The sequence below is a fragment of the Pituophis catenifer genome, unplaced genomic scaffold (assembly GCF_029215685.1).
Source record: "Pituophis catenifer annectens isolate HBS135680 unplaced genomic scaffold, rPitCat1.0.hap2 SCAF_2, whole genome shotgun sequence".
In the NCBI taxonomy this organism is placed as follows: Eukaryota; Metazoa; Chordata; class Lepidosauria; order Squamata; family Colubridae; genus Pituophis; species Pituophis catenifer.
Window position 1 is genome coordinate 33,637,742 of NW_027256882.1, and position 58,545 is coordinate 33,696,286.

General features: G+C 44.1%; 2 protein-coding genes across 2 annotated transcripts; both read right to left on the bottom strand.

Moving 5' to 3' along the window:
* Positions 1 to 1,591: 1,591 nt before the first annotated feature.
* LOC139312085 (E3 ubiquitin-protein ligase TRIM39-like) lies at positions 1,592 to 15,119 on the bottom strand. Its single transcript, XM_070936608.1, has 7 exons — positions 14,673 to 15,119; positions 13,085 to 13,180; positions 9,962 to 10,192; positions 8,284 to 8,306; positions 5,952 to 6,070; positions 4,606 to 4,638; positions 1,592 to 2,715 (listed from the first exon to the last, which is right to left on the bottom strand). The coding sequence occupies exons 1-7, from the start codon at positions 15,084 to 15,086 to the stop codon at positions 2,204 to 2,206; spliced, it is 1,428 nt and encodes a 475-aa protein (XP_070792709.1). The 5' UTR covers positions 15,087 to 15,119; the 3' UTR covers positions 1,592 to 2,203.
* Positions 15,120 to 22,998: 7,879 nt separating this feature from the next.
* LOC139312083 (E3 ubiquitin-protein ligase TRIM39-like) lies at positions 22,999 to 54,967 on the bottom strand. Its single transcript, XM_070936605.1, has 8 exons — positions 54,554 to 54,967; positions 53,134 to 53,229; positions 52,331 to 52,561; positions 36,556 to 36,786; positions 30,321 to 30,343; positions 26,809 to 26,927; positions 25,802 to 25,834; positions 22,999 to 23,903 (listed from the first exon to the last, which is right to left on the bottom strand). The coding sequence occupies exons 1-8, from the start codon at positions 54,965 to 54,967 to the stop codon at positions 23,392 to 23,394; spliced, it is 1,659 nt and encodes a 552-aa protein (XP_070792706.1). The 3' UTR covers positions 22,999 to 23,391.
* Between the last annotated feature and the right edge of the window lie 3,578 nt (positions 54,968 to 58,545).

Genomic DNA, 58,545 nt, shown 5'->3' on the forward strand with positions numbered 1-58,545 from the left:
GTGGATAGAAAGAGGCATTAGGAGTCTCAGGCCAACTTAGGACAGGGGGACCCATGGGGAGAGGTGGGGGGATCTGGTGGGTGGAGAACATCTTATACACCTTTGTCCTTTGTTCAAGGGCTTTTTGGGGAGGCTTCTTTAATCCCAACAGGGTCTCATGAGGGGACATACAGAGTCCCAAGCCCCCTCCTTTATCTTGCCTTTTTGTTGGTGGCATCTCGTTTATGGAATGACCTCCCCAGAGTCCCTTAATTGGCACCCACAGTGGCCTCAGTTTGGCACCAGGTGAAGACCTTTCGAAGGAAGGAAGGAAAGGAAGGAAGGAAGGAAGGAAAGGAACCACGAATATGACTGCAACTACAGTACTACTACTAAACAGGTTTAGGGCTGGGACCTAATTTACAGAACATTCACATCTAAATCTCTTTTAAATATTCCCCAGAAGTGGGGAGATGCAACGCAGAAACAACCCTAGAGGGAGTCAACAAAGACCTAAGGGAGGGAAGCCCCGCCCCTTATTTACATATAGGGAAAAGGCGGAGCTGGCTGCCATCTTGAGTTTGTTGACATGCCTTGGGACACCCTGGCCGTAATCCCCATCCCTTTCGATAGTCTGTTGGGCTAGATCAGTGGCTGCCAATTTGACATATGTGAAGTCAAATAATAAGCATTTTAACATTTCTCATTTTTTAATGTATATAGGCATTAAAAAGTGCTTTATGAGAGTGTTTCACACTTATGACCATTGCAGCATCCTCATGATTACTTGATCAAAATTCAGTGGCTTGGCTATTGACTCATATTTATGACGGTTGCAGGGTCCCCGAGTCGTGTGATAGATTCCTCTTGCCTTCTTTTCCAACCATCCAGGCGCCTTCCCCTGGTCCAGTCCATTCCTTGTGGCTGCCACTCCACTCAGCTCCCTCACATGGTTGGGTGGGGGTCAGATGGCTATTCAGCCAGTTCTTGCTCTCTCTCCTCTCCCCCCCACCCCCTCCTGCTTGCTGGTCTCTCCTGCCACTGCCTCTGCTCCTCCCGTGATTCCCCTGCCTGCCTCCCTTTCTCTCTTTCTCCTTCCTCCTCCTCCTTTCTCAACCTTTCCTCACACACTTTTCCCTTCTTTTCCCCCCTCCACTCCTTTCTCTCCCTTTCCTCAACCCGTCCTCATGTGTCGCTTCCCCCCCTCACTTGGTGGGGTGGAGGCCAGGTGAGCCAGGAGGCCCCACTTCCCTTCTCTCCCTTCTCCCTCAGGTTTGCCCCCAAAGAGACCCACCTATCCCTCTCGCCCTCTCTCTCTATCCACTGCTCCCCTCCTTTTTCCTGCCAAAACCTCCTCCTTTTCATTCCCTTCTTCCCCCGTGATAGTTAAAATGGGGCAAAGCTCACTTAACAGCTGTCTCACTTGGGAGCAGAAATTTGGGGCTCAGTTGTAAGTCAAGGACTACCTGTATTAGGTATGTTCATTAGGATTCCTCATTTGCTCCTTTGCCAACAGCAGCTTCTCAATCTTCAGTTCTTTAGATGCTTTGAGGAGTTCCAGAGATCTGCTGTCAGCATTCAAAGTCACCATATCAGTTAAGTTTCACTCCCCTTATTTATTTTTATCTCGCCTTTATTATTTTTACAAATAACTCAAGGTGGCAAACATATCCAACACATCTTCCTCCTCCTATACCTGTGAGGCTATAAAGCTTATATCGAGTGTAATACTTGCTGAAGCCCTGCTAGGGTTCCTTGGATTATGACAATTATGTCTTAAAAGGAAACTGGAGGAAAAAAGGGGGAAGGAAAGAAAAAAAGAAGGGGATGATTATAGAATATACTGAGTTATGGACACCTACACAATCATTGATTGCAACTAACATGAAACAAACAAGCATGATCCATAAATGGGATGAAGAGCTGTGACAGACATATTAAATCATGATTGACAGGCTTAGCTGTAAGGTATCTTTAATACTGATACACCCGAACACATGATGCTAAAGCCGATAAAGCTCCTAGGACACTTCATTTTTTTTTTGTCCAGACAAATAGAAACGATGATCAGGTTATTCCTTTATAAGGACTGATTGACTGACCAGGGTGGCATCGAACAATAAAGGAAGCTGAAGTAGCAAAAAGCTAAGGAATCTCTGCTCTAAAGGCTTTCGGAGATCCCTGCTTGGCAAATAGGGAGTTTTGTTTATGGATGTCCCTTCTTTTAGGGGAGTGTCATGCAGACTCCCTCCCACAAAGAGAAACAGGGCAGAAGGGTCTCTCCAACCAAGGAAGCGTCTGAGAATGTATGGAGCAGAGCTGCTGTGCTGGCATCAAAAAAGCTCACTTGTCCCCCTTCACAGTTGAGAGAGACGCGGATCCTCGTGGGCTCCTCAGCCAGGACCAGTTCAGAGCGTTTTAATGGAGATATGGCTATGTATCCCCCTCGCCATTTCCCAAACTCCCACCATATGGTCTCATCAAGATTTGTTAAGTTCACTGGCTTTTTGGCAACCCCTACACTCCATATTCCTTTACCTCCTACAATAACTTCCCAGAAATGTCTCCCTGTTGAGAACTTCTGACAGCCAAGGACACAAGGCGTATATACAAATCTCATGGGGTCTGGGACAGGATTTTTTCCTTTAACTGGCTTAACTACTTTGACACTTTTCCGATCTTCAGAGACTTCAAGGAAGTCAGGATGGGCTGTGTCTGCATCCAGAGTTACATTCTCTGTAAGGGGGAAGAGAAGAAGGAAGGAAAAAAAACCAAGAGCTTCAGCTGCAGGCCTGGTTTGTGTCCTCAGCCCCAAGAGTTTAACCCTCTTGTGTGAATGGAGTTCAGCTTCCAAACACCCCCTCCAGGACTGGAAGACTCATTGTTCTTTTAAACAACACCTAAGCATTGCCTGGTCAAGAGTCCTCCAACTTTGGCAACTGTAAGACTTGTAGACTTCAACTAACAGAATTCCAATGGCTGATGGGGCTGCTATTGTCCAGGTCCCTCTGCTCCCTTTTCTCCAAGCACTCAGGCTCTCCCACACTCTTAGTCCCATCCTCTGTTAACTGCCGGCCTGTTCAGCGCTCCTCTGGCCTTCTCCTTCCATTCACTTAGGTTGCCTTCACCATCTTCCAGTCCATCTGCCTCCCTTTCAGCTGCCACTAAGCTGCACACCTTCAGGATACGTTGACTACCTGTACAGCTTTTGGCTCCTCCCCTCAGCTCTTCGTCTCTTGGCTCCACTGGTCAATTCCCCTAGTCTCTAGTCTCCCATGTGGCCGCCACTCTGCTGACTACCGTCCAGCTTCGCCATCCTGGATGGGGAATTCTGGGAACTGAAGTCCACAAGTCTCACAATGGCCAAGTCCTTCAAACACTTCATAGCGCTCCACCTCTTCCAGAAGATCAGGCAGAGCAAGAGGCTGCCATGTTTCAATTCTGAACTGGTAAAAGTCAGAAGAGGTAACTTAGGAAACATGATGGGATGGGAGGAGGCTCCGTCTTTTTCTCTATGAGCATCAGGGTATCACAGGGATGTACAAAAGGGGAGGATCTTATACAGGAAACCTCTGCTTTCACCAGTCTGATGGCCCACAGAGTGGAGGCAACCCTGATGCTCCAACTTTGCTATTTGCTTTGACCCAAAGGACCTAATTTCTGCTCCCAAAGACCTGGTCTCTCACCAACTTATAGTCAGGCAGTAAAATCAAGAGGATGTTATTAGCTTGGTAGGAATTCAAGATTCCTTTCACTCCCATTCCATATTTTCCCATTTGTCCAGGTATTTCATTCTACACCAAGATTGGCTTCAGTTTTTTAGATTACCGTATTTTTCAGAGTATAAGATGCACCAGAGTGTAAGACACAGCTTAGTTTTTGGGGAGGAAAATAGGGGAAAAAAATCTGCCTACCAGGTATTCATCTGGCTATCGTCCTTAGTCTGGTCAGCTTCAGCACATTAGTTTGCTGGTTTTTTATCCCCTGCTTGGGGATAAAAAACAGCTTCTAAGGCACAGCTGAGAGGAAGCAGCAATGAGAAAAGCAGGCAAAGCTTCACTCGGCTGGTACCTGGTTAGGGCTGAAAAAAGCTTCTAAAGAACAGCTGAGAGTCGGAGCAAAGCAGGGAGACTGCTTCACTCAGGGAGTTGAGGGAGCAGGCAAAGCTGGGAAGATTGCTTGCTAGTGCTTCGTTAGTGCCTCGGTGGGGCTGAAAAATGCTTCCAAAAAGCTACATACGGAGTATAAGTTGCACCCAAATTTTCAGCCTCTTTTAGGGGGGAAAAGGTTCGTCTTACACTCCAAAAAATATGGTATGTATAGAACGGAACAGAGCGGAGCAGGAGTAGAGGAGTAGAACAGAACAGAACAGAACAACCGCTTGATTTGGCCAAATGTGATCAGACACACAAGGAATTTTTCTCCATTGCATTAGCTAATATTGTACATATAAATGGCAAGTAATAGTTCATAAATCATATAATCATTAAAGTTTACTGGATCATCATAGTCTTATATAGTAATTAATCCTATATTTTTCTTTTTGATCTATTATGTTTCTCTTCACGTTACTGGCATCAGAGCTTAAAATAGCAAGCAATTCCAATTCCTGTAACTCATATTTACCTTCCTGTACCTGAAGTCCACTTTCCAGAGTATCTGGGGAAGAAAAGGGAGGAATTCAGCATCTCATCCCTGGAATTGGGGCAACAGAAGGGCCTCCCTCAGATTCCCTGGTTTGCTTTCCTTGGCCTCAGATCAGGAAATAAGGAATAGGGAAAGCTACAAGCCAGAATGTCATTGGTGGCTATATATATTCCATCAGGTATAAATATATTCTACTATATATGCACCTTGGTGGTGCAATGGACTAAAGTGCTATTAAGTGCTAGCACTTAGCTGCCAGCTGCCTGCAATTAGCGCAAGTTCGAATCTCACCAGGCTCAAGGTTGACTCAGCCTTCCATCCTTTCGAGGTAGGTAAATTGAGGACCCGGATTGTGGGGCCAATAAGCCAACTTTGTATAGAACAACACCGCGGGGGGGAGGGGGGCGAAAGCCCTAATAAGCAGGTATAGACAAAAAAGAATGCAGGCTGTTGCTATAATGCATTGTAAGCCACCCTGAGTCTACGGAGAAGGGCGGCATATAAATTGGACTAATAAATAATAAAAATAAATAAATAAATTCCATATACAGGTAGTCCTCAAGTTACAACTATTTTTTTAGTGACGTTATAGCAGCACTGACAAAGGAGCTTTATGATCGGTTCTTACACTTATGATGGTTGCAGCCTCCCCAGTCCCGTGATCAAAATTTGGGCACTTGGGAACCAGTTTGTATTTACGATGGTTGCAGCATCCCATGATTCTGGGATTGTCCTCTTCAACCTTCCTGGGGAGCTTCTGACACGCAAAGTCAATACATGAATCCAGATTCATTTATCAACCACGATTCACTTAACTGCCGTCATTTTCTGAATAACTGTGGCAAAAAAGTTCGTAAAATGGGGCACTTCTCACTTAACAACTGCCTTCCTTAGCAACAGAAATTTTCAGCTCAACAGAGGTCGTAAGTCAAGAACTACCTGTATGTATTCCATTATACTTAGTGGAAACTTATTCTGCTTCCCCAGTGATCAGGGCATATGGATTTGGGCCAGGGGTGGGTTCCACTTACCTTCGCTACCGGTTCACAATGTGCGTGCGTGCGCAGAGTGTCTGTGATGATGTCCAGGTGGATGGGCGGAGCCTCCCGCCACCGCTACTACCAGTTTGCAAGATCCAGAGCGAACCGGTAGGAACCCGCCACTGATTTGGGCTACGAAGACTACAGGTAGTCTCCATTTACAATCCTAACTGAGACACTGATCCTGAAATCGATCCCTCTTTGATCCATGTGACATTGACCCAGAATCTCTCTTGGATGCTCAAAATGTCATCCAGTGTAAAACCTTGGTTGCTGTTTTTTTACCTCTCAGTTTTTTCATTGCCCTTTTCAGAAGCTCAGTCATATTACTGTAATCCCGAATTGTCCCCTTTGGCTCTAGAAGTAAATCCACCGGATTCTCATATGTTTCCTTAGCCTGGTACCTGGCAAGGCAAAATAACAGAACAACAGAGTTGGAAGGGACCTTGTAGGTCATCTAGTCCAGCATCCCCCCCAACCACCCAAACAGGAGACCCCACATTGTTTCTGACAGGTGGCAGTCCGGCCTCTTCTTGAAAACTTCCAGTGATGAAGCTCCCACTACTTCTGGAGAGAAGCTGTTTCATTGGTTCATTCTCCTCAGTCAGAAAATTTCTCCTCATTTCTAATTTGAATCTCTCCTTGATCAGTTTCCATCCATTATTCCTTGCCTGGCCTTCAGGTGCTTTGCAATACAGATTGACCCCCTTCTCTCTGTGACAGACCCTCAAATATTGGAACACTCTCTCCAGAATGTGTGCATTGGGCTGTTCCATGCCTTGTATTTATGTGGTGCCTGGTTGTGTATGGCTTTTAGTTGTTAAGTGGGGTGTTGATGGACAGCTATTAAGTCATTCCCTTCTGCGCATGTCCAAGATGGCACCCCAGTGCTAGAGCTCCGATCTTCGGGGTGATGTCCTGGTTCAAAGAGGCTTCAGGGGGCCAGTTTGATCATCTACGGCCCCCCGCCTGGGTAAAGGAGTGTCTGTGGAGCATTTTGAGAGTTTCGTCAGCTCTCCGGGTTATCCCAGCTCTGAGGGGGATGGCGTTCAGCAAAGACAGCAGGAGACAGAAAAACAGCAGCAAAACGGTGAGATCAGAATTTTTACGTATTTCTGGGGGGAGTTCATTCCAAATGGCAGGGGCTCCCACAGAGGAGGCCCTCCCTCTGGGTGTCGCCAGCCGAAATAATTTGGCCGATGGCACCCTGAGGAGACCCTCTCTGTGGGAGCGGACTGGCCGGTGGGAGGCTACTGGTGGCAGAAGACGGTCTCAAAGGTACTGGTATGGGTCCAGATAGATAGCTTCATCAGCCTCTCATTTGTGGAGTGCCTCAGGGGTCGGTCCTCTCGCCCCTTCTCTTCAACATTTATGTGAAGCCGCTGGGTGAGATCATCCGTGGCTTTGGGGTGAAGTACCATCAGTACGCTGATGATACCCAGCTGTACATCTCCACCCCAGGCCACCCCAACAATGCCCTTGAAGTGATGTCCCATGCGGATCTGGATGGGGAGGAACAGGCTCAAGCTCAACCCTTCCAAGACTGAGTGGCTGTGGCTCCCGGCATCCCGATATACTCAGTTGACTCCATCACTGACTATCGGGGACGAGTCTTTGGCCCCCACAGAGAGGGCGCGCAATCTGGGAGTCCTCCTCGATTCGCAGCTGTCCTTGGAGGAACATGTGATGGCTGTAGCCAGGGGGACCTTTTGTCAGGTTCGCCTGATTTGCCAGTTGCGGCCCTTTATTGATCGGGATTCCCTGTGCACACTCACTCATGCCCTCGTCACCTCGCGCCTGGACTACTGCAACGCTCTCTACATGGGGCTCCCTTTGAGGAGCACCCGGAGGCTCCAACTGGTCCAGAATGCGCTAAGAGGCAAAGGGGGTGGCAGAGAGTGCTGGAGTTGGGCTCCCCCCTGCAACTGTAACTCTTTTTAAATCAGACGTGATATGTAAGTCCGTGATGGCAAACCTATGGCACGCGTGCCACAGGTGGCATGTGGAGCCATGTCACCTGGCACACACGGCATCGGCCATTCCTCTTCCGGGTTCACAACCCAAAGCTCAGATCATCAGACTAGCTGGCCAGTGCACATGTGTGCATCAGAAACTGAAAGTTTGTTTCCCGGGGCACGCATGCCACTGGGCAGCTCCTCTTACCAAGTGTGTGAGGCTGAACTCTTGGATGCTCTCTTATTGCTCTCTTTGCTTGCTATCGGTCGCTGCTTGCCCAAACCACTCGACCCAGGCCCAGCTGCTCCGCTCCTCGCCCACTTGATTGCTGTTGCCTTCCTAGCTTTTGGTAAGTTGCAGGTGGGCTGCCGCGGATGGGGGGGAGGGGCTGGGGGGCGGCATGCCTGGCTGGCTACTGCCACCTGTGATGTGCTGCCCAGGAAGGAGGAGGGCTGTGGGGGGGAGGGGCTGGGGAGAATTAAATATTGCTAATTATATTGTGTTGAGGTTGTCTGAGGAAAGGTCTAAAAAGCCCTGAAATACAGTACGTTGTCTTTACAATAAAATACTGTGAAATAAAGAAAAAACCTTTCCAAAATAGGAAAACTGCTGGCAGAGCTTCTGATCTCTGAGTCTGTAAAGAAAAGGTGGATTTACTTACTTCTTCAAGATGCTTCCAATGTCCTAAAAAATAAAGAGAGGAAGCACTGAAAGGAGCCATTTCCTAGGCAGAAAATTAAATTCTTACAGTCACAAAATACATGAGTGAAACGTCTGGACAACCAGACACTAACAGACATACAAAATACTTCAATTTTTTTAAAAAAATCCATTGCTCTTCCCCCCCCCCCCCCGTTTTAGAGAGGTATTGTTTTTACTTTCTTGTCTAAGAAAAATTAGACCCAGATTGAATCCAACACAATTACAGAAGATATATATTTATATATAAAACATGATAGCAAAAAGAAAAGACTATTTGAAAATCAAAATAGTGCATCAATAGGATAAAAAAATCCCCTGCATTTATGCTTCCAGAATGAAGGCACTTTGGAAAATCCAGGTGGTGATAATACTTTGGAGAAGGTGATCAGTGTTGGGTTTCTCCTTGGCCTGGAGATTTAAGGGGAGGGGGAGACCCTACAAAGAACACCCACCACCACATCCCCTAATAGGGGATAGGAACCCCAAGCAGGCATTCTTAAAATCGTGAAGAATCTATAGACAATTGACCAGAACTTTGAATTCCTGCTTTTTCTGAATTACCTTATGTATCCCTAATATTAGCCATTACAGGTAGTCCTTGACCAAACAGTTCATTTAGTGACCATTCGAAGTTACCACGGCACTGAAAGAAATTATTTATGATCATTTTTCACACTTAAGGCTCTTGCAGAAAAAGAGGATACAGAATATTATAAAATTTGGTATAGAGGGTATGAGTGGTTGGAGGGAAGGAAAAATGAAGAAGAAAAATAAGGGGGAGATAAAGAAATGTCCAAAAATAATGGGAAAAATTGGTAAAATACAATTTAGTGATTGAAATGAAAAAGAGAAATATATTGTAAATGAAATGATGGGGACAGATCGTAATTTGGAATAAAATGAAGTAAAATTTGTGGAAATAGTAAATAATAAGGAAGGACCACTATGAAAAAGCTGTAAAAAGAGTCTTGTATATAAGTGTTGTATGTCTTGTGTTGTTTTACTGTGTTATAAATAAACTTTTTTTTTTTAATCCCCATGGTCACATGATCAAATTCAGCCACTTGGAAACAGATTCATATTTATGACGGTTGCAGCTTCCTGGGGTCATGTGATCACCATTAGTGACCTTCTGACAAGCAAAGTCAGTGTGAAGCCTGATTCATTTAACAACCGTGTTACTAACTTAACCACTGCAGAGGTTCACTTAACAACAGCGGCAAGAAAGGTCGTAAAATGGGGCAAAATTCACTTAACAATTGTTTCCCTCAGCAACAGAAATTTCAAGTCCAAGTGTGCTCATATGTCAAGGACTACCTGTAGTCTTCATACCTTCCAGTTTCCTTTCCATAGAAAGAGTCAAAAAGTTTACTAAATGAGGAGTTGAAAAAAAGATTTTGAACTTGGTCAAGCTAAAATAAGGAAGAATTTCCTGACAGTGAGAAATATTTATCAGTGGAACAGCATGCCTCCCTGAGTTTTGGTGCTCCATCACTGAAGGATTCCAATAATAGTTTGGACAACTATTTTTGAGGGGATGGTTATAAGGTCTCCTGCCTTGGGTAGAAGATTGGACTAGAAGACCTCCAAGGTCCCTTCCAGCCCTGGGATTCTATGATCTCAACTTCCTGACTGACCTGTAAGAGTTTGCTGGCTGGCTGCTGAAGCTTCTCTTCTATCTCCTGGATGAGATGGTCAAGAGAGCCCAGTTCTTCCATGTGCTTGGCCAAACCCTTCTCCTTTCTTGCCATAATATCCTTCTCCGTTTCTTCCATTTGAGTCAACAGAAGCTTCTCCTGTCCTTCTAACCAGAGTTGTAGCTCTCTGAATTCAGCCACTACATTTTTCTTCACTTCTTTGATGAGCTCCTAGAATAAGAAAGAGAAAAAACAAAAGTCATAATTTTATTTTTAATTGTTTTACTTAATTATTTTTACTTTTATTTTAATTGTTACAATAATTAAACAGATTCCTTGAAGAATCCAGAAGTGAGGTGGGAGAATATCCGAAGCAAACAAAAAACCCATTTGATAATAAAAAGCGTAGGGGGAAAGGGTTTTTGTTTTTTTTTAAAGGCTCTAGTTTAATGACCTCTCATGAAAATTTTCTTAGCAATCCGGGATTCCAAAAAAGGAGACAGAAAAATGTTTGTGTTCACAATTTTTTCAATAGGATGAAATATGGTTTGCATTAATTTATTAAACAAAACAAACCCATTGTATTAAACAAAGCTCATGGGATAGGGGCACTTAACCCAACTGTGACTCATTCAGCCAATGGTGACATCTTAGTCCCCAGGTTAAGAACACGTTCTGTGCCCTAACACCGTCTTTAACTTTAACCAGTGAGATGGTTCCGCCCCAGGCGCCTGATGGAACCCGAAAGGTTCCTGATGGAGCTTGGATCATTTCCCGCCTCCTTAACCCACGATTCCTCCGAGGCCCTAGTGGCGGCCTGGGATCAAATCGCGCCTATGCGGCCTCTGATTCGATGCAGATCCCGGGCGGCTCCATGGTTCACCGCGGAGCTCAGGGAAATGAAGCGTTGGAAAAGACACCTTGAGGTTGGTTGGAGGTCCTCCTGATCTGAATCCGACCGAACACAGTTAAGAACCTATACTAGGTCTTATTTTGTGGCGATGGAAGCGGCAAAACAACAATATTTCACCGCTCTCATTGCATCTGCAGAAAACCTCCCAGCCGCCCTGTTTAGGGTGACCCACTCCCTCCTTAACCTTGGAGCGAGGGAGGACCCCTTGCAGGGCCGAGCTGAGGATTTTGCACAGTTTCTGGAAGATAAAATCGCTCAGATCCGGACCGGGTTGGACTCTGACTGAGCAGAGTCCACTGAGGAGACTGGGCCTAGTCCTGGGTTGAGTTTGAGCCTGTTTCGTTGGATGAAGTGGACAGGATTATGGGTCGGCTGGGGGCCTCCACGTGTGCATTGGACCCGTGTCCCTCCTGGCTTGTTTCTGCAGCCAGAGAGGTGACCGGAGACTGGATCAAGGCTCTTGTTAACGCCTCGCTGAGGGAGGGATTCGTCCCCGCTGCACTCAAAGAGGCGGTGGTTCAACCCCTCCTTAAGAAGCCCAACCTGGACCCGGACTCCCTTAACAACTATTGTCCAGTTTGCAACCTCCACTTTTTAGTGAAGGTTGTTGAGACCATGGTGGCACAGCAATTCCCTCATTTCCTGGAGGAAACAGACTACCTGGACCCTTACCAATCTGGTTTCAGGCACAGTCACAGCACGGAAACGGCATTGGTCACCCTAGTGAATGATCTCTGGCGGGCCCGTGATGGGGGTTGTTCCTCTATCCTGGTCCTTCTTGACCTCTCAGCGGCTTTTGATACCATCGACCATGGTATCCTACTGCAGCGACTCGGGGGGTTGGGGATAGGAGGCACTGTGTTGCAGTGGTTCTCCTCCTACCTCTCGGGCCGCTCGCAGTTTGTATCGGCGGGGGGGTCAGAGATCCTCCCAGAGGCCCCTCACTTGTGGGGTGCCTCAGGGATCAGTTCTCTCCCCCCTGCTTTTTAACATCTATATGAAGCCGCTGGGTGAGATCATTCGTGGTTTTGGGGTGAGGTATCACCAATATGCGGATGATACCCAGCTTTATATCTCCACCCCAGGACACCCTGGGGATGCCCTTTCCGTGATGTCTTGTTGCCTGGAGGCAGTGCAGGCTTGGATGGGAAGGAACAGGCTCAGACTCAACCCTTCCAAGACTGAGTGGCTGAGGATGTCGGCATCTCAGGATCTATAAGTACCATCTTTAGTGATTGGAGGGGAGACGCTTACCCCCTCCAACAGGGTTCACAATCTGGGTGTCCTCCTGGATTCTCGGCTGTCCCTGGATGATCATCTGACGGCCGTAACCAGGGGGGCTTTCACACAAGTGCATCTTGTGAGCCAGTTGCGCCCTTTCCTAGACCGAGATGCCCTCGCCACGGTCACTCATGCCCTTGTTACTTCTCGGTTGGACTACTGTAATGCCCTCTACATGGGGCTTCCCTTGGGATGCATCCAGAGGCTCCAGCTAGTCCAGAATGCGGCCGCGCGGGCAGTTACGGGGGTTCCTCGTTACTCCCGTGTTACACCTCTCCTGCGCGAGCTGCACTGGCTGCTGGTTGTTCTCCGGGTCCGTTTCAAGGTGCTGGTGCTTACCTATAAAGCCCTACATGGCTTAGGCCCGGGGTACTTACGAGACCATCTTCTGCCTTCCTCCCACCATCCTGTGCGCTCCCACAGAGCAGGCCTCCTCAGGGTGCTGTCGGCCAAACAATGTCGGCTAGGGGCCCCCAGGGGGAGAGCTTTCTCTGTTGGAGCGCCGACCCTCTGGAATGGTCTGCCCACCGAGCTCAGGATAGCCCCCGACCTCCTCTCCTTTCACCGCGAACTGAAGGCGTGGCTGTTCCAACAATAATCTGATCGTGGGGTTGTACAATGCTATAATTTTAAATTGTTTTTAATGGGGGTTTTAATTTTAATTTGAATTAACACTGTGATTTGTATTGTTGATTGCTGTATGTAAGCCGCCCTGAGTCCTTCGGGAGAATGGCGGCATATAAATCACAATAATAAATAAATAAATAAATAAATAAATAAATAAATAAATAAATAAATAAATAAACAAACTTGAATTTCATTTAAGTCAGAATTTGTACTAAAACACAGGCTGCCTATTATCAAAGATGGCAGATGGTGTTTTCCATCCTATTAGCTCAGAAGCTCCTCACTGTTGGATCAATACTTACAAGCATCTCCTGCACTGTTTGCTCTGTGTCTCCTTTGTATGTAGCTATTTTTTCTTTCTCCTCCTTCTGAGCCTTCAGGCAATCCTCCACCTTGATCTGAAAAATACAAGTTTTGAGTTTCTTTTCCGTAAAGGATTACATCAGAGGGAAGACCCAGTTAGAAGATATATGCAATCGTCATAAATACATGGCAGTTGGCAAGCGTCCAAATTTTGATCATGTGACCACAGAATGCTGCAATGATCATAAGGGTGAAAAACATTATGTCACTTTTTTCATTGTCGTCATAACTTTGAACAGTCACTAAACGAATTGTTTTAAGTCAAGGACTACCTGTAATGGCATTAAAGTGAGCTGCCTGAGTCTCCTGGTTGCAGTCATCCAGAAGCATCACTGAGAAATGAACATTTGGCCTGATCCAGCAGGAGTGTTTTTCGGGGTCTGCACTCAAGACTTTGGAGGAATGACAATTTCGTTCTAGAGCCAACGTGGAAAGGGAGCCTATTTTACCCTACAGGCAATTTCCCTTGCTAAGCAAGACAGTTAAGTGATGTTCTTGCTGCAGTTGTTTTTTAAAAAAAATAATATTTATTAAATTTTCAAAGATTAAAATATACAGTACAAAAAATAGAAAAGAATAAAAAATAAAAAACTATAACACACAGCAAAAACAAACAAACAAAAACAAACACATCAAAACCTAAGCACTAGTAACAGCTTTTTTGTGATCATTTTTTCTCTTGGTCCTAAAAATATCTTATCCAATTCCAATTGTTCTCTGTGTATACCATATTGTTCCCTGTCTTTTTTATATTTTGTCCTAATTTGCAAATATGGCCACCAGTCAATTTTTATTCCTTGTTTTTTTTAATCTTGTTCTGTTTTTAAATTTCCAAGGTCTTGCTGCAGTTGTTAAGTGAATCACTGCAGTTGTTCACTTTTAGTAACACAGTTGTGAAGTGATTCTGGCTTCCCAATTGACTTTGCTTGTGAGAAAGTCACTAAATGAATGGTTGTAATTCAAAGACTATGGTAAATCTGTCTTCAAAAAAATTGCAGCCACAAAGGATAAAGCAGGAGGTGAAGGTCTCAGGTTGGAATTAGGGAAGTTTGTTAAAGGAATGGACGAGGCAGAAAGTTGCAGAAGAGTGTAATAACACCAGGAACCAATGGGGGGACACATAGACATCAACTTTGGAAACTTCTTATTATAATAATAAAACACACAGCTCTTTTGATAAGAAAGCTAATTAGCACAAATACGCAATGTATGAAGAATGTGAGTAAAGTAGGCCAGGACAAGAAATCAAAAGAAACTCCTGTCAAGGAACCTTAATCTTAACCCTATATTTTGAATGTTTACATCGTTCAGGGGTCTTGGCTCCTTTAGCTGCTGATACCCTTTTGCTGAAGTACCTCATTAAAAGTCCCTTGAGCCGCCTCTCCAGTCTGGTTCTCAATGGCATCTGAGCCAGATTAAACCCAGTTTGCCGACAACAGAGGAAGCAAGTAAATTGGTCCAAGGATTGCCAGGAAGACCAAGGATCTGGATGCCCCTCCGCAGCGATTCCTCCTGGCTGATTCCTACCTGGTATTCCTGGAAAGCCTCCTCCGCAGGGATCACCGAGTGGCCCCTGTGCTCTTTGGATAGGTAGCAGACCAAGCAGATGAGGGTCTCGTGGTCCTTACAGAAGAGCTTGAGGGGCTCCCGGTGCTTCTGGCAGAGGCTCCCTCCTTCCTCACCCGGACGGCTGCTGCATAGGCTGGCCCCTTCCAGCACCCGCGCCAGCTGCCAGTTGGAGAGGAGGCTGCGGGGCGCGAAGGTCTGTCTGCATTGGGGGCAGGAAGCCTCCGATTCCGACGTTCCCCAACTGCGGGTCAGGCAGCCCCGGCAGAAGTTGTGGCCGCACTCCGGGATGAGCACGGGGTCCTGGAAATAGTCCAGGCAAATGGAGCAGGTGGCTTCTTCCAGCAAAACAGGGAAGGACGCTTCGGCCGCCATCACCTCCTCCTCCACCAGGACAAAGAAAGAGAAAGTTAAGTTTCGTTTCTTTTCCTCCAAATCAGGTGACCGCCTTTGGGCTCTGCCCAGACGGGAAACCGAAATGAATTGTTGTTATTCTTGTGGTCAGTCTCGCTGGCTGAGGGAAAAAAAAGTGTTTTATAAACAACAAACTGGGGAAAAGCAAACATTCGCAGGATGGACCCCCGATCAATTATTATTGGCCCAATCAGCTCGTCAAAGGGGGGGGGAGTTTTCAAAATAATAATCCTTCTTTTTCTTCCTTCTTCCATCTTCCTTCCTTCCTCCTCCCCCTCCTCCTCCTCTTCCTTCTCCTTCATATCCCTCATCGGACGTTGGCGATCATGTTGGCGATCCTATTTTTATCAACAGCCGCACGAAAAAGTGCTGCTTTTTAAAATCTGGGGAGAAGCAAATATTTTTGGGACAGACCCCCCCAGTCAATTACTGATCCAAGTATCCTACTAAAGGGAAAGATATTGAAAAATCCTGGGGAGAAAGAAACCTCCATGGGGCTGATTCACCATCAATTATTATTCAGCCACCCACTTGTTAAAGGGGAAAACGCTTTTTTAAAAAATGGGAAGAATGAAATATTTATGGGACAGAAACAGAATGGAGTAAAGTTGGCATGGAGGAAACTGGGAGAAACCCTTGATAAAACCCCAAAGCCAATGCTGCAATCGATAGGATGTCTCACAGATAAAGGAGAATGTAGAAATTATAATCCATTCCCTAACTTCTAATATGAATATCTGGCAAAGGAAGACCTGCCTGGACTGTCCCTTTCCCAGCCAGGAAGTGGATCAGAAAAGTTCCAAAATTGGGCAAAGACTACCTTGTGGAATATGCAATATATAGAATGTAGAATGGGATCATTTGCTGGATGGAAATCTTCAAGTCTGACCAATGAGCTCTCCCTTAAGGCAAAAGATGGATAGAAAGAGCCATTAGGAGTCTCAGGCCAACCTAAGAGGGGGGAGATGTGGTGGGTGGAGAACATCTTATAACCCCTTTGTTCAAGGGCTTTTGGGGGAGGCTTCCTTAGTCACAATGGGCTCCCCAAGGGGACATGGACACTCCCAAGCCCCTTCCTTTATCTTCCCATTTCAGAGGTGGCACCTCATTTATGGAATGTCCTCCCCAGAGACCCTCAGTTGGCACCCACAGTGGCCACATTTTGGCACCAGATGAAGACCTTTCTGTGTTGGGAGGGAGGGTAGAAGGAAGGAAGGAAGGAAGGAAGGAAGGAATCACTAATATGACTGAGGCTACTATGATGGTATTAAACAGATTTAGGGCCTGGAAACTATAGAGACCTAATTTCCATAACATTCACATCTAAATCTCTTTTTGATATCCCATATTTATGTTGCAGGAAAACCTTCAACCTAGGAAGTTTAAAATTTTATCATCTAGTGTGTTAAAGGGAAGTACTGTATAGCAAAATCCTATCTAATTTTTTAAAGTCTGTATTCTAACTAGTAAAATCACTGAAAACATTTCTGTATATCTTGCTGTAACATCCTTTTTCTTACACTAATGGACACTCTTAGGTAACAATTCTGTTCCTAACTAATTGTTGTCCCCAATTGGGGTCTGAGCCTGGTGCTGAGGCCAATGAAGGATGCCAGACACGAGATGCAGGTTTTGATTGCTTTTTATTGGGGTAACCCAAGGAAAAGGGCTCCTGGGCAAAATGCCAAGAGAGCCCAGAACAAAGGATGAAGAAAGCTTTATACATTTTCACTAAAGAAGAAGGCGGGACAAGGCAGGATAGTAAGAAATATCACCTAATAAACATTTTACTAATAATTTTACAATTTGTTTTATTGATCTCTAGCTGTCCCTATTCCTAAGCCTTGGCTAATGAATGCCCCAGGAGTTATCTAATACCCCTTTGATTTGCTGCAGGCCATCTCTATTCCTAACTTTTAGCTGAAGTCTGCAAGTTGCCTAACTGTTACTTGTATAAACTTTCTAACTACCCAGAATTGTTACAAGCTTTACACATGCATATTTCCTGTGAATCAGCAGCCTTTGTTTTTGCCAGACAGACTCCACAATTACAGGCTTCCTGACTTACTTCCAAGTGTGTGCCATGACCTGGCTTCATTTTAGCAGACAGCCCATCATTCACACACACACACACCCGCCCCTGCCTTTGAATCTGAAAACGATTTAATTTTCCAAGATTCACCCAACATCAATATCCGGTTCTTAACCATTTGGAATCAGGCAACCATCCTGTCAGTCAATGCCACCAGCCTTTCCATTCGTCCATGGGGGTTGGGGGGAGGAGTTGCAGCTATCTTTGTGATGTGTGTAGTTCAGCTGTGGAATTCCTCTGATTTGTCCAGAATCTGCACACAGCATTGTTGTCCAAGTAGGGCACAGACACTTCCTTTGGATGCCATATATCTAGATATATCTCCGAATGGCTTCTTGATCTTCTGCTGCAGCAATAAAGAAACTCCCCAGTCTCATTAGCTAGGATTTCCTCCACTGCCTATACATTCATTCATTCATTCATTCATTCATTCATTCATTCATTTATTAGGTCGATTTATATGCCGCCCTTCTCCGGAGACTCAGGGCGGCTTACAATGCCTTAAGCAGTAGCTTTCATACTTTTGTATATACCTGCTTAGTAGGGCTTTTGGCCCCTTCTAAGCAGTGTTCTTTTTTATACAAAGTCACCTTATTGCCCCCACTATCTGGGTCTTTATTTTACTTACCTCGGAAGGATGGAAGGCTGAGTCAACCTTGAGCCTGGTGAGATTTAAACTCGCAGTAATTGCAGGCAGCTGGCAGCTAAGTGCTATTTAACAGCACTTTACTCCACTGCGCCACCAAGGCTCCTGTAACTGGCATTATTGAGGGTCCAGAGCCCACCGAACAAAGAAAGGGGTTGATAGTTTTTCAGGTACTTTCTGGATTGTTCAAGGTCCCTCTGGTTTCTAATCTTCCTTTCAGGTAAAGTGGGCATAATATAGGTGGGTGATAGGAACACAGTTACATAACAAATCATATGGTCTCATCCTGACAGTAGTTAAGCTTTTCTTTCCAGAACAATAACTGAACTCCCAGTTCTTCTACTGAGGAAGTCACAGGCTGCGCAGTCCAAGAATCAGATGGTGGGTATTTCATCACTCTGGAAGTGATCTATCCAAGATGCCAGGCCTTCCACTTTTAGTGCCACATGGGTGGTCAGAAGCACTTGAAACGGTCCCTTCCACTTCTGATCCAAGGAGGTTGTTAATCCCCATGTCTTTACAAGCACCCAGTCTGTAGGCTGAAACGGATGTACTGGATGATCTAGTCCAGGGTATTGATTTTCCTGCAGATAACAGGAAAGAAAACTCATAACCCCAGCGAGTTGTCTTACATATTGGTACAAGGTCAGTTCGCCCACCAGTGGGATGGACCTCTCCTCTGCCTTTAGGGAGGGATGTGGTCGCCCAAAAAGGGCCTCAAAAGAGGCTCAAGCCCATTCGCTGTTGAGGTGCAATGTGCAGCCCTAACAACCTGAGTGGCAAAGTTTGCGATGAGGACAGGTGAGCCTCCTGGCATAAGTGAGCTAGCTGTTTTTTTTTTAAAATCATTACCTTTTTCTGCCATAGGACTACTTGCCAGGTGGTAGACTGAGTAAAGCTTCCGAGCGATCTTTAACTGTTCACACAAACCTTAGCTATGAAATATGGGTCACAATCAAAGGATATATTATTTGGCAGCCCAAACCCAGGAATGATTTCTTCCAGTAGGACGTTTACTACTTCATGCTCTCTATTAGTCCTGCAAGCAAAAGCCTCAGGCCATCCTGTGAAGGTCCATGCTAGTCCCACAACATACTCAAAAGCTTGCTTTCTAGGTAATTCAGTGAAGTCTATTTCCCAAATTGTCCCTGGGTAGTTGCCTTTAAGTTGGACTCCTAAGGGGTGGGCGCCTGGCTACTTTTAGATTATTTCTGGCATAGATCAGACAAACTGCTACAGCTTGGGAGGCTGCGGAATAGAGACCCTTGTCTACTACACAGCATGTCACTTAGTCTACCAGTCCCTTTGACCCCCCCATTGTGTGCTGGCATGTATTTGTTATAAATGAATCCTCTGAGGTGTATTTGGTAGAATAGGTCTGCCCTCTACCTTCCACCATCCATCCTTCCTCTCCCTGCCTCCAACTGATGTGGCCCATGTCCTACCCTTGGGAGTCCAAGAGAGTGGAGAAGTGGGTAGGGAGAAATAGGAATGAGGTAGGCTGTTCATTCTAAGTGTGGTACGGAGGCTTCCTTAGCAGCTCCATCTGCAGCCCAATTTCCTTTTGTGTAAAGGGGAATCTTAGAATGTCCCTTGACATGTAAGACTCCTACTTGTTTTGCTTGCCAAGCAGCCTCCAATACTTTTAAAATTTGTGGGCTATATTTAACGGTTGATTCTCTTGCATTTAATAATCCTCTTTCCTTCCATAAGGCTCCATGGGCACGCAAGGCTCCAAAGGTATATTTGCTATTAATGTTTGTCCCACAGCCAGCTGTAAGGCTCTAGTTAGAGTGACCAGTTCAGCCAGTTGGGCAGAAATGTTTACTGGTAATGGGTTGACTTCTCCAACTTCCCATGCTGTCACCACTGCATATCCTGCCTTTCTCTGGCCTTCTACCATAAAGCTACCAGCATTCACAGTCATCATTTGGGATCAACTGATCACAAGTCTACCCGTCTGCCAAGCCCCCGCCGGTAGGTCTTTGGACCTACCCTGTCCTGTAGGGACAGGGGGATAGAGAGGGACCCCTCGGACGGCCGAGAGGAACGGGCAGGTTCCTGGGGCTGGAGGCTTGCCCTCTGCGCCGGCGGCGGTGGAATGGCGGCCATGGCGGCTGGCCTGAGACCGCGGCAACCGGGATACAAGAATGTGCAGGAGGAGAAGAGGAGAAGCGTTTGAGCAGGGGGCTAGACTAGAAGACCTCCAAGGCCCCTTCCAGCTCTATTCTGATTGATTGATTGATTGACTTCCAGAATTTGTGAGCCAGCTGGCTCAGGAGTTTTTGGAGCTGAAGTCTGCAAATTATAAAAAGGCCATCGGTTCCGCCCCACCCCCCAATTGCTAAAGGGAAAGATTTTGAAAAATCCCGGGGAGAAAGAAACATCCATTGTACAGATTGCCAACAATTATTTTATTTTATTTTATTTTATTTTATTTTATTTTATTTTATTTTATTTTATTTTATTTTATTTTATTATTTTATTTTATTTTATTTTATTATTTTATTTATTTTATTTTATTTTATTTTATTTTATTATTTTATTTTATTTTATTTTATTATTTTATTTATTTTATTTTATTTTATTTTATTTTATTATTTTATTATTTTATTTTATTTTATTTTATTTTATTTTATTATTTTATTTTATTTTATTTTATTATTTTATTTATTTTATTTTATTTTATTTTATTTTATTTTATTTTATTTTATTTTATTTTATTTTATTTTATTTTATTTGGCTTATATGTCGCCCTATCTCACAATGGACTCAGGGCGGCTCACAACAAGAAAACACAAGCCACAATATAAAATAAAAATTTAAATCTAAAAAATTTAAAATTAACCCTTAAAACCATTAAAACCCCATCGTCAGTCCAGGTCAAGAGAATTAAAAAGCCAAGTTTTTAATTCACGGCGGAAGGTGCGAAGGTCAGGCGCTAATCGGAGCTCCAAGGGAAGTTGATTCCAGAGGGTGGGCGCACCGACCGAGAAGGCTCTACCCCTGGGGGCCGCCAGCCGCCACTGTCTAGCCGCCAGCACCCTGAGTAGGCCCTCTCTATGGGCGCGAACCGGGCGATGGGATATCGTTGCTGGCCGTAAGTGGTCCGCCAAATATCCTGGTCCTAAGCCATGTTGGGCTTTATGGGTCATCACCAGCACCTTGAATCTCACCCGGAGGGCAACCGGTAGCCAATGCAAACCGCGTAGGAGGGGTGTAACATGGGAGTATCGGGATTCTCCCATCACAACCCGCGCGGCTGCATTCTGCACCAGCTGAAGCCTCCGGGTGGTCCTCAAGGGCAGCCCCATGTAGAGAGCATTGCAGTAGTCAATCTGTGAGGTGACCAGCGCATGAGTAACTGTGCGTAGGGCAATTATTATTGATCCAACCAGCTTGTTAAAGGGGAAAATGCTTTTTTTTTAAATAGGAAGAAGGAAATATTTATGGGACCAGAGGGAGTAAACTTGGACTGAAAGAGACAGTAAGAAGCCCTGGATAAAAGCCCAAAACTAATCCTGCAATTGATGGGTTGTCTCAGAGATAAAGGGGAAATTAAACTCTTTTCAGTCACTTTTAATTGGAATATCCTGCAGAGAAAGAACTGCCTGGACTGCCCCCTTCCCAGCCATCCAATCAGGAAACGGATCAGGAAAAGCTCTAAAACTGGGCAAAAGTCAACATAAAGAGGCAGCCTGGATCACTCTGTGGAAGGGAGACAGAGAAGACTATCTTGTAGATGTAGAATATGGAATATGTAGAATGTGGGATAGGATCATTTGCTGAATGGAGATCTTCAGGTTTGACCAATGAAATGCCTCTTAAGGCAAAAGGTGGATAGAAAGAGGCATTAGGAGTCTCAGGCCAACTTAGGACAGCGGGACCCATGGGGAGAGGTGGGGGGATCTGGTGGGTGGAGAACATCTTATACACCTTTGTCCTTTGTTCAAGGGCTTTTTGGGGAGGCTTCTTTAATCCCAACAGGGTCTCTGAGGGGACATACAGAGTCCCAAGCCCCCTCCTTTATCTTGCCTTTTTGTTGGTGGCACCTCGTTTATGGAATGCCCTCCCCAGAGTCCCTTAATTGGCACCCACAGTGGCCTCATTTTGGCACCAGGTGAAGACCTTTCGAAGGAAGGAAGGAAGGAAGGAAGGAAGGAAGGAAGGAAGGAAGGAAGGAAGGAAGGAACCATGAATATGATTGCAACTACAGTACTACTACTAAACAGGTTTAGGACTGGGACCTAATTTACAGAACATTCACATCTAAATCTCTTTTAAATATTCCCCAGAAGTGGGGAGATGCAAGGCAGAAACAACCCTAGAGGGAGTCAACAAAGACCTAAGGGAGGGAAGCCCCACCCCTTATTTACATATAGGGAAAAGGCGGAGCTGGCTGCCATCTTGAGCTTGTTGACATGCCTTGGGACACCGTGGCCGTAATCCCCATCCCTTTCGATAGTCTGTTGGGCTAGATCACTGGCTCCCAATTTGACATATGCGAAATCAAATAATAAGCATTTTAACATTTCTCATTTTTAATGTATATAGACATTAAAAAGTGCTTTATGACAGTGTTTCAGACTTATGACCATTGCAGCATCCTCATGATTACTTGATCAAAATTTAGTCGCTTGGCTATTGACTCATATTTATGACGGTTGCAGGGTCGAGTCATATGATAGATTCCCCTTGCCTTCTTTTCCAACCATCCAGGCGCCTTCCCCTGGTACAGTCCATTCCTTGTGGCTGCCACTCCACTCAGCTCCCTCACATGGTTGGGTGGGGGTCAGATGGCTATTCAGCCAGTTCTTGCTCTCTCTCCTCTCTCCCCCGCCCCCTCCTGCTTGCTGGTCTCTCCTGCCACTGCCTCTGCTCCTCCCGTGATTCCCCTGCCTGCCTCCCTTTCTCTCCATCTTTCTCCTTCCTCCTCCTCCTTTCTCTCCCTTTCCTCAACAAATAACTCAAGGTGGCAAACATATCCAACACATCTTCCTCCTCCTGTACCTGTGAGGCTATAAAGCTTATATCGAGTGTAATACTTGCTGAAGCTCTGCTAGGGTTCGTTGGATTATGACAATTATGTATTAAAAGGAAACTGGAGAAAAATAAAAGGGGGAAGGAAAGAAAATAAGAAGGGGATGATTATAGAATATATGGAGTTATGGACACCTACACTAACTAACATGAAACAAACAAGCATGATCCATAAATGGGATGAAGAGCTGTGACAGACATATAAAATCATGATTGACAGGCTTAGCTGTAAGGTATCTTTAATACTGATACACCTGAACACATGATGCTAAAGCCGATAAAGATCCTAGGACACTTCAATTTTTTTTATCCAGACAAATAGAAATGATGATCAGGTTATTCCTTTATAAGGACTGATTGACTGATCAGGGTGGCATAGAACAATAAAGGAAGCTGAAGTAGCAAAAAGCTAAGGAATCTCTGCTTTAAAGGCTTTCGGAGATCCCTGCTTGGTAAATAGGGAGATTTGTTTATGGAGGTCCCTTCTTTTAGGGGAGTGTCATGGAGGTGTCTTCACCCAAAGAGAAAAAGGGCAGAAGGGTCTCTCCAACCAAGGAAGCGTCTGAGAATGTATGGAGCAGAGTTGCTGTGCTGGCATCAAAAAAGCTCACTTGTCCCCCTTCGCAGTTGAGAGAGATGCGGATCCTCGTGGGCTCCTCAGTCAGGACCAGTTCAGAGAATCTTGATGATATGGCCCAGTATTTCCCTACGCTTTTCACAAACTCCCAGAGCCTGATCTGCTCATCAAGATTTGTTAAGTTCACTGGCTTTTTGGCAACCCCTACACTCCATTCTCCTGTACCTCCTACAATAATTTCCCAGAAATGTCTCCCTGGGGAGAACTTCTGACAGCCAAGGACAGAAGCATAATGTACAAATATCACGGGGTCTGAGGCAAGATATTTTTCTTCAACTGGCTTAACTCTTTTGACACTTTTCCGATCTTCAGAGATTTCAAGGCGGCCAGGATAGGCTGTGCCTGAATCCAGAGTTACATTCTCTGTAAGGGGGAAGAGAAGAAGGAAGGAAGGAAAAAAACAAGAACTTCAGCTGCAGGCCTGGTTTGTGTCTTCACCCCCAAGAGTTTAACCCTCTTGTGTGAATGGAGTTCAGCTTCCAAACACCTCCCCCCCCCCAGGACTGGAAGACTCATTGTTTTTTTAAACAACACCTCAGCATTGCCTGGTCAAGAGTCCTCCAACTTTGGCAACTGTAAGACTTGTAGACTTCAACTAACAGAATTCCAATGGCTGATGGGGCTGCTATTGTCCAGGTCCCTCTGCTCCCTTTTCTCCAAGCACTCGGGCTCTCCCACTGTCTTAGTCCCATCCTCTGTTAACTGCCGGCCTCTTCAGCGCTCCTCTGGCCTTCTCATTCCATTCACTTAGGTAAATTTCGCCATCTTCCAGGCCATCTGCCTCCCCTTCAGCTGCCACTAAGATGCACACCTTCAGGATACGTTCACTACCTGTACAGTTTTGGCTCCTCCCCTCAGCTCTTCGTCTCTTGGCTCCACTGGTCAATTCCCCTAGTCTCTAGTCTCCCATGTGGCAGCCACTCTGCTGATTACCATCCAGCTTCGCCATCCTGGATGGGGAATTCTGGGAACTGAAGTCCACAAGTCTCACAATGGCCAAGTCCTTCAAACACTTCATAGTGCTCAACCTCTTCCAGAAGATCAGGCAGAGCCAGAGGCTGCCATGTTTCAATTCTGAACTGGTAAAAGTCAGAAGGATCCCCCAGAGGTAACTTAGGACACATGATGGGATGTGAGGAGGCTCCGTCTTTTTCTCTACGAGCATCAGGGTATCACAGGGATGTACAAAAGGGGAGGATCTTATACAGGAAACCTCTGCTTTCATCAGTCTGATGGCCCACATAGTGGAGGCATCCCTGATGCTCCAACTTTGCTATTTGCTTTGACCCAAAGGTCCTAATTTCTGCTCCCAAAGACCTGGTCTCTCACCAACTTATAGTCAGGCAGTAAAATCAAGAGGATGTTATTAGCTTGGTAGGAATTCAAGATTCCTTTCACTCCCAGTCCATATTTTCCCATTTATCCAAATATTTCATTTTACACCAAGATTGACTTCAGTTTTTTAGATTACCGTATTTTTCGGAGTATAAGACGCACCGGAGTATAAGACACAGCTAGTTTTTGGGGAGGAAAATAGGGGAAAAAAATCTGCCTACCAGGTATTCATCTGGCTATCATCCTTAGTCTGGTCAGCTTCAGCACATTAATTTGCTGGTTTTTTATCCCCTGCTTGGGGATAAAAAACAGCCCCTAAGGAACAGCTGAGAGGAAGCAGCAATGAGAAAAGCAGGCAAACCTTCACTCAGCTGGTACCTGGTTAGGGCAGAAAAAAGCTTCTAAAGAACAGCTGAGAGTCGGAGCAAAGCAGGGAGACCGCTTCACTCAGGGAGTTGAGGGAGCAGGCAAAGCTGGGAAGATTGCTTGCTAGTGCTTCATTAGTACCTCGGTGGGGCTGAAAAAAGCTTCCAAAAAGCTACATACGGAGTATAAGTTGCACCCAAATTTTCAGCCTCTTTTAGGGGGGGAAAGGTTCGTCTTACACTCCAAAAAATATGGTATGGATAGAACGGAACGGAGCGGAGTAGGAGTAGAGGAGTAGAACATAACCGAACATAACCGAACAGAACAGAACAGAACAACCGCTTTATTTGGCCAATGTGATCAGACACACAAGGAATTTTTCTCCACTGCATTAGCTAATATTGTACATATAAATGGCAAGTAATAGTTCATAAATCATCATAGTCTTATATAGTAATTACTCCTATATTTTTGTTTTTGATCTATTATGTTTCTCTTAAAGTTACTGGCATCAGAGCTTAAAATAGTAAGGAATTCCAATTCCTATAACTCATATTTACCTTCCTGTAGTTGAAGTCCACTTTCCAGAGTATCTGGGGAAGAAAAGGGAGGAATTCAGCATCTCATCACTGGAATTGGAGGAACAGAAGGGCCTCCCTCAGATTCCCTGGTTTGCTTTCCTTGGACTGAAATAAGGACATATGGAATAGAGAAAGCTACAAGCCAGAATGTCATTGGTGGCTATATATATTCCATCAGGTATAAATATATTCTACTATACATTCCGTATACAGGTAGTCCTCAATTTACAACTATTTCTTTAGTGAAATTATAACAGCACTCACAAAAGTGCTTTAGGACTGTTTCTCACACTGATCACTGTTGCAGCCTCCCCAGTCACGTGTTCAAAATTTGGGTACTTGGGGACCAGCTTTTATTTACGATGGTTGCAGCATCCCATGGTTCTGGGATTGTCCTCTTCAACCTTCCTGGGAAGCTTGTCACACGCAAAGTCAATGGGGGAATCCAAATTCATTGATCAACTGTGATTCACTTAACTGCTGTGATTTTCTGAATAACACTGGCAGAAAAGTTTGTAAAATGGGGCACAGATCACTTATCAACTGCCTTGCTTAGCAACAGAAATTTACAGCTCAACTGAGGTTGTAAGTCAAGAACTACCTGCATATATTCCATTATACTTAGTGGAAACTTATTCTGCTTCCCCAGTGATCAGGGCATATGGATTTGGGCCAGGGGTGGGTTCCACTTACCTTCGCTACCGGTTCACAATGTGGGTGCGTGCGCAGAGTGTCTGTGATGATGTCCAGGTGGATGGGCGGAGCCTCCCGCCACCGCTACTACCAATTTGCAAGATCCAGAGCGAACCGGTAGGAACCCACCACTGATTTGGGCTACGAAGACTACAGGTAGTCTCCATTTACAATCCTAACTGAGACACTGATCCTGAAATGGTTCCCACTTTGATCCATGTGACACTGACCCAGAATCTCTCTTGGATTTTCCAAATGTCATCCAGTGTAAAACCCCAGCGGCTGTTTTTTACCTCTCAGTTTTTTCATGGTGCTTTTCAGAAGCTCAGTCATATCACTGTAATCCCAGACTGTCCACTTCGGCTCTAGAAGTAAATCCACCGGATTCTCATATGTTTCCTTTGCCTGGTATCTGGCAAGACAAAATAGCAGAACAACAGATTTGGAAGGGACCTTGTAGGTCATCTAGTCCAACACACAAACCACCAAACCCCAAGCAGGAGACCCTACTCAGTTTCTGACAGATGGCAGTCGGGCCTCTTCTTGAAAGCTTCCAGTGATGAAGCTTTCAGAACGTCTGAAGGCAAAGCTGTTCCAATGGTTCTCCTCAGTCAGAATTGTTCTCTTATTTCTAGGTTGAATCCCTCCTTGATCAGTTTCCATCCATTATTCCTTGTCTGGCCTTCAGGTTGACCCCCTCCTGTCTGTGGCAGCCCCTCAAATATTGGAAGACAAGAGCCTTGGTGGCGCAGTGGACTAAGTGCTGTTAAAGTAGCACTTAGCTGCCAGCTGCCTGCAATTATTGCAAGTTCAAATCTCACCAGGCTCAAGGTTGACTCAGCCTTCCATCCTTTCGAGGTAGGTAAAATGAGGACCCGGATTGTGGGGGCAATAAGCTGACTTTGTATAAAAAAGAACACCACTTGGGGGCGGGGGGCAAAAGCCCTACTAAGCAGGTATATACAAAAGTATGAAGGCTATTGCTTAATGCATTGTAAGCCGCCCTGAGTCTCCGGACTGCATATAAGGGCGGCATATAAATCGAACTAATAAAATAAATAAAATAAATAAAATAAAGACTGTTATCATGTCTCCCCTGGTTCTTCTCTTCACTAGACTAGCCATGCACAGTTCCTGCAACCATTATCAACCTGCCAATAGAAGAAGCTTTCTAAACCACCAGATGGTGCTTGAGGATTGGCTAGCTACAGGATCCAATCTGAGTTGGTCACCAGAGGATTTGTCTTCTGAGCTTTCAGACTTGTGCTGGAGCCCATCCTCAGGGAACTTCTCTCTCTCTTTCTCTCCAGAATGTGTGCACTGGGCTGTACTATGCATTGTATTTATGTGGTGCCTGGTTGTGTGTGGCTTTTCGTTATTAAGTGGGGTGTTGATGGCCAGCTATTAACTCATTGATTGTCGTTTTCTTGTGTTGCCCTGTCCTCAGATCCTAAGTACCTGGTAAAATGGTGGGAAATCAGCACTCCTGTTGACTGACAAGGGCCCTGTTTCCCAGGCTTCAGTCATTTCTCTGGCTAGCTATTCAAATATGGGCACCATGTGCGACTCAGTGGATCCTGACCCAGAACTGTACTCATCCACCTTCATCAAGTTCAAGGACAGATCTAGTAAAGGCCACTAAGTTTCAGTTTTTGGGCTCCCTACTCTTGAAAATTCTTGTGAATCTCTTGGCCAAAACAATGGATTGTATCTTACCAAATGACTGATGACACATGACTACTATGGGTGATGTAGGTAATTAGACGATGGATATAACATTCAAACTGATCTTGATGGATTTTACTTCTGCATTTAACATAATTCTTCCACATAGACTAGTGTCTATCTAAACTTAAGGACCTTGGACTTTCAGATGATAGAACAATGGTAGGACTCATCTCCAGGGGGTGGGATGAGTCTGCCTATTGAGATGAAGTGGACCAGTTGCTTTCACTGTGTGGAGACAATAATTTGGTCCTTACCACCAATAAGACCAAGGAGTTTATAGTGGACTACAGAAGGAATAGATCAGATATCCAGCCCTCGCTTATCAATGGAGACCAGGTGGAGCAAGTGGCCAGTTTTAGATTTTTGGGTGTTATCATAAAAGAGGATCTGACCTGGGGTGCTCACATTGGAGCACTGGTCAAAAGGGCCCAGCAGAGATTATACTACTTGAGGCTACTCAGGAAAAAACAGCCGAATGAAAAACTGCAGGTGACCTTCTACCGCTGCACTATAGAGAGTATCTTAACTTACTGCACCTGTGTATGGTTTGCCAATTGCACCGTGGCAGATAGGACAGCGCTCCAGAGGGTTAACATCATTGCCCAGAGGATCATTGGTTGCCCCCTCCCCTCCTTGGAAGAGCTTTATAGCTCCCACTGCCTTAAGAAAGTTCAAAACGTTCTTAAAGATCCATCTTTAAGGAGGAGGGCCTTCTCTGTGGGGGCACCCACCCTCTGGAATCAGCTGCCCCCAGAGATGAGGAGAATCCAAGACCTCCGTGCCTTCCGCTGTGCCCTTAAAACTTTCCTTTTCCAACAAGCCGGGCTGGCCTAACAAATCCTTTTAAATGATTTTAAATTTGTATGTTTTTTAAATTCTTGGCCAAATTGAGATATTTCCTTTTAATTTGTTCTTAATGTTTATATTATGTGTTTTTATCTGGCTGTACACCGCCCTGAGTTCCCAGGAAGAAGGGCGGTATATAAATTTGAAGTAAAATAGATAAAATAAAATAAATCTCATCCTGGCACCCCTTTTTTTGAACTATTGCCATCTGGCAGACGGTAAATAAAAACAAGGACAAATAGGCTGAAAAACAGCTTCTATCCCAGAGCGGTAACTCTGTTGAATTCTACTGTATAGTGCAATACTAATGCAGTATCACAGGCTTTCAATTTAATTGTGTAGAATGTGAAGGATTTGTTTTTGTTTTATTATTATTATTTATAGTTTTCTTATGTATGATGTACACTGAAGATGGCATTTAATTTCGATGTACGAGGTGCAATGACACAAAGTAAACTTAACCTTGAACTTAAAAGTAATGCAATGAAATAGCAGATAACATCTGTCACAATGTTTCTATAATCACAATTCAGGTGCTTGGCAACTGGCATGTATTTATGACAGTTGCATTACTTGGAACAGCTTACATCCTACAATACCTTTAAAACCATCAAACATCTGTCTCTTCTTAGAAAGGAGTCAATAGGTGGAAAAAAATGCCAAATTAAATCTAAACGTCTGGTTGAGTGTGTGACGGACTATAACAATTCACCATATCAAATACTGCTAATTATGTCCTGTTGAGGTTGTCTAAGGAAATTGATGACTATTTGTTAGCAACCAGTTACAACGGCTCTCAAAAAACTGACTTACAACCATTTTCGCACTTAACATCTGTCACAGTGTCCCTGTAATCACTATTCTGGTGCTTGGCAACTGGCATGTATTCATGATAGTTGCATTACTTGGAACAGCTTACATCGTACAATGATACCTTCAAAACCATCAAACATCTGTCTCTTCTTGGGAAGGACTCAATAGGCAGGTAAAATGGCCAAATTCAGTCTAAACATCTGGCTGACTATGCAACCAACAATAATTGATCATCTCAAATATTGCTAATTATATTGTGTTGAAGTTATCTGAGGAAATGTCTAAAAAGCCCTGAAATACAGTACGCAATCTTTACATTAAAATACTCCGAAATACAAACAGAACTTTCCAAAATAGGAAAACTGTTGGAGGAGCTGCTGATCTCTGAGACAGTAAAGAAAAGGGTGGATTTACTTACTTCTTCAAGATGCTTCCAATGTCCTAAAAAAAAGAGAGACAAAGCACTGAAAGGAGCCATTTCCTAGGCAGAAAATTAGATTCTTACATTTACAAAACAAATGAGTGAAACCTCTGGACAACCAGACACTAACAGACAGATAAAATACTTCCATTTTTTCAAAGAAAAAAAATCCCAACACAATTACAGAATATATATATATATATATACTGTGTGTGTGTATATATATATATATATATATATATATATCAATTTTCTTGATATATAGAAGAAAAACACACATAGAAGAAAACACACATAGACCCTACGAAGAAGTAAGAAAATTGATACTATGCCTTTACAGGGAGGAGATGGGTGTGGCCTATTGATGAAAGCTAACGAGCTAGAAATGGATCTATTTAGGTCTCCCACCTAGCAGTGAGAGCTTGCTAGGTGTTAGAAAAGAAAAAAGCCCAGAACCGAGTAGATGAGATTCTACTGAGCTGGAGCTACAAAAAAAAAACCTTGGCTACGTAGGGAAAACCTGGCTAGAAGAAAAACACACATAGACCCTACGAAGAAGTAAGAAAATTGATACTATGCCTTTACAGGGAGGAGATGGGTGTGGCCTACTGATGAAAGCTAACGAGCTAGAAATGGATCTATTTAGGTCTCCCACCTAGCAGTGAGAGCTTGCTAGGTGTTAGAAAAGAAAAAAGCCCAGAACCGAGTAGATGAGATTCTACTGAGCTGGAGCTACAAAAAAAAAACCTTGGCTACGTAGGGAAAACCTGGCTAGAAGAAAAACACACATAGACCCTACGAAGAAGTAAGAAAATTGATACTATGCCTTTACAGGGAGGAGATGGGTGTGGCCTACTGATGAAAGCTAACGAGCTAGAAATGGATCTATTTAGGTCTCCCACCTAGCAGTGAGAGCTTGCTAGGTGTTAGAAAAGAAAAAAGCCCAGAACCGAGTAGATGAGATTCTACTGAGCTGGAGCTACAAAAAAAAAAAAAACCTTGGCTACGTAGGGAAAACCTGGCTAGAAGAAAAACACACATAGACCCTACGAAGAAGTAAGAAAATTGATACTATGCCTTTACAGGGAGGAGATGGGTGTGGCCTACTGATGAAAGCTAACGAGCTAGAAATGGATCTATTTAGGTCTCCCACCTAGCAGTGAGAGCTTGCTAGGTGTTAGAAAAGAAAAAAGCCCAGAACCGAGTAGATGAGATTCTACTGAGCTGGAGCTACAAAAAAAAAAAACCTTGGCTACGTAGGGAAAACCTGGCTAGAAGAAAAACACACATAGACCCTACGAAGAAGTAAGAAAATTGATACTATGCCTTTACAGGGAGGAGATGGGTGTGGCCTACTGATGAAAGCTAACGAGCTAGAAATGGATCTATTTAGGTCTCCCACCTAGCAGTGAGAGCTTGCTAGGTGTTAGAAAAGAAAAAAGCCCAGAACCGAGTAGATGAGATTCTACTGAGCTGGAGCTACAAAAAAAAAAAAAACCTTGGCTACGTAGGGAAAACCTGGCTAGAAGAAAAACACACATAGACCCTACGAAGAAGTAAGAAAATTGATACTATGCCTTTACAGGGAGGAGATGGGTGTGGCCTACTGATGAAAGCTAACGAGCTAGAAATGGATCTATTTAGGTCTCCCACCTAGCAGTGAGAGCTTGCTAGGTGTTAGAAAAGAAAAAAGCCCAGAACCGAGTAGATGAGATTCTACTGAGCTGGAGCTACAAAAAAAAAAACCTTGGCTACGTAGGGAAAACCTGGCTAGAAGAAAAACACACATAGACCCTACGAAGAAGTAAGAAAATTGATACTATGCCTTTACAGGGAGGAGATGGGTGTGGCCTACTGATGAAAGCTAACGAGCTAGAAATGGATCTATTTAGGTCTCCCACCTAGCAGTGAGAGCTTGCTAGGTGTTAGAAAAGAAAAAAGCCCAGAACCGAGTAGATGAGATTCTACTGAGCTGGAGCTACAAAAAAAAAACCTTGGCTACGTAGGGAAAACCTGGCTAGAAGAAAAACACACATAGACCCTACGAAGAAGTAAGAAAATTAATACTATGCCTTTACAGGGAGGAGATGGGTGTGGCCTACTGATGAAAGCTAACGAGCTAGAAATGGATCTATTTAGGTCTCCCACCTAGCAGTGAGAGCTTGCTAGGTGTTAGAAAAGAAAAAAGCCCAGAACCGAGTAGATGAGATTCTACTGAGCTGGAGCTACAAAAAAAAAAAAAACCTTGGCTACGTAGGGAAAACCTGGCTAGAAGAAAAACACACATAGACCCTACGAAGAAGTAAGAAAATTGATACTATGCCTTTACAGGGAGGAGATGGGTGTGGCCTACTGATGAAAGCTAACGAGCTAGAAATGGATCTATTTAGGTCTCCCACCTAGCAGTGAGAGCTTGCTAGGTGTTAGAAAAGAAAAAAGCCCAGAACCGAGTAGATGAGATTCTACTGAGCTGGAGCTACAAAAAAAAAACCTTGGCTACGTAGGGAAAACCTGGCTAGAAGAAAAACACACATAGACCCTACGAAGAAGTAAGAAAATTGATACTATGCCTTTACAGGGAGGAGATGGGTGTGGCCTACTGATGAAAGCTAACGAGCTAGAAATGGATCTATTTAGGTCTCCCACCTAGCAGTGAGAGCTTGCTAGGTGTTAGAAAAGAAAAAAGCCCAGAACCGAGTAGATGAGATTCTACTGAGCTGGAGCTACAAAAAAAAAAAAAACCTTGGCTACGTAGGGAAAACCTGGATAGAAGAAAAACACACATAGACCCTACGAAGAAGTAAGAAAATTGATACTATGCCTTTACAGGGAGGAGATGGGTGTGGCCTACTGATGAAAGCTAACGAGCTAGAAATGGATCTATTTAGGTCTCCCACCTAGCAGTGAGAGCTTGCTAGGTGTTAGAAAAGAAAAAAGCCCAGAACCGAGTAGATGAGATTCTACTGAGCTGGAGCTACAAAAAAAAAAAAACCTTGGCTACGTAGGGAAAACCTGGCTAGAAGAAAAACACACATAGACCCTACGAAGAAGTAAGAAAATTGATACTATGCCTTTACAGGGAGGAGATGGGTGTGGCCTACTGATGAAAGCTAACGAGCTAGAAATGGATCTATTTAGGTCTCCCACCTAGCAGTGAGAGCTTGCTAGGTGTTAGAAAAGAAAAAAGCCCAGAACCGAGTAGATGAGATTCTACTGAGCTGGAGCTACAAAAAAAAAACCTTGGCTACGTAGGGAAAACCTGGCTAGAAGAAAAACACACATAGACCCTACGAAGAAGTAAGAAAATTGATACTATGCCTTTACAGGGAGGAGATGGGTGTGGCCTACTGATGAAAGCTAACGAGCTAGAAATGGATCTATTTAGGTCTCCCACCTAGCAGTGAGAGCTTGCTAGGTGTTAGAAAAGAAAAAAGCCCAGAACCGAGTAGATGAGATTCTACTGAGCTGGAGCTACAAAAAAAAAACCTTGGCTACGTAGGGAAAACCTGGCTAGAAGAAAAACACACATAGACCCTACGAAGAAGTAAGAAAATTGATACTATGCCTTTACAGGGAGGAGATGGGTGTGGCCTACTGATGAAAGCTAACGAGCTAGAAATGGATCTATTTAGGTCTCCCACCTAGCAGTGAGAGCTTGCTAGGTGTTAGAAAAGAAAAAAGCCCAGAACCGAGTAGATGAGATTCTACTGAGCTGGAGCTACAAAAAAAAAAAAAACCTTGGCTACGTAGGGAAAACCTGGCTAGAAGAAAAACACACATAGACCCTACGAAGAAGTAAGAAAATTGATACTATGCCTTTACAGGGAGGAGATGGGTGTGGCCTACTGATGAAAGCTAACGAGCTAGAAATGGATCTATTTAGGTCTCCCACCTAGCAGTGAGAGCTTGCTAGGTGTTAGAAAAGAAAAAAGCCCAGAACCGAGTAGATGAGATTCTACTGAGCTGGAGCTACAAAAAAAAAACCTTGGCTACGTAGGGAAAACCTGGCTAGAAGAAAAACACACATAGACCCTACGAAGAAGTAAGAAAATTGATACTATGCCTTTACAGGGAGGAGATGGGTGTGGCCTACTGATGAAAGCTAACGAGCTAGAAATGGATCTATTTAGGTCTCCCACCTAGCAGTGAGAGCTTGCTAGGTGTTAGAAAAGAAAAAAGCCCAGAACCGAGTAGATGAGATTCTACTGAGCTGGAGCTACAAAAAAAAAAAAAACCTTGGCTACGTAGGGAAAACCTGGCTAGAAGAAAAACACACATAGACCCTACGAAGAAGTAAGAAAATTGATACTATGCCTTTACAGGGAGGAGATGGGTGTGGCCTACTGATGAAAGCTAACGAGCTAGAAATGGATCTATTTAGGTCTCCCACCTAGCAGTGAGAGCTTGCTAGGTGTTAGAAAAGAAAAAAGCCCAGAACCGAGTAGATGAGATTCTACTGAGCTGGAGCTACAAAAAAAAAACCTTGGCTACGTAGGGAAAACCTGGCTAGAAGAAAAACACACATAGACCCTACGAAGAAGTAAGAAAATTGATACTATGCCTTTACAGGGAGGAGATGGGTGTGGCCTACTGATGAAAGCTAACGAGCTAGAAATGGATCTATTTAGGTCTCCCACCTAGCAGTGAGAGCTTGCTAGGTGTTAGAAAAGAAAAAAGCCCAGAACCGAGTAGATGAGATTCTACTGAGCTGGAGCTACAAAAAAAAACCTTGGCTACGTAGGGAAAACCTGGCTAGAAGAAAAACACACACACACACACACATATATATATATATATATATATATATATATATATATATATATATATATAAAACATAATAGCCAAAAGAAAAGACCATTTGAAAAACAAAACAGTGCGTCCATAGATTAAAAAAATGCCCTGCATTTATGCTTCCAGAATGAAGGCACTTTGGAAAATCCAGGTGGTTATAATACTTTGTGGAAAGTCATCAGTGTTGGGTTTTTCCTTGCCTGGAGATTAAGGGGAGGGGGAGACCCTACAAAGAACACCCACCACCACATCCTCTAATAGGGGATAGGAGCCTCAAATTGTGAAGAATATAGAGTCAGTGACCAATACTTTGAATTCCTGCTTATTGCATGGCCTGCTTTTTCTGTATCAAATTATGGATCCCTAATTTAAGCCATTACAGTTAGTCCTTGACTAAATAGCTCATTTAATGACCGTTCCTTTCCATAGAAAGAGTCAAAAAGTTTACTAAATGAGGACTTGAAAAAAAGATTTTGAACGTGGTCAAATGCAGCCAGAATCCTACATGCAGACATGGAAAAATATAACAACCTCCACAAGAGAAGAATGGATGGAAAAAGTGATGGAGCTAGAAAAAATGACAAAATTGACTGCTTTAATTAGATATGACTCCTTTTTTCTACTTGGAAGCTGCTTCTAAACTTTCTGCTTGAGATAGAAAAAAAGGAACTCTTGATACTAGATTTTTCTTATTAGACTAATCTGTTTTTATACACATGGATAATAATGAGAAAATATAAAAAATAAAAACTTGAGGCTGTCATTTTATTTTGTATTTTACTGTGCTGAAAATGTTTTGTTTTCCCTTTATCTGACACTTCTTTCCCATTCTTATCCTTCTCGGTTTCCCTATTTTCTTTATTTCCATTTGAACTTTTCACTATTACAATTTCAATTAAATTTCTGGGGAGGGGGAAGGAAAGAGTCAAAAAGAGTATTCTGTGGAGGGGCTAAAGCAGGCTATTCCATTTCATCATTGGTACACCATGATACCAAAAAAATGCTGAGACAGAGAGGAGCAATAAAGGTGATAAGGGCTCTGGAGGCCAAACTGTACAATGAATGGCAAAGGGGACACGGTAGGCTCAGCCTAACAAAGAGAAGGCTTAGGGGAGACCCTACAGCCATCTTCCAATACTTGGAAGGCTGTCATAGAGAAAAGGGCATCGATTTAGTCTCCGTAGCACCTGAAGGCAGGACAAGAGGCACGGGGTGAAAACTCAGCACAAAGAGATCCAACCTAAAATACAAAAGAATTTCCTGACAGTGAGAAGTATTTATCAGTGGAACAGCTTCCCTCCCAGAGTTCTGGGTGATCCATCACTGGAGGCTTCCAATAATAGATTTGTTCCGGATGGAATAAGGACTCTGCCTTCTGCAGAGAAGACCTCCGAGGTCCCTTCCAGCCCTGGGATTCTATGATCTCAACTTCCTGACTGACCTGTAAGAGTTTGCTGGCTGGCTGCTGAAGCTTCTCTTCTATCTCCTGGATGAGATGGTCAAGAGAGCCCAGTTCCTCCATGTGCTTGGCCAAACCCTTCTCCTTTCTTGCCATAATATCCTTCTCCGTTTCTTCCATTTTAGTCAATAGAAGCTTCTCCTTTTCTTCTAACCAGAGTTGTAGCTCTCTGAATTCAGCCATTATACTTTTTTTCATTTTGTCGATGCGATCCTAGAACAAGAAAGGGAAAAAGCAAATGACATAATTTTATTTCATTTTAATTATTTTATTTAATAATTTTAATTTTGTCATGATAATTAAATGGATTCCTTGAAGAATCCAAAAGTGAGGTGGGAGAATTTCCTAGGGAGAAAAAATGTTTTTGAAATTAAAAAATGCAAGGGAGAAAAGTTTCTAAAAAGAAAAAAAAGGCTCCAGTTTAAATGATCTCTCATGAAAATTTTCTTAGCAATCAGGGATTTCAAAAAAGTAGACATAAAAATGTTTGTGTTCACAATTTTTTCAATGATAAAATACAATTTGCATTAATTTATTAAGTTTAAGTTTATTCGAGTTTATATACCGCCCTTCTCCCAAAAGGGACTCAGGGCGGTGAACAGCCAAAGTTAAAATACATATAATACAAAAGTTAAGAGACTAAAAATAAATTAAATCGTCGGCTTACCAATTTAAAACCCCAAATCTACAAAATTGAAGAAATTCCCAATTTAAAACCCCAAATCTAGAATTTACAAAATTCCCATTAAAACCATTTAAGCTAGGCCAGCTTCTTGGAATAAATAAGTCTTCAGGGCCTTACAGAAAGAACGGAGGTCCGGGATCAATTGTATTCCAGAGGTAGCTCATTCCACAGGGCGGGTGCCCCCACAGAGAAGGCTCTCCCCCTGGGGGCTGCCAGCCGACATTGCTTGGCTAACGGCACCCTGAGGAGGCCCTCTCTGTGTGAGCGTATTGGCCGGTGGGAGGTTATCGGTAGCGGCAGGCGGTCTCGCAAATACCCTGGCCCTATGCCATGGAGTGCTTTAAAGGTGAGAACCAACACCTTGAAGCGCACCCGGAAGACCAGTGGGAGCCAGTGCAGCTCGCGCAGGAGAGGTGTTACGTGGGAGCGCCATGTTGCTCCCATAATCACCCGCACGGCCGCGTTCTGGACCAGCTGGAGCCTCCGGGTGCACCTCAAGGGGAGCCCCATGTAGAGAGCATTACAGTAGTCCAGGTGAGACGTGACGAGGGCATGGGTGACTGTGCATAAGGAGTCCCAATCCAGAAAGGGGCACAACTGGCGTATCAGGCGGACCTGATAGAAAGCCTCCCTGGCCACAGCTGTCATATGCTCTTCCAAAGACAGCCGTGTGTCCAGGAGGACGCCCAAGTTGCGAGCCCCCTCTGTGGGGGTCAGAAATTCACCCCCAATAGCCAGCAATGGCACCAGCTGGCTATATCGGGACGCCGGCATCCACAGCCAGTCGGTCTTGGAAGGGTTGAGTCGAAGCCTGTTTCTCCCCATCCAGACCCGCACGGCCTCCAGGCACTGGGACATCAGTTCGAGGGCATCATTGGGGTGGTCAGGGGTGGAGATGTACAGCTGAGTGTCATCAGCGTACAGTTGGCAATGCACCCCAAAACCACGGATGATCTCACCCAGCGGCTTCACATAAATGTTGAACAGGAGTGGCAAGAGGACCGATCCCTGCGGCACCCCACAAACAAGGTGCCTCGAGGTCGACCTCTGCTCCCCTGCCAACACAGAGTGCGACCGGTCGGAGAGATAGGAGGAGAACCACCGCACACGGTGTCTCCCACCCCTAATCCCTCCAGCCGACGCAGCATGATACCATGGTCGATGGTATCAAAAGCCGCTGAGAGGTCTAACAGGACTAGAACAGAGGAACAACCCCTGTCCCGAGCCCTCCAGAGATCATCCACCAATGTGACCAATCCCGTCTCCGTGCTGTACCCAGGCCTGAAGCCGGACTGGCATGGATCTAGATAGACGATTTCATCCAGATACTGCGGGAGCTGTCACGCAACCACACTCTCAACAACCTTCGCCACAAAGCGAAGGTTGGAGACCGGACGGTAATTTGCCAGAACAGCCGGGTCCAGAGAAGGTTTCTTGAGGAGGGGCCTCCCCACCCGCCTCTTTCAAGGTGGCAGGCAAGAAACCCTCCCCCAGAGAAGCATTTATAATCCTCTGGAGCCAGCCTCGTGTAACCTCCCAGGTGGCCAGTACCAACCAGGAAGGACACGGGTCCAATAAACATGTGGTTGCGTTTAACCTCCCCAGAATCCTGTCCACGTCCTCAGGAGTCACAGAATCGAACTCCTCCCAGATAACATTCTGAAGGCTGGCCTCAGTCACCTCGCCGGAGTCTACCCAGTCAGAGTCCAGACCTTACTGTATCTGAGCGATTTTATCGTGCAGATACTGTGCAAAATCCTCAGCCTGCCCTTGCAAGGGGTCCTCCTGCGCTCCCTGGTGTAGGAGGGAGTGGGTCACTCTAAACAAGGCAGCTGGGTGGTTATCTGCTGATGAAATAAGAGCGGAAAAGTAATTACACTTTGCCACTTTTATCGCCACCAAATAGGTCCTAACATGAGACCTAATTAGTGTTCGGTCGGATTCAGAACGATTAGCCCTCCAACCACTCTCTAGGCGTCGTTTCCGGCGCTTCATCTCCCTCAACTCCTCAGAGAACCAAGGAGCTGAGCAGGCTCGGCTCTGGGTCAGAGGCCACAAAGGCACGACTTGGTCCAGAGCACCGGCGGCCGTCCTATCCCAGGCGGCCACCAGGTCTTCTGCCGAGTCGTGAGCCAGAGTTTCAGGAACTGGCCCAAGCTCCCTCTGGAACCTATCAGGATCCATCAGGGGCCTGGGGCGGAACCACCTGGTCGGTTCCACCTCCCTGCAGTGGGGTGCGGTGGTCAGAAAGTCGAGCCTCAGGAGAGAATGGTCTGACCATGACAGGGGTTCAATAACTATATCCCCAACATCTAGGCCATTCAACCACTGACCAGAGACAAAAACCAAGTCCAGAGTGTGTCCTCCCACGTGAGTAGGGCCAAGAATTAGTTGTGTCAGGTCCATGGCTGTCATGGAAGCCATAAACTCCCGAGCCAACCCAGACGCCTCACCGGCAGACGGCAAGTTGAAATCCCCCAGGACCAAAAGTCTGGGCGTATCAATCACCACCCCGGCAATAACGTTGAGGAGCTCGGGCAGGGCCGCTGTCATGTGGCAGGGAGCCAGGTACGTGATCAGCAGGCGCACCTGCATCCCATGGCCCCATTTCACCAGGAGACTCCCATCCGGCTATCTGAGGTACAGTGGCCTCCCTTGAATCAAGACTTTCCTTTATAACGACCGCCACCCCCCCAACCCCTACCCTGGGCCCTTGGCTGATGGAATGCGTGGAAACCTGGCGGGCACATCTCTACGAGGGGAAACCCCCCCTCTTGGCCCAACAAGGTCTCTGTAATACCCGGTAGGTCCGCGCCCCCCTCCTGAATAAGGTCACAAATGAGCGGGGCCTTATTAACCACGGACCTAGCGTTGCACAGCATCAGCCTAAGACCCGAGCTCCGCAACTCTGGACAGCCCAGGGAACGAGAAGAGTCCTGGGGGCCCAGGCACGCCACCGCTTGAAGACAGCAGGTGCATGCCCCCACCACATGATGTGGTCCCCTGCTCCTGCCATATCTGCCCCTCCCAACTATGGCCTAAATGGGATCGCCCTCCCTCCTATCAACACTGAGCTCTTCCAACACTGAGCTCCTCCACACCCCGCCCCCCGCCTCCCGTTCTATGCTCCTGTGACGAGCCAGGCCTATACCCCTCCCTCCCCTCCCCCTTCCCCAAACCCCCTAAAAATGTACACAAAGACAATTTTAAAAAACCCCGCAACCCCCTCTTTTTAGGTTAAGCAAGCCAAACCTATTGCATAAAACACAGCTCATGGGATGGGGCACTTAACCCAACTGTGACTCATTCAGCCAATGGTGACATCTCAGTCCCCAGGTTAAGAACAACTTCTGTGCCCTACACACTCTTTAACTTTGAATTAATTTCAGTCAGAACTTGTACTTACAAGCAGGCTACCTATTATTAAAGATGGCGAATGGTGGTCTCCTTCCTATTAGATCTGAAGCTCCTAACAGTTGGATCAATACTTACAAGCATTTCCTGCACTGTTTGCTCTGTGTCTCCTTTGTATGTAGCTATTTTTTCTTTCTGCTCCTTCTGAGCCTTCAGGCAATTCTCCACCTTGATCTGAAAAATACAAGTTTTGAGTTTCTTTTCTGTAAAGAATGACATCGGAGGGAAAACCCAGTTAGAAGACACAGAATATTCAATCATCATAAATACATGACAGTTGGCAAACGTCCAAATTTTGATCATGTGACCATGACTCCATGACAATTTCGCTCTAGAGCAAATGTGGAAAGGGAGCTGGCAAAGGGAGCCTATTTCTTCATACAGGCAATTTCCGTTACTAAGCAAGACAGTTAAGTGAAGTTTTGTCTCATTTTACAACCTTTCTTCCAAATGTTCTTAAGTGAATCACTGCAGTTGTCAGGTTGGTCACACAGCTATTAAGCAAATCTGGCTTCTCCATTGAGTTAGTTTATCAGAAGGTGGCAAAGAGTGATCACAAGAGCCCAGGACAACATAATATGACAGTTGACAAGCATCTGAATTTTGCTCAGTGACAACAGGAATGTCAACCTGTTTTTTATAAATTACAGGCAGGGAGATAAGGGGTGGGATAAAGCAGGAGGAAGCAAGTAAACAGTTACAAAGACTGCAAGGGCTGGCACTGGATGCCCCTCCCCAGCGATTCCTCCTGGGAAGCCTCCTCCGCAGGGATCACCGAGTGGCTCTCGTGCTCTTTGGATCGGTCACAGACCAAGCAGATGAGGGTCTGGTGGTCCTTACAAAAGAGCTTGAGGGGCTCCCGGGGCTTCGGGCAGAAGCTCCCTCCTTCCTCCCCCCAAGAACCTCCGCATCGCCCGGCCACTTCAGCCATCCGCGCCAGCTGCCTGTTGCGGAGGATGCTGCGGGGCGCGAAGGTCTGCCTGCATTGGGGACAGGAAGCCTTTGATTTCGACGTCCCCCAACTGCGGGTCAGGCAGCCCCGGCAGAAGTTGTGACCGCACTTGGGGATGAGCACGGGGTCCTGGAAAAAGTCCAGGCAGATGGAGCAGGTGGCTTCTTCCAAGAAATCCCGCAAGGGCGCTTCGGCTGCCATCGCAGCTTCCTCCGCCGGGAAAGGAAAGAGAAAGTTAAGTTTTGCTTCTTTCCCTGCGAAACAGGTGACCGCTTTTTGGCTCTGCCCAGACGGGAAACCGAAATGAATTGTTGCTGCTCTTGCAGGCATCTTCGCTGGCTTCTTAAAGAAGAAGGACAGTATTTTAAAAGGAACAAATTGGGAAGGAGGAAAAATTCAAGGGACGAAGCCCCGATCAGTTATTCTCAGCCCAACCAGCTCGTTAAAGGGAAAATTGTTTTAAAAACTGGAGAGAAGCAAACATCCCTGGGACGAACCCCGATCAATTACAATTGATCCTGTTAAAGAGAGTAAACAAGTTTAAAATATTGGGGAGAAGCCAACTGTTGCAATATTTTCAGGATCAGACTCAATAAAGATAATAGAAGTTAGAGATTTAAATATATTTTTCTTTAATCATAATAGGCATTCTATATTCGCTGAATATTCAAGATAGAAGCAAGTAAAATGGGGAGGATGGCTCCTTATATATACAAGGGGTGGAGCCAGGAATGGGAGTGGTAAATTATGAATACATTAAAGTCCAAAGAATAAGTTAACCCCTGATGTTCCATATATACATTATTTACACATTAGAGAATAAGGCATTTACATCTGACAAATCCCCCTCTAAATGCCGGTTCGTTATACAACACCAGTTACATTCAGATTCAGGACAATATAATACATATAATTTAGAAGTTAAATATTTGTGTTGTTTAGAAGGTAAGGGTTTTGTTAATATGTCAGCTAATTGTTCAGAAGTATCACAATGTATTGCTTTGATGAATCCGTCTTGAGATAGTTGTCTCACGTGCTTAAATTTTATATCAATATGCCTGGACCTTTGTCCAATTGCATCGGATCTAGATATTTCAATGGCCGCTTTATTGTCTTCATGCATAATAAATGGTAAAGTAGGTTTCTTCCAAACATCTGTGATCAAATCATTGAACCATACAAGGTTATTTGCAGCTTTAGACAAGCAAACATATTCCGCTTCTGTGGTAGAAGTGGCTACCAGTTCTTGTTTACCAGTATACCAGTAAACTGGACAATCGTTCAATAGAAAAACATAACCAGAGGTACTCTTTCTGCATGATGTATCACCAGCCCAATCTGCATCAGCATAACAAGTAATTTTTGGTTCTTTGTCATTATTGGGTTCCAATATTAAACAAAAATCTAATGTACTTTTCAGATATCTTAAAATTCTTTTGACAGCTTCCCAATGATACAAGGTTGGTCTGCTAACATATCTTGACAATAAATTGAGAGGTAATGCAATATCTGGCCTAGTCCAATTAGATATATAAAGGAGTGAACCTATAACTGATCTGTAAAATGTGTTGTCTTTAAACTCAGGGGAAGATTCATCAATGTTTCTGAGAAAATCAGTTTGCATAGGTGTGTCACATGTTTTGGCATTATTTAAGTTACATTTGTTTAGGAGTTCAATGATTTTATCTTTCTGAGTAAGTTTGAATCCCCTTTTTGTTTTGTTAATTTGTACACCAAGGTATTTGTTCACTCTACCTAGTGATTTTAATGAGAAGTGTTCGTTTAACTTATTTACAAAGATTTCCCTGCTCTCTTTATGCTTTCCAATATATAAAATATCATCAACATAAATTAATACAAATTCAATATGATCATTACTCTTTTTTACAAAGAAACAGTTATCAGCAGTGGTGGCGTTGAAATCCATGGTCTTAAGTACTTTTACCAAACAATCGTACCATCTTTTGCCAGATTGCTTCAATCCGTACAGACTCTTATTTAATAACCAAATTTCGTTCTTATTAGTGTATTGACTGTGTGGTGCTCTTACATATATTTCCTTATCTAATTTTGCGTGTAAGTATGCAGTCTGTATGTCATATTGAAACACGTCCAGATTGAGTGCAGATGCTACTACAAGAGCTGTTTTGACACTCTCTGTTCTCACTGTTGGTGAATATGTGTCAGTATAGTCTTCTGGATATTTTTGTGCATAACCTTGTGCAACTAGTCTGGCCTTGTATAAGGTATTACCTCCTTCTAAATTCTTAATTTTATAAATCCACCTGGTACCTATAATTGTTTTATCCTTAGGTGCGATCGCAGGTGTGAATACATTTAATCCTTGTAAACTTTCCATCTCTTTTTCCATAGCTAGTTCCCATTTTTCTCTTTCTTCACGGGGAAGTTTCAATACTTCCTCATATGTATTAGGTGTTATTTGTTCTTCATCCATATGCATTATGTAATCTTTGTATTTATTTGGTATTTGGTTTCTATTGTTTCTAATATTTCTTTCAGGTTTGCTATGGTTGTCATGCAAATATCTAGCTTCCTTTTTTGTTAATGTGTCTGTCTTTATTTTATGCTGACTATTTGTCCAAGTTTTGGTTTTGTTCTTACTTTTGTTAATACTTTGATTTTCTGTTGTTCCTTCCTCGCAAGATATATTATCTTTGCTTTTATTAGGAAATATTTCATTAAGGTGCAATTTAGACCAATTGGCCTGCTCATGGAACACAGCTGTTCTGGATACTATAAACTTGTTATTATTATCAATGAATCTGTACCCTTTGGTTCCAGTTTCGTATCCCATGAATCTTAATCTCCTGGATACGTTTTCTCCCTTTCTCCTCAATTGTTTAGGTATGTGTACGTCTGCAGTAACTCCAAATATGTGCATGTGTGCTAATTTGGGTTTTCTATTGTACATCACCTCATATGGTGTCTTATTCACAATACTGGACCATGTCCTATTTTGAGTGTAATTTGAATAATGTAAGGCTTCTGACCAAAATTGTTTGCCTAAACCAGCATCCTCTAATGTGCATCTAATCATGGTTTGTAGTGTGGAATTCTTTCTCTCTGCAATCCCATTTTGAAATGCAGAAAATGGATTGGACGTGAAATGTAGCATCCCTCTATCCTTTAACCATTGGGAGAATTCTTTAGACATGAATTCACATCCCCTATCTGTCATAATTTGTTTTATTTTGATATTATGTTGTGTTTCTATGCGTTTGTAGAATTCCTTAAATTTCTGAAAGGTTTCATCCTTGTGCTTTAATGTGTAAACAAAACCATAGCGACTGTAATCATCCACTATTGTTAGGAAGTAACGTTTTCTATAGGTAATTGATGGAGTTAATGGACCAACTAAGTCCATATGTACCAAATCAAAAATATTGTTGGTTGATCTGTTAGATTTTTTTGGTCTGGGACTGGTTTTTAGTTTGGTGGATTTACATACTGAGCATTCTAAATAATTTTCACAATTTTTTATTTTGACACCTTCTGCGTGTTCAGTCATTTTTTGTACTACAGGAAAGCTTGCATGTCCTAACTTCCTATGTAAGATGTGAGCACACTCATCATGAATTGGTTTACCTATTTTTGGTTTCTTCTCATTGTGTGTATTTTTGTTATCATGAGTTATTTTACATTCATCATTGTCACTGTTACTGACATTTTCATCATCTGCTTCAATACAATCTTCCATATTTGAATCAATGTTATGTAGCCATCTTTCTTTGGTTATCAGATAGGGTAGACCCCCTTTTATCATCACAGTGCCTACATTTGTTTTGTTCTTTTCTATAGTTGCTTTCCCCTTTGAGAAAACTATATTGATGTCAGATTCTCTGCTTAGTTTTATAGCACTCAGTATGTTGTGAGGTATTTCTGGGATTAATAATACCCCCTCTATTTTCCCTAAACCAGGCAAGGTCACATTTCCTCTGCCTAATACTTGAACCTTTTCTTGATTAGCTACCTTTATCACAAACTTATCTTCTGTAAATGAAGATAATATACTTTTGTTGTTAGTGGTGTGATTTGTTGCACCAGAATCAATAAGCCAATTATTGTTCTCATCTTGTTGTGTTCTGATGCTGTCTTGTTTATTTAGCCCATTTAGTGACCCAGATTTTCTCTCTTTTGAATTTTCTCTACCCCCTCTACTTTCTCTGTAATTTGGTGGACTTCTATATTTGTGTCTATCTGTGGAAGATTGTCTGTAATTGTATTTGCTCCTATATTCTGGCCTATGTCTCTCCCTTGGGACTTTGGGACAGTCTCTTCTACTGTGTTCCCTGGATCCACAATTGTGGCATCTAAAGGCCTCATTATATTTATCTTGAAAGACTACTTTCCTAAAGGATTTGTGTTCTGTTTGGTTACTGGAACGATTTTTTCTTGAATTGTCTTCTGCTATCAATTTGTTAGATAGACTTTCTATTGATAAATATCCCAAATTAATGGTATCTAAGTGTGACATAAAGCTATCCCATGATGGATCAAGTGAATTGATAATAACACTTTTCATTGTTTGATCTGAAATCACTTCCCCCCTCAATTGCAGCTCAGCTCTTATTTTGTTTAGATTTATCAAATGCTCACTTATAGAAACCCCTGGTTTCACTCTAGAAGAAAAGAAATCCTTAGACATTCTTGTGGTTGTGGCTACGCTATCGCTGTGAAATAGATTAAACATGCATTGAATTATTTCTGATACAGTTAGGTTTGGTTTGATGCTATGATACATTGCAGGAGACACGCTAGAAATTATTATGAAAAATGCTCTATGATGTAAACAATCTATTTTTAAAGTCCAAGGTCTTCTTGGAGGACTAGTTATAAAGAATAGTAAATTTTCTTTCATAAAAATAACCTGAAGCTGTTGGTACCACTCTTGTAAATTAATGCCATCAACTCTAAGTTTTGGGAAGTCACTGGGTAAATTCCCCACATTATTTTGTCCATTACTTACAACCTGAGGCAGTCCGTGGTCTCTCAAGTGCAGGAAATTACAGAACGGCATTGGGATGCTTGTAACGAGTCTGCGCGGTTCTCTGGCCAGTTCAAGTCTTTCGGGGCTGTCTACGTAGTTTTGCACATGCGCGTTGCTCATTTCTTCTTTGGCGCCGTTGTGGAAGGTTCTCTCCATTTCAGCTCTCTCGATCCGCTCCTCTTCAGATGAGTCGGTCTCTGGCTCGGTTTTTGGGGCTTTGGTGATGGCGACGGTTCTTCTCTTTCTCTTGTGTGCGCTGGCACTCGATTCTGTCTGCGGTGTAGGACGGAATCGGCATGGCTCTCTGGGCTCGGGTGTCGTCGTTTTCGAAGTCAGGATGGGAGCGTGCAGGTCTTGAGTTGTCGGTTTGATTTCTTGCTTCTTTGTTGATGTCTTGGAAATTTTCAATCTTGGCCCAAAAGCAGCAAAAAGCGTTTTCATTGCTGACTTTACTTGAGACTTTGTTAAATCGTCTTCACTTTCTGATTTTGGTTCATCTGAAGAGTTTGAGACTTCTTTTTCACTTTCTTCGTCTGATAGCGTTTTTCGCGCCAGAAATTTTGAACTGAGCGTTTTGATTGGCTCTGCTTCACTCTCTTTTGAAGTTCGTTGAAACCAAGATGGCTGCCATTCAAAATTTCGCGCGATGTCACATCTTTTCTTTTTTACAACTATTTTCTCAGTAGTCATTTCACTCACAGTTTTTTGATCTTTGGGTTTCTCTTTAATGACGTTTTTCTCTCTCGCTGCTCCGCTGTTTCTCAGCATCTCCTGGAGGTCCGCGATGAGGCTCTCATCATTCTTTTGGCTTTTTAGTATTTTTAATATCTCTGACCTGAGTTCGTTATTTTCTATCTCGATTTCTTCCTGGTCGTTATTTTCACTCATCAGTTCTTCTTCTTCAGTGGTGTATTCTTCGGATTCTCTCGAAATCGCATTAGTGGATTCGTTGATCGTCTCTTGATCAGTTTCTATTTCTTTGCTGTAGGCCCTGGTGTTGGGCCTATCTTTCTTGGACATTTTTAATTACTTATTGAGTCAATTAACCATCCTCTGCTACCAGCTTGTTGCAATATTTTCAGGATCAGACTCAATAAAGATAATAGAAGTTAGAGATTTAAATATATTTTTCTTTAATCATAATAGGCATTCTATATTCGCTGAATATTCAAGATAGAAGCAAGTAAAATGGGGAGGATGGCTCCTTATATATACAAGGGGTGGAGCCAGGAATGGGAGTGGTAAATTATGAATACATTAAAGTCCAAAGAATAAGTTAACCCCTGATGTTCCATATATACATTATTTACACATTAGAGAATAAGGCATTTACATCTGACACCAACATTCATGGGATCCCCTCCCCCCCTCCGATCAATTATTGATCCACACATTCTGCTAATGGAGAGGTGGGGAATCACGGCCCCTTTGTGACTTGTGGGTTTCAAATGGTATATATAGGGTCTATTCTGATTGGTTGATTGATTGATTGATTTCAACACCCGAAAGGGCCAATGAGATCCGGGTTCCCCCTGCCCTCTTTTCCTACCATCCAGGCGCCCTTCCCTGCTTCGGTCCATTCCTTGTGGCTGCCACTCCACTCTGGTCCCTTTGCTCAGGCCCCTCCACTTGCCCTGCTCGGCTGGACTCTGCTGTCTTCTCCTTCCAGCCGGTCCCTTCTGGAGTCTCCTCTCAGCAGGCGGATCAGGCAGTGGTGGGGGGGGGGTGATCAGATGGCCAGTCGGCCCTTCTCCCTCCCTCTCTCTCTCCTGTCTCTGCTCCTCCTTCGATTCCCCTGCCTGCCTCCCTTTCTCTCCATCACTTTCCCCTTCCTCCCCCTCCCCCTCCTCCCCTTTCGTTGTATGGGTATACTGTGTATACCCGTACAATGACAATAAAATTATTACTATTATTATTACTATTATTATTATTATTATTATTATTATTATTATTATTATTATTATTATTATTCACAAACTTGACAGTATACACAGCAAACAAGATAACCATGCTGGATTTCGTATCTCAAATCATCATTATCATCATCATCATCATCATCATCATCATCATCATCATCATCATTATTATTATTATTATTATTATTATTATTATTACATCAGATGGTGCTTGAGGATTGTCTAACTACAGAATCCAGTCTGAGTCGGTTACTGGGATAAGGGAGGTTTATTCTTCCAAGCTTTGAGACTGGTGCTGGAGCCCATCCTCAGGGAACTCCTCTCTCTCTCTCTCTCTCTCTCCAGAATGTTTGCACTGGGCTGTTCTACACACTGTATATCTGTGTATCCTGAGCCGGAACCCGGAACTCATCCACCCTCATCCAGCTAAGTGAAAAGTCTAATAGAGACCCTCATGTTTCCGCTCTGCGCCCCCTACTCTTTTAAATCCTTGTGCATCCCGTGGAGAAAAAGATGGATTACAATAATACATTACCTTTAAATTAAATTACTGCTAAATACAAACAGAAGTTTCCAAAATAGGAAAACTGCTGGAGGAGCTGCCAATCTGTAAAGAATGGGGGGTGGGATTCACTTACTTCTTCAAGGTGCTTCCAATGTCCTAAAAAAAGAGAGACAAAACACTGAAAGGAGCCATTTTCTATGCAGAGAGTTAAATTCTTAAACTAATATAAGGAATGTACAAAAACTCTGGACAACCAGATACAAAACAACCTATAAATTATACTTCCATTTTTCTTAAAAAGAAATCTCATTGCTCTGTTTTCCCCAGCCGTTCACCTCTTTTAGAGAGCTATTGTTTTTATTTCCTTTTCTTACAAAAATTATACTCCAGTTGAATATGACACAATTATACAGAACGTAACATATCCTGCGTATAAATAAATAAATAATAAAACACAACAGCAAACAGAAAAGGCTATTTGAAAAAAAAATACTGCATCAATAGAATACAAAAATGCCCTGCATTAATGCTTCCAGAATCAAGGCACTTTGGAAAATACAGGTGGTTATAACTTTGAAGAAGGCCATCACTGTTGACCCTGGAAATTAAGGGGAGGGGGACACCCTACAAAGAACCCCCACATCCCCTAAAATGTGTGCTCCGCCAGCAGCCTGCGGAGCTGGCAGTGGAGTCGGACAGCGATGAGGCTGAGGAAGAACATGGGCCAGTCCTGGAGGCTGGGGAAGGCCCGGATGAGGGCTCTGCGTCGGAGGCAGAGATGGGGCCAGGGCCATCCGGGAGTGATGTGCGGACTTCGGAGCCTCCAGAGGCTGACAGTAGAGAGCAAGAGGAACAGGAGGAGCCTGTAAGAGAAGAGCTGCCAGAAGGCAGGAGCAGCTAAAGCAGAGAGGACGACTCGGGAGTAGGGCCAAGAGATGATTGGCCCCTCCCATAAGGCTTAAAAGACCAGCTAGGGCTCTTGGCCTCTTTGCTGGAAAACAACCTTTGAGAGAATTGCTTCTTGTTTGGCTGTAGTTATTTCTTCTGTTCCTGAACTGTTGCCAAGAAAAGCCTTTGGCAGTTTGCCTAATTATCCCAAGGTCAGAGATAAACTAAAGACTGGTGTTTTAAGGACTTTGCTTTCATTTCATTTAGAATACACTAAGAATGAGTTAATTCTCAGCTGTTTTAATAAAATCTGTTTTTTGGAACTGTTTTGCATTTAACAGTTTAACATTTTAACATTTATCATTAACAGTTTAACATTTATCAACTACATGGGCCTGGGTCACAACATAAAAGGAGAAAGGAACCCTAAGTAGGCATTCTTAAAATCATGAATCGCATGGCTTGGTTTTTCTGAATTACAGTATTTTTCCTAATATTAGCCATTACATGTGGTCCTTGACATTCAACAGTTCACTTAGTGACCATTCAAACTTACAATAGTACTGAAAAAACTGACTTATGACCATTTTTCACATTTAAGACTGTTGCAGCATCTCCATGGTTACATGATTCAAATTCAGCTGCTTGGCAACTGATTCATATTTATGACGATTACAGTGTCCTGGGGGTCATGTCACCACAATTTGTGCCTATCTGACAAGTAAAGTCAATGGCAAAGTCAGATTCATTTAATAACCGTGTTACTAACTCAACCACTGCAGTGATTCACTTAACAACAGTGGCAAGAAAGGGAGTAAAATGAAGGAAAATTCACTTAATAACTGTTTTGCTTAGCAACAGAAATTTTGGGCTCTATTGTAGTCATAAGTCAAGGACTACCTGTAGTCTTCATACTTTCCAGTTTCCTTTCCATCGAAAGAGTCAGAAAGATTAGTAAACAAGGACTTGAAAAAAGATGTGGAACTTTGTTTCTGTATACGTTGAGTGCAGCAAGAATCCTACATGCAGACATGGGAAGGAATATCAATCTCCCCAACAGAAGAATGGATGGAAAAAGTGATGGAGCTAGATAGAATGAAAAAAATTGACTGCTTTCATTAGATATGAACCTTTGTTTCTGCTGCTTCTGAACTTTGTGCTCTAAATAGAAAAAAATGAAATCTTGACACATGATTTTTTTTATTAATTTGTTTTTATACAAATTAAATCCTAAATACTAAACATGCAAATGTAAAAAAGTTGTAATTTTATTTTGTATTTTACTGTGCCGAAAAAAGATGGAAGTCAATGCTTTTTTTTTCTTTTCTCTTTTTCCTACATTTCTTTCCTTCTTATCCTTCTCCATTTCCCTATTTTCTTGATTTGCATTTGTACTTTTCACTATTGTAATTTCAATTAAAATTATGAAAAAAAAGGAAAAATACGAAAAAAAAAAGTATTCTGTGGCAGGACTAAAGCAGTCTATCCCTTTTCAGCATTGATACAAAACTCTACACATCATTCTGTTACACCATGGAAGAAAAAAGATGCTGAGGCCCCAGAAAGAATGCAGAGAGGGGGCAATGAAGATGATAAGGACTCTGGAGGCCAAACATACAATGAATGGCTAAGGGAACTTGGTATGCTTAGCCTAAGGAAGAAAAGGCTTAGGGGAGACACAACAACCATCTTCCAACACTTGAAGGGCTCTCATAGGGAAAAGGGGTGGAAGCTCATCACACGGAGATCCAACCTAAAATAAGGAAGAATTTCCTGACAGTGAGAATTATTAATCAATGGAACAGCTTGAACAGAAAAAAAAGGGCCTGGTGGCTCAGCAGACTAAAAGCATTGTGATTAACACCAGCTGTCTGCAATTACTGCAGGTTCGAATCTCGCCAAGGCTCAAGGTTGACTCAGCCTTCCATCCTTTCTAAGGTAGGTAAAATGAGGAGCCAGTTTGTGGGGGCAATAAGCTGACTTTGTATAAATATACAAAAGTATGAAGGCTATTGCTTAACGCATTGTAAGCCGCCCCGAGTCTCCAGAGAAGGGCGGCATATAAATAAATAAATAAATAAATAAATAAATAAATAAATAAATAAATAAATGAATGAATGAATGAATGAATGAATGAATAAATAAATAAATAAATAAATAAATAAATAAATAAATAAATAAATAAATAAATAAATAAATAAATAAATAAATAAATAAATAAATAAATAAATAAATAACAGCTTCCCTCCCAGAATTCTGGGTGCTCCATCACTGGAGGATTCCAATAATAGATTTGTTCCGGATGGAATAAGGACTCTTGCCTTGGGCTAGAAGACCTCCAAGGTCCCTTCCAGCCCTAGGATTCTATGATCTCAACTTCCTGACTGACCTGTAAGAGTTTGCTGGCTGGCTGCTGGTGCTTCTCTTCTATCTCCTGGATCAGATGGTCAAGAGAGCCCAGTTCCTCCATGTGCTTGGCCAAACCCTTCTCCTTTCTTGCCATAATAGTCTTCTCCGTCTCTTCCATTCTAGTCAATAGAAGCTTCTCCTGTCCTTTTAACCAGAGTTGTAGCTCTCTGAACTCAGCCACCACATTTTTTTTCTCTTTTTCAATGAGGTCCTAAAACAAGAAGACTGAAAGTGAAAAAGGGATGTTTTTATTTTAATTTATTTACTTAATTACTTTTATTGTTATAATAATTAAACAGATTCCGTGAAGAATCCAAAAGTGAGGTGGGAGAATTTCTTAGAGAGAGAAAAAAAACTCTTTTGATACTAAAAAGTGCGGGGGTGGGTGGGTTCTTTTTTAAAAAAAGGATCCAGTTTAAATGACCTCTCATGAAAATTTTCTTGGTAGGAGTTCCAAAAAAGTAGACATAAAAATGTTTGAGTTCACAATTTTTTCAATATGATGAAATATGGTTTGCATTAATTTATTTTGCCAACCAAATCCATAATATAAAACACGACTCATGGGATAGGTGCACTTAACCCAACTGTGAGTCATTCAGCCAATGGTGACATCCCAGTTCCCACATTAAGAACAAGTTCTGTGCCCTAACACCGTCTTTAACTTGAATTTCATTTAAGTCAGAACTTGTACTTACAAATAGGCTGACTATTATCAAAGATGGCGGATGGGGTTCTCCTTCTATTAGCTCAAAAGCTCCTCACCTTTGGATCAATACTTACAAGCATTTTCTGCATTCTTTGCTCTGTGTCTCTTTTGTATGTAGCTATTTTTAATTTCTCCTCCTTCCGAGCCTTCAGGCAATCCCCAACCTTGATCTGAAGAGAAAATTTTGAGTTTCTTTTCCGTAAAGAATTACATCAGAGGGAAGACCTAGCTAGATGATACTTTCAACAGTCATAAATACATGACAGTTGGCAAGCGTCCAAATTTTTGCAACCATGATGGTCATAAATGTAAAGAATGGTTGTAAGTCATTTTTTCATTGCTGTTAAAACTTGGAACAGCTACTAAACGAATGGTTGAAAGTCGAGGACTATGGTAAATCTCTCTTCAAAAGAATTGCAGGCACAGAGCATAAAGCAGGAGGTGAAGGTCTCAGGTTGGAATTAGGGAAGTTTGTTAAAGGAACGGCCGAGGCAGAAAGTTGCACTTGAGCGTAATAAGAGTGTAACGAATGGTGAGACACTACTACCTCAACAAGAAAGTTATCAGGACTTCATTAGAAGGATGCTAGCTAAGGCACATAGACATAAACCTTGGTAACTTCTAGCCTATTATAAAAATAAAACACACACCCATTTTGATCAGAAATCTTATTAACATAAATGTGCAATGTATGAAGGATGAGGGTAAAGTAGAAGAATCCAATAAAAAGTAACCTATGAAGGAACCAATGAGTGATTCTTAGAGTGTTAACTTCCTTAATCTTAAGTGTACAAAATTTGTATATGGTTCAGGGTCTCAGCTCTTTTAGGTGATGAGAGCCTTTTGGAGTACTTCAATAAAAGTTCCTTGAACCACCTATCCAGTCCGGTTCTCATTGGCATCTGCACCAGGCTAAACCCAAAAGATGTTGAGCCTCTAGAAAGAGTGCAGAGAAGAGCAGCAAAGATGATTAGGAGACTGGAGGCTAAAACATATGAAAAACGGTTGCAGGAACTGGCTACGTCTAGTTTAATGAAGAGAAGGACCAGGGGAGACATGATAGCAGTGTTCCAATATCTCAGGGGTTTCCACAAAGAAGAGGGAGTCAAACTATTCTTCAAAGCACCTGAGGGTAGGACAAGAAGCAATGGGTGGAAACTAATCAAGGAGAGAAGCAATTTAGAACTAAGGAGAAATTTCCTGACAGTTAGAACAATTAACCAGTGGAACTACTTGCCTCCAGAAGTTGTGAATGCTCCAGCACTGGACATTTTTAAGTAGATGTTGGGTAACCATTTGTCTGAAGTGGTGTAGGGTTTCCTGCCTGGGCAGGGGGTTGGACTAGAAGACCTCCAAGGTCCCTTCCAACTCTGTTATTCTATTCCATTCAATTGGCAGACAACAGAGAAAGCAAATTAAAGTGATCTAAGGATTTCCAGGAAGGCCAAGGATCTGGATGTTCCTCCACAGCGATTCCTCCTGGCTGACTCCTACCTGGTATTCCTGGAAAGACTCCTCCATAGGGATCACCGAGTGGCCCTTGTGCTCTCTGGATTGATTGCAGACCACGCAGATGAGGGTCTGGTGGTCCTTACAGAAGAGGTTGAGGGGCTCCCGGTGCTTCGGGCAGAGGCTCCCTCCTTCCTCGCCCGGATGGCCGCCGCATCGCCTGGCCTCTTCCACCATCCGCGCCAGCTGCCTGTTGGGGAGGAGGCTGAGGATCCCGAAGGTCTGTCTGCATTGGGGGCAGGAAGCCTCTGATTCCGACGTCCCCCAACTGCGGGTCAGGCAGCCCCGGCAGAAGTTGTGGCCGCACTCCGAGATGAGCACGGGGTCCTGGAAAAAGTCCAGGCAAATGGAGCAGGTGGCTTCTCCCACCAAATCCTGCAAGGACCCTTCGGCCACCATTGCCGCCTCCTCCGCCGGGAAAGGAAAGAGAAAATTCAGCTCCGGGCCTTTCCCTGCTAGTCAGGTGACCACCTTTGGGCTCTGCGCAGGCGAGAAGCCGAAATAAACTGTTGCTGTTGCGATCAGCTTCATTGGCTTCTTAAAGACTTGCAGTATTTTAAAAAGAAGAAATAGGAGAGGAGCAGACATTCACGGGAACGGACCCTCGATCGATTATTATTCTCCCAATCAGCTCGTTAATGGGGAACTTGTTTTAAAAACTGGAGAGAAGCAAACATCCCTGGGAGGAACACCCTATCGATTAGAATGGATCCCGACATCCTGTTAAGGAGGAAAACAAGTTTAAAATATTGGGGAGAAGCCAACATTCATGGGATTTATTTTTTTTATTTTTTATTTTTTATTAAATTTATATACCGCCCTTCTCCCGAGGGACTCAGGGCGGTATACAGCCATGATAAAACAATAAACCATACAACATTTAAAACCCATTTAAAACAGAATTAAGCAAATTTGGCCTTGTCAGTTAAAAACCCATAATTTAAAATACCCCTTCCAAATTTTTAGTCAGCCAGGCCAGCCTGTTGAAATAACAGGGTCTTAAGGGCCTGGCGAAAGGTGCAGAGATCAGGAATCGTACGTATACCAGGGGGTAGTTCATTTCAGAGGGCGGGTGCCCCCACAGAGAAGGCTCTCCCTCTGGGGGTCGCCAGCCTACATTGTTTTGCCGACGGCACCCTGAGGAGCCCCTCTCTGTGGGAGCGCGTTGGTCAGTGGGAGGCTATTGGTGGCAGAAGGCGGTCCCGTAAGTATCCGGCCCTAAGCCATGGAGCGCTTTAAAGGTGGTAACCAACACCTTGAACCGCACCCGGAAGACCACTGGGAGCCAGTGCAGGAGAGGTGTCACATGGGTGCGTTGGGTCGCACCCATAATCACCCAAGCGGCCGCATTCTGGACCAGTTGGAGCCTCAGGGTGCTCTTCAAGGGGAGCCCCATGTAGAGAGCGTTGCAGTAGTCCAGATGGGATGGGATGAGGACGTGAGTGACCGTGCGCAGGGTGTCCCGGTCCAGAAAGGGACACAACTGGTACATCAGGCGAATCTGATAAAAAGCCCCCCTGGCCACAGCCATCATATGTTCGTCTAAAGACAGCCATGCATCCAGGAGGACACTGAGATTGCGCGCCCTCTCTGAAGGGGCTAACATTTCACCCCCAATAGCCAACGATGGAACCAGCTGGCTATACCGGGACGCCGGGAGCCATAGCCACTCAGTCTTGGAGGGGTTGAGTCTGAGCCTGTTTCTCCCCATCCAGATCCGCACGGCCTCCAGACAACAAGACATCACGTCAAGGGCATCATTAGGGTGGTCTGGGGGGGAGATGTACAGCTGAGTATTGTCAGCGTACAGATGACACTCCACCCCAAAACCATGGATGATCTCCCCTAGCGGCTTCACATAAATGTTGAACAACAGGGGCGAGAGAACCGTCCCCTGTGGCACCCCATAGATAAGGCGCCTCGGGGTCGATCTCTGTCCCCCTGCCAACACAAACTGCGTCCAACCGGAGAGGAAGGAGGAGAACCACCGCAACACGGTGCCCCCCACTCCTAACCCCTCCAGCCGGCGCAGCATGATACCATGGTCGATGGTATCAAAAGCCGCTGAAAGGTCCAATAGGACTAGGACAGAGGAGCAACCCCTGTCCCGAGCCCTCCAGAGATCATCAACCAATGCAACCAGTGCCGTTTCCGTGCTGTATCCCGGCCTGAAGCCCGATTGGAATGGAACTAGATAGACTGCTTCATCCAGGTACCGGGGAAGCTGTTGCACCACCACACTCTCAACAACCTTCGCCACAAAGCGAAGGTTGGAGACTGGATGGTAGTTTGCTAATACAGCCGGGTCCAGAGAAGGCTTCTTGAGGAGGGGCCTCACCACCACCTCTTTCAGGGCGGAGGGGAGGAAACCCTCACTCAAAGAAGCGTTTATAATCTTCTGGAGCCAGCCTTGTGTAACCTCCCGGGAGGCCAGCACCAACCAAAAGGGACATGGGTCCAATAAACATGTGGCAGAGCTCTACCTACCCAGAATCCTGTCCACGTCCTCGGGAGCCACAGAGTCAAACTCTTCCCAGGTAACACTCTCAAGACACACCCCCGTCACTCCCTCTGGACCCACCCAATTGGAGTCCAAGCCTTCCCAAATCTGAGCGATTTTATCATGCAGGAATTGCGGAAAATCCTCAGCCCTATCCTGCAAGGGGTCTTCCCGCGCTCCCACATGAAGAAGGGAGTGGATCACCCTAAACAGGACGGCTGGGCGGTTCTCTGCAGACACAATAAGAGTGGAAAAATAGTTAGATTTTGCCGCTTTTATTGCCACTAGGTAGGTCTTGATATAAGACCTCACCAGTGTTCGGTCGGATTCGGAACAGCTGGCCCTCCAATCACTCTCCAGGCGTTTTTCCGGCGCTTCATCTCCCTCAGCTCCTCCGAAAACCAGGGAGCTAATTGGGATCGGCACCGGGTCAGAGGTCGCAAAGGCATGACATGGTCCAAAGCTCCAGTGGCCGCCCTTTCCCAGGCGGCCACCAGTTCTTCAGTCGAGTCGTGAGCCAGAGCCTCAGGGAATGGCCCAAGCTCCATCAGGAACCTATCAGGATCCATCAGGCACCTGGGACAGAACCACCTGGTCGGTTCCGTCTCCCTGCGGCGGGGGGAAGCAGCTGGAAAGTCTAGTTGAAGGAGTGAATGATCTGACCATGACAAGGGTGTGGTAACTAAATCCCCTAATTGCAGATCATTCAACCACTGACCAGAGACAAAAATCAAGTCCAGAGTGTGACCCCCCCCATGTGAGTAGGGTCTTGAACTAACTGGGTCAGGTCCATGGCCGCCAGGGAAGCCATGAACTCCCGAGCTGTCCCCGACGTTTCACCGACGGATGGCAGGTTAAAATCCCCCATGATCATAAGTTTGGGGGTATCCACCGCCACCCCGGCTATTACGTCGAGCAGCTCAGGCAGGGTTGCCGCCACGTGGCAGGGAGCCAGGTACGTAGTCAGCAAACCCATCTGCACCCCACGGCCCCACTTCACAAGGAGGGACTCACATCCGACTATTTGAGGAACAGTGGCCTCCTTTGGACAAAGATGCCCCCCCGATCAATTATTGATCCAAACGTTCTGCTAAAGGAGGGGTGGGGAACCATGGCCCCTTATGAGTTGTGGGTTTCAAATGGTATATAGGGCCTCCTGTTTGAGCAGGGGGCTAGACTAGAAGACCTCCAAGGCCCCTTCCAGCTCTATTCTGATTGATTGATTGATTGACTTCCAGAATTTGTGAGCCAGCTGCCTCAGGAATTTTGGGAGTTGAAGCCTGCAAATTATAAAAGGGCCATCTAAAACTGGGCAAAAGTCAAAGTGAAAGGGCATCCTGGATCACTCTGTAGAAGGGAGACACAGAAGACTATCTTGTAGAATATGGAATATGTAGAATGTGGAATAGGATCATGAATGGAAATCTTCACGTTTGACCAATGAGGTGCCTCTTAAGGCAAAAGATAGATAGAGGCA

Bases quoted from the DNA above. Each gene is read 5' to 3' on its own strand.
- LOC139312083 (XM_070936605.1), bottom strand. From the start codon at position 54,967: ATGGTGGCCGAAGGGTCCTTGCAGGATTTGGTGGGAGAAGCCACCTGC. The intron at 53,230-54,553 runs GTAGGAGTCAGC...TTTTCTCTTCAG, and splicing joins AGTCTTTCCAGGAATACCAG to ATCAAGGTTGGGGATTGCCT. The intron at 25,835-26,808 runs GTAAAAAACAGC...TTTCTTCCCCAG, and splicing joins CACCATGAAAAAACTGAGAG to ATACTCTGGAAAGTGGACTT.
- LOC139312085 (XM_070936608.1), bottom strand. From the start codon at position 15,086: ATGGCGGCCGAAGCGTCCTTCCCTGTTTTGCTGGAAGAAGCCACCTGC. The intron at 13,181-14,672 runs GTAGGAATCAGC...TGTATTTTTCAG, and splicing joins AGGCTTTCCAGGAATACCAG to ATCAAGGTGGAGGATTGCCT. The intron at 2,716-4,605 runs GTAAATATGAGT...TCCCCCTTACAG, and splicing joins TGGACTTCAGGTACAGGAAG to AGAATGTAACTCTGGATGCA.